Raw genomic sequence first — 72089 nt, forward strand, 5'->3', positions numbered from 1 at the left:
AAGATCTACATTCTATGTGGAAAAGCAGAGAGAAGAGACAGTGACAGTCAGGGTGTGTAGAGAGGCCTCTTTGAAAAAAGGCCTGGGGGGAGACCTGGTATCTGCTGAGAGCATTCCAGGAAGAAGAAACAGGAAGAGCTAAGGCCCTGCGGCTCGGGTGAGGCGGAGCACTGGGTTGCGGAGGGCTTGCTCGAGGGGTGGGGCTGGAGAGGGAGCTGGCGCCACTGGGAATAGTCAAAGGAGGGCCCTGACACTTCTTGGTCCAGAGGTCAGCTCTGTTGAGAGAGGACCCCATGGGGAGCAAGAATGAGGACCCCAGAGGTGGGCACCCATGTGGGTAAGGGAAACCATTTCCGAGATTCCATCTTGAACACAAGGTCACATGGAGACTGTGTCCTTAGCCAGAGAAGGATCCTTTGTGGTAGGCTGGTGAATTTGAAGTTCAGATCGATGAATTTGAAAGGTCTATAAAATATACTTTCAATGAAGAAAGACTCAAAACCTGTTACGTCAAAAGTCACAAATTACTGACATTTATTATTAACAGTGAACGTTAAAAACTCTTGCAGTACTTCCCTGGCAGACCAGGGGTTAAGACTCTGTTCTACTGTTGGGGACATGGGTTCAGTCCTAGTTGGGAGAGTGAGATCCTGCATGCCTTGGGGGTGAAAAAGAAAAAGGAAACAAATTGATTATTTGGTTTAAAAAAACAACAAAGCTCTTGAAAGTCACAAGCATATTGTACCAGCAACCCCCACCTCTGATTCAGCTCCCTGGAATTTGAGTGATCTGCAGGAAGAGGGCAAGGAAAGGTGATTCCAAATGGACAAAAGGGAAAGAATATTTTTAAGAGGCTCAGGCATGGACAGAGGAGCCTGGTGGGCTGCAGTCCATGGGGTTGCTACTAGTCGGACACGACTGAGCGACTTCACTTTCACTTTTCACTTTCACACATTGGAGAAGAAAATGGCAACCCACTCCAGTGTTCTTGCCTGGAGAATCCCAGGGATGGCGGAGCCTAGTCGGCTGCCGTCTGTGGGGTAGCACAGAGTCAGACACGACTGAAGCGACTTAGCATCAGCAGCAGGTTATCAGAGTCCAGGAGATTTTTTCCGCCTATGTTTGGGGCGGGGGTTCCAGGATTTGCTTTATCTAAACCTTGGGCCTTTTCTGGCCAGGTCAGGAATTACTGGCTTTAGGCGTATCAATAACATTTAACTGCCTCCACCCTCTCTATGTGCCAGCTTCTTTCCTAAGCTAAACACACCTAATCTCTTCCTTCTAGGAAGTAAAGGTGGGAGGGGGCCATGGTGCCCAGAAAGAGAACTTGGAACCTGAGAAAGGGTGCTGTCCACATTTCCAAGTGATCTGGACTTGGAATTTAGGTGTGTGGTCCATCCAGCTGGACCTCCTCCTCATTCAAGGTTCATCCCACTTTGGGCATCACTTCCTTCACTCTTGACATTACTTTGCCAACAAAGGTCTGTCTAGTCAAAGTTATAGTTTTTCCAGTAGTCATGTATGTGTGTGAGAGTTGGACCATAAGGAAAGCTTATGGGGCTCCTTAAGGAGCACTGAAGAATTGATACTTTTGAACTGTGGTATTGGAGAAGACTCTTGACAGTCCCTTGGACTGCAAGAAGATCAATTCAAACCAGTCAATCCTAAAGAAAATCAGTCCTGAATACTCATTAGAAGGACTGATGCTGAAGTTCCAATACTCTGGCCATCAGATGCAAAGAACTGACTCATTGGAAAAGACCCTGATGCTGGGAAAGATTGAAGGCAGGTTAAGGGGATGTCAGAGGATGAGATGGTTGAATGGCATCACCAACTCAATGATACGAGTTTGAGCAAGCTCCGGGAGTTGGTGATGGACAGGGTGGTCTGGTACGCTGCGGTTCATGGGGTCACAAAGACTGAGGAGGGTGCTGTCTACATTTCCAAGTGACCTGGATTTGAGCGACTGAACTGAACTCCTTCAAGCTCACCTTTGTGGCTTTGGGAGCCCCGGTGCCTGCCCAAGGCCGCTTGCAGAATTAGGGAGAAGGTGGGGTCTGGAAATCAAGTCTCACCCAGAGTCCAGTCCTCTCGACTGAAAGGAGCAAATCCCTTTTGCAAGAAGTGGCTCTGAGACCCTGACCCAGCAGCTCTGGGCCACAGCCTTCCCAGCCGTTTCACTGGTCAGAGGTGACCAGGCTGCAATCCCTGAGGCCCTGGGCAGTGGTGCCCTAGGGAAGCGATGGCCAAACTGCTCTTCCGCAGGGGGTTGGTGATTGTGATTTTGATTCTTGATGAAAGCCTGATGAATAAAATGATGGAAGGGCTGTGTCCCAGGTGCTGAATAGAGCAGGGAGGGCCCAGGGCTGACTGGATGGCTAACTCTGACTCTTTTCGACCCCATGGAGTATAGCCTACCAGGTTCCTTTGTCCATGGGGTTCTCCAGGCAAGAATACTTGAGTGGGTACCCACTGCCTTCTCCAGGGGATCTTCCTGACCCAGGGGTCTAACCTAGGTCTCCTGCATTGCAGGCAGATTCTTTACCATCTGAGCCATCAGGAAAGCCCTTAACCTTTCACAGTTGATACAAAAGGAATCCTTACATATGTCACTGTCTTGTCTTTTTTTTTTTTTTTACTGATTATCTCTCTTAAAAAAAAAATTATTTATTTGTTTTTGGCTGTGCTGGGTCTTCGTTGCTGCACGAAGGCTTTCTCTAGGTGTAGAGAGTGTGGGCTACTCTTCACTGCTGTGCTTGGTCTTTTCATCTCAGTGGCTTATCCTGTTGCAGAGCACAGGCTCTAGGGTACTCGGCTTCAGTAGTTGCAGCACAGCAGTTGCCTTGTGGCGTGTGAGATCTTCCTGGACCAGAGATCAAACCTATGTCCCCTGCATTGGCAGGCAGATTCTTAACCACTGGACGACCAGGGAAGCCCTCACTGATCACATCTTAGGTAAATTTTCTCTACTGATTTATAGGCTGGCTACTACATTATGCCATCCCTGGTGGCTCAGTGGTAAAGAATCTGCCAGCAATGCAGGAGACACAGGAGACATGGGTTCAGTTCCTGGGTTGGGACAATCCCCTGGAGGAGGAAATAGCAACCCACTCCAGTATTCTTCCTGATAGCTCAGTTGGGGGCTTAGTTGGGGCTTCCCTGATAGCTCAGTTGGTAAAGAATCCACCTGCAATGCAGAAGACCCTGGTTCAATTCCTGGGTTGGGAAGATCTGCTGGAGAAGGAGAAAAGCTACCCACTCCAGTATTCTGGCCTGGAGAACTAAGTCTCCAGGGTTGCAGAGTCAGACAGGACTGAGCAACTTTCACTTTCATTTGGGCTTCTCTTGTGGCTCAACTGGTAAAGAATCCACCTGCAATGCAGGAGACTTGGGTTCTATCCCTCGGTTGGAAAGATCCCCTGGAGAAGGGAAAGGCTACCCACTCCAGTATTCTGGCCTGGAGAATTCAATGGACTATATATAGTCCATGGGGTTGCAAAGAGTCAGACACGACTGAGTGACTTTCACTTTCACTTTTTGAGTGTTCTTGCCTGGAAAATATCACAGATCCAACTGAGTGACCGAGCACATCTCCTTGCCTGTTACTACATCATGCAAATCTGTTCTCCCTACATCCCCGCAAAGTTGTCATCATCCATTGTAAAAAGAAGAGAAGCCGTCTCTTTGTCCTGTGCTATAGGTTGCCCATGGATCAAAGGCGGCCTTAAAGGGGGAAGTACCTTTTTAAAACTGTGAAGCACTAAATGTAAAGTATGATTTTAGCGTGACCAACACTATCATCTTAGAGTCTGGATATGTGTTCTATATTCTCGGATGTTGCTACTCCAAGGAATGAGGAAGGCATTCCATTTTTCTGAGGAATCACTTCATGTTGTTTAGTCGCTAAGTCGAGTCCGACTCTGCAACCTCATGAACTGAAGCACGCCAGCCTTCCCTGTCCTTCACTGTCTCCCAGAGTTTGCTCAAATTCATGTCCATTGAGTTGGTGATGCCATCCAACCATCTCATCCTCTGTCTCCTCCTTCTCCTTTTGCCTTGAGTCTTACCCAGCATCAGGGCCTTTTCAAGTGAGGTAGCCAAAAGTATTGGAGATTCAGCTTCAACATCAGTCCTTCCAAGATATTCAGGGTTGATTTCCTTTAGGATAGTTAGTTATTTTTTTAAAAAAAACCTCCTTGCCTTAGCCCTTGGTCAGGGACCTGGGCACCTATGGAGCTACCTACTACTGCAGCTCAGGGCCACTGCACCTCCACCCACCCCCCAACCCCCCGCCCTAGACACATGTGGGGCAGAATCAGTGAGGTGCACAGGAAGGGGCTGAGGAGTGTCTGGACTGGACACACCCTGCTAGCTTCTCCCTACAAATCCCAGCTCCAGCCTCTAGGTGCCTAGGGCAGGAGGGCCAGGGCTCTCACATGGCCTGCTGCTGAGGTAGGATTCACCATCATCACCGTCATTATCACCATTGCCATCAGCATCGCCATCTGGGCTTCCTGCAGCCCGCAGGGTCTGTTTCAGGTTCCCCGAGTCCTGGGCCAGCTGCAATCCCAGATCAGCTGCAATCTCCCCCCAGGCCTCACAACTCAGCTGCTGTTTTGCTTTTTCAGTTCTACCTGCGAGCACATTCTCAGGTTTTCACTTTAAACATTTTGTTTTGTTTTTTAGTTCAGCCTGCTCTTGGAGATTTTTCCTTGGCTTAAAAATAACATTAGGAAAGTTCATTATCTTAAAAAAGGAAAAGAAAAGTTGTGGGGAACAGAGGAGCCGCGTGCAGACACAGACGTTGGGTTGATGATGATGGGATACCAGGCACTGCCTTGCAGGAGGGCAACCAGAATCCGGCCATGGGGCCTCCGTCGATGTCCCAGCTTTGCTTGAAGGGTTTTCTTCAAAACCAAGCAAAAGTGAGAATGTCACAAAGGCATGTTTGGCTCAGATTTCTTTGTTCAAGTGGAGAATAATATTTCACAGAGTTTACTGAAGAGAGAATTGTGCTTTGTTTTAAAAGACGCATGGAATGTAGCCAGTGTCAGTCCTGAATGCCTGTGTCCTGAGGGCTGGTTCCTCCAACCCTCACTCCGCTCCAGCCTGTAGGGTGGAGGACTTGGGCCCATCTGCCTTGATCCTCAGGTCCCCAATGTCATGTGTGGTCGGTTTCATAAAAGTAACCTTCTCCTTTAGCCTCGCTGAATGACGAGCCCTCGGGGTGTTAGAGGTGGTTACGTGGCTCAGATGGTGAAGAATCTCCCTGCAATGCGAGAGACCTAGGTTCAACCCCTGGGTTGGGAAGATCCCCTGGAGAAGGGAATGGCAATCCACTCCAGTCTTCTTGCCTGGGAAATCCCATGGACAGAGGAGGCTGTGGGCTATAGCCCTTTGGGTCCCAAATAGTCGGACACAACCAAGCGACTAACACCTGCTGGGCGAGAGACAGGTAAAAGATGATTCAGAAGCTGACAGTCATGCCTTAGAGCCTTAGCCCCTCCCCTTGATTTGCCTTAAGCAGCGAATCAAATCAAGAATAATGGACAAGTTGGCAAACAGGAATGAGCTCACCGTCTTAATACTTGGTTATACGTCTTTGAAGGCAAAATGAGAAGGGGGCAGCAGAGGACGAGATGATTGGATAACATCACTAACTCAATGGATGTGAATTTGAGCAAACTCTAGGAGATAGTGGAGGACAGAGGAGCCTGTTGTGCTGGAGTCCATGGGGTCGCAAAGAATGGGGCACAGCTTAGCAACTGAACAACATAAGCTTGTTCAGCTACATATGTTTCTCCATCCCTAATACAAGAATAATCGACACTCATCATACTTACAACAGAGTAAATTACCTCTGGATTGTGGATAATACTATGCTATTAGTCCATGAGGCATCAAGCTCAGTGCCACCTGAGTCTTCAAGTGCTTTAAAAAAAAAATGTAATTATACTACAGGCACGTTCCAGCGTTTATCCATTGTCTTGCCAATGAATATTTAAGCCCTTCCAGGCTCCCAGCGTTTTGCTCACATCTCCTGATACACACGGGCCAGAGTTTCTCCAGTTGTTCTGTCGCCCACTGATGTCCACCTCTGCGACCCCAGGGACTGTGGCACGCCAGTCTTCCCTGTTCTTCACTGTCTCCTGGAGCTTGCTCAAACTCATGTCCGTTGAGTCTGTGACGCCATCCCACCATCTCATCCTCTGTCGTCTCCTTCTCCTTTTGCCTTCAGTCTTTCCCAGCATCAGGAGCCCCTGGTGACTCAGACAGTAAAGAGTCTGCCTGCGGTGTGAGAGACCCAGGTCCAATCCCTGTGTTGGGAAGATCCCCTGGAGAAGGAAATGGCAACCCACTACAGCATTCTTGCCTGGAGAATCTATGGATGGCGTGGCTATCTTGCCATGGATGGAGGAGCCTAGCAGGCTACAGTTCATGGGGTTGCAGAGTCAGACACGACTGAGCAACTTCACTTTCACTTTCCCAGCATCAGGGTCTTTTCCAATGAGCTGACTCTTTGTATCAGGTGGCCAAAGTATTGGAGCTTCAACTTCAGCATCAATCCTTCCAATGAATATTCAGGGTTGATTTCCTTTAGGATTGACTGGTTTGATCTCTTTACAGTGCAAGGGACTCTCAAGAATCTTCTCCAGCACCACAGTTCAAAAGCATCCATTCTTCAGCGTTCAGCCTTCTTTATGGTCCAACTCTCACATCTGTACATGACTACTGGAAAAACCATAGCTTTGACTATATGGACTTTTGTCAGCAAAGTGGTTTTGAGATACCTGCAACAAATTCAATGTGATACACAAAATTTCTTTTGGTTCGTAGAAGTCACAAGTACTAGTGACACAAAGGTTTAGTTGGTAACAGAAGGAAATGGGAAGTTTCAGTTACAGTTAGTGAAAACACAGACATTGTTTTTTTCCCATTCGTGTACATGGACCCCACTGAGTTCTAATTGCATATCTAGGTTAAGAACTCTTGCACTAGGGATTGCTAAACCATTTCCTGAGCAGTTCTGGCAATTTATTGTCGGTGAGCAGTGAGCAAGAATGACTGTTGCTTCATATCATGAGACCTTTAGTTATTATCAAACTCTTAAGTTATTGCCAGTTTGGTACATGTGAAATAGTATCTCCTGGAGGCTTTACTTTGCATTTTCGTGGTTACTCAGGAAACATTTTTCTTGGGGTTTCTTTTGTGTAATGACTCTCTTTTGCTCATTTTCCTATTGAGTTTTTGTCTCTTTATTTGTCTCTTTTTTTATACATTCTGGATATCAATCATTATTATTTACATGAGAAGAAAGGGGGAGAAGTGAGTGAACTGATTTTGATTTTAATTTAAATAAAGAAGAAAAAACAAAAGCAAAAGCCCTGTTAATTTATGTTTTGCAGATACCATTCAGATTGTGGCTTGCCTTTCACACTTCTTAAAAAACAATGATGTATATAGCTGATTTACAATGATCTATTAGTTTCAAGGTACAGCAAAGGGATTCATATACATATATACTAGATTCTTTTCCTATATATCTATATTCAAAATACATATATATGAGATTCTTTTCCATTATCGGTTATTATGAGATATTAAATATAGTTCACAGTAGGTCCTTATTATTTATTTTATATTTGATAGTTTGTATAAGACCATGGAAAAGAAATGCAGAAAAGCAAAATGGCTGTCTGAGAAGGCCTTACAAATAGCTGTGAAAAGAAGAGAAGCGAAAAGCAAAGGAGAAAAGGAAAGATATAAGCATCTGAATGCAGAGTTCCAAAGAATAGCAAGGAGAGATAAGAAAGCCTTCCTCAGTGATCAATGCAAAGAAATAGAGGAAAACAACAGAATAGGAAAAACAAGAGACCTCTTCAAGAAACTTAGAGATTCCAAGGGAACATTTCATGCAAAGATGGGCTCAATAAAGGACAGAAATAGTATGGACCTAACAGAAGCAGAAGATATTAAGAAGAGGTGGCAAGAATACACAGAAGAACTGTACAAAAAAGATCTTCACGACCAAGATAGTCATGATAACGTGATCACTGACCTAGAGCCAGACATCTTGGAATGTGAAGTCAAGTGGGCCTTAGAGAGCATCACTACGAACAAAGCTAGTGGAGGTGATGGAATTCCAGTTGAGCTATTTCAAATCTTGAAAGATGATGCTGTGAAAGAGCTGCACTCAATATGCCAGCAAATTTGGAAAACTCCGCAGTGGCCACAGGACTGGAAAATGTCAGTCTTCATTCCAATCCCAAAGAAAGGCAATGACAAAGAATGCTCAAACTACCACACAATCACACTCATCTCACACGCTAGTAAAGTCATGCTCAAAATTCTCCAAGCCAGACTTCAGCAATATGTGAACCTTGAACTCCCAGATGTTCAAGCAGGTTTTAGAAAAGGCAGAGGCACCAGAGATCAAATTGCCAACATCCACTGGATCATGGAGAAAGCAAGAGAGTTCCAGAAAAATATCTATTTCTGCTTCATTGACTATGCCAAAGCCTTTGACTGTGTGGATCACAATAAACTGTGGAACATTCTGAAAGAGATGGGAATACCAGACCACCTGACCTGCCTCTTAAGAAACCTGTATGCAGGTCAGGAAGCAACAGTCAGAACTGTACATGGAACAACAGACTGGTTCCAAATAGGAAAAGGAGTACGTCAAGGCTGTATATTGTCACCTTGCTTATTTAACTTCTATGCAGAGTACATCATGAGGAACACTGGGCTGGAAGAAGCACAAGCTGGAATCAAGATTGCTGGGAGAGATATCAATAACCTCAGATATGCAGATGACACCACCCTTATCAGAGAAGGCAATGGCAAGCCACTCCAGTACTATTGCCTAGAAAATCCCATGGATGGAGGAGCCTGGTAGACTGCAATCCGTGGGGTTGCTAAGGGTCAGACACGACTGAGCGACTTCACTTTCACTTTCACTTCACCACCCTTATGGCAGAAAGTGAAGAGGAACTCAAAAGCCTCTTGATGAAAGTGAAAGAGGAGAGTGAAAAGGTTGGCTTGAAGCTCAACATTCAGAAAAGTAAGATCATGGCATCTGGTCCCATGACTTCATGGAAATAGATGGAAAAACAGTGGAAACAGTGTCAGACTTTATTTTGGGGGGCTCCACAATTACTGCAGATGCTGATTGCAGCCATGAAATTAAAAGACGCTTACTCTTTGGAAGGAAAGTTATGACCAACCTAGATAGCATATTAAAAAGCAGAGACATTACTTGCCAACCAAGGTCCGTCTAGTCAAGGCTATGGTTTTTCCCGTGGTCATGTATGGATGTGAGAGTTGGACTGTGAAGAAAGCTGATCGCCGAAGAATTGATGCTTTTGAACTGTGGTGCTGGAGAAGACTCTTGAGAGTCCCTTGGACTGCAAGGAGATCCAACCAGTCCATTCTAAAGGAGATCAATCCTGGGTGTTCATTGGAAGGACTGATGCTGAAGCTGAAACTGCAATACTTTGGCCACCTCATGCGACGAGTTGACTCACTGGAAAAGACTCTGATGCTGGGAAAGGTTGGGGGTGGGAGAAGGGGACGACCAAGAATGAGATGGCTGGATGCTTCACCGACTCGATGGACATGAGTTTGAGTGAACTCCGGGAGTTGGTGATGGACAGGGAGGCCTGGGATGCTGTGATTCATGGGGTCGCGGAGAGTCAGACATGATTGAGTGACTGAACTGAACTGAACTGAACTGATCTATTAATCTCAAACCCATAATTTATCTCTCCCCCCAGTTTTCCCCTTTGGTAACCATAAGATTGTTTTCTATATCTGTGAGTCTATTTCTGCTTTGTTAATAAGTACATTTGTATCATTTTTTAAGATTCTATATATAAGTTCAGTTAAGTCACTCATTTGTGTCTGACTCTTTTTGCAGCCCCATGGACTGCAGCATGCCAGGCTTCCCTGTACTTCACACCATCTCCCGGGGTTTGCTCAATCTCATATTCTTTGAATCAGTGATGCTATCTAACCATTTCATCCTCTGTCACCCTCTTCTCCTCCTGCCCTTAGTCTTTTCCAGCATCAGGGTCTTTTCCGATAAGTCAGCTCTTCCCATTAGCTGGCCAAATTATTGGAGCTTCAGCTTCAGCATCAGTCCTTCCAATGAATATTCAGGACTGATTTCCTTTAGGATTGATTGGTTTGTCATATGTTTGTCTTTCTCTGACTTATTTCACTTCGTATGATCATTTCTAGGTCCATCCATGTTGCTGCAAATGGGATTATTTTATTATTTTTTTTATAACTAAGTAGCCTTATCATTCTTTATGGCATCTGTGATAAAACAAAATTTCTTAATTTTAATATTGTAGAATCTCAATATTCATCTTTAGAGTTCATTCTAAATTCTTTCCTATGTCAAGACTGTAATTATGTCCAGTTGTATTGTTCACTAAATTATTTACAGTTTTGCATTCCACTTGTAAGTAAGCCTTTAAGCCATTTGGAAGCAACTTCGTGTATGTGTGAAGTGGGTTTCCCAGGTCACTCTGTGGTAAAGAATCCTCCTGCCAATGCAGGAAACATGGGTTTGATCCCTGTGCTGGGAAGACACCCTAAAGAAGGAATGGCAATCCACTCCAGTATTCTTGCTTGGGAAATCCTGTGGACAGAGGAGCCTGATGGGCTACAGTCCATGGGGTTGCAAAAGAGTCAGACACAATTTAGCGAATAAACAACAATAAAAGTGTGATTTCATTTTTTCCCCCTAAATGGTTATTTAGTTGTCTCAGCACCAAGTGGTGAATGATCTGTCTTCCCTCCACTAATCTGCTGTACTAGTTCTGTCCTAAATCAAGTTTCCACAGTGTTTATCTTAGCTCCTGGGCTCTATTCTGTTTCATCAGTCTATCGGTCTGTGTCTCCATCAGTACCATGCAGGCTAACTTCTTTCCCAACTTCTTCAGAAGTTTCTTGGCTATTTGCAGCCTCGGCTCTTGCAGATAAATGTTAGAATCAGCTTATCAAGTCTCACAAAATATACTGTTGGAATTTTAAAAACTGGGATTGTATTGAATTTGTGGAGCAATTTAGGAAAATTTGACATCTTTCTGATGTTGATCCTTCTTGACCAAGAATACAATATTCTCTCCAACCATTTACATCTTCTTCTTTGTTTATTTGTTTAACTCTTTGGTTGCGCTGTGTCTTCTTTGCTGCGAGCAGGCCTTCTATTTTCTATTGTGGTGCACAGGCTTCTCATTGTGGCTGCTTCTCTTACTGCGGAGCACAGGCTCTAGGTGCGTGGTATTCAGTAGTTGTGGCTCACAGGCTTAGTTGCTCTGTAGCACGTGGAGTCTTCCCAGATTAGGGATCCAACCTGCGTCCACTGCATTGGCAGGCGGATTCTTATCCACTGTACCGCCAGGGAAGTCCCATTTATGTCGTCTTTAATATCTATCTTCCATAATCTTTTCTAATTTCTCTATCAAGAGCTTGTACATCTTTTATTAGATTCATTGTTAATCTAATCTTTCTGCCTTTCCTCCCTCCCCTTCCTCCTCTTCCTTCTTTTCCCTCCTCCTCTCTCTGTCTTTTCTTTCTTTTTCTTTCTTCTGATACTGTAAATACCTTTGAAATATTGTTTTCTGATTTTTGCTGGTATATAGAAATGCAGATACTTTTACACGGAGAAGGCAATGGCAAGCCACTCCAGTACTATTGCCTAGAAAATCCGATGGATGGAGGAGCCTGGTAGGCTGCAGTCCGTGGGGTCGCTAAGGGTTGGACACGACTGAGTGACTTCACTTTCCCTTTTCACTTTCACACATTGGAGAAGGAAATGGCAACCCACTCCAGTGTTCTTGCCTGGAGAATCCCAGGGATGGGGGAGCCTGGTGGGCTTCAATCTATGGGGTCACACAGAGTCGGACACGACTGAAGTGACTTAGCAGCAGCAGCATACTTTTACATATGATAATGTACTCAGACTTTTAAATTCTCTCCTTCTACTATAATTAGCTATAAATTATCCTGGATTTTTTATGTAGACATTCATATCATCAGCAAAGAATGACAATTTAGTTTTCTCTTCCTGATCCTTAGATGTTTTACTTTTCTTGCCATTCTCTACAGGTTAGGATCTGAATTTAGAAAAATTCTAAAATCAGGTGATCACAATAGGTATCTTAGATGGTAAAGGGGATGAAATAAAATTCTAAAATCAGGTGATCACAATAGGTATCTTAGATTTTAAAGGGGATGAAATAGAACTTTTAGAAAAATTCTAAAATCAGGTGATCACAATAGGTATCTTAGATGGTAAAGGGGATGAAATAAAATTCTAAAATCAGGTGATCACAATAGGTATCTTAGATTTTAAAGGGGATGAAATAGAACTTTTTTTTTTGCAGTCAGAACATTTACTGTAGACTTTTTGGTTTTTGTTGCTGTTGCTAGGTTTCTGTTGTTGTAACAAATTATTATAAATTTAGTTTCAGTGCAGTTCAGTTCAGTTCAGTCGCTCAGTCGTGTCCGACTCTCCGCGACCCCATGAATCACAGCACGACAGGCCTCCCTGTCCATCACCAACTCCCAGAGCTCACTCAAACCCATGTCCACAGAGTTGGTGATGCCATCCAGCCATCTCATTCTCGGTCGTCCCTTTCTCCTCCTGCCCCCAACCTTTCCCAGCATCAGAGTCTTTTCCAGTGAGTCAACTCGTCGCATGAGGTGGCCAAAGTATTGCAGTTTCAGCTTCAGCACCAGTCCTTCCAATGAACACCCAGGATTGATCTCCTTTAGAATGGACTGGTTGGATCTCCTTGCAGTCCAAGGGACTCTCAAGAGTCTTCTCCAGCACCACAGTTCAAAAGCATCAATTCTTCGGCGATCAGCTTTCTTCACAGTCCAACTCTCACATCCATACATGACCACGGGAAAAACCATAGCCTTGACTAGACGGACCTTTGTTGGCAAAGTAATGTCTCTGCTTTTTAATATGCTATCTAGGTTGGTCATAACTTTCCTTCCAAGGAGTAAGCGTCTTTTAATTTCATGGCTGCAATCAGCATCTGCCGTGATTTTGGAGCCCAAAAAAATAAAGTCTGACACTGTTTCCACTGTTTTTCCATCTATTTCCCATGAAGTGATCAGTCTTCATTCCAATCCCAAAGAAAGGGAATGCCAAAGAATGCTCAAACTACCGCACAATTGCACTCATCTCACACGCTAGTAAAGTCATGCTCAAAATTCTCCAAGCCAGACTTCAGCAATATGTGAACCGTGAACTCCCAGATGTTAAAGCAGGTTTTAGAAAAGGCAGAGGCACCAGAGATCAAATTGCCAACATCCACTGGATCATGGAGAAAGCAAGAGAGTTCCAGAAAAACATCTATTTCTGCTTCATTGACTATGCCAAAGCCTTTGACTGTGTGGATCATAATAAACTGTGGAAAATTCTGAAAGAGATGGGAATACCAGACCACCTGACCTGCCTCTTGAGAAACCTGTATGCAGGTCAGGAAGCAACAGTCAGAACTGTACATGGAACAACAGACTGGTTCCAAATAGGAAAAGGAGTACGTCAAGGCTGTATATTGTCACCTTGCTTATTTAACTTCTATGCAGATTACATCATGAGGAACGCTGGGCTGGAAGAAGCACAAGCTGGAATCAAGATTGCTGGGAGAAATATCAATAACCTCAGATATGCAGATGACACTACCCTTATGGCAGAAAGTGAAGAGGAACTAAAAAGCCTCTTGATGAAAGTGAAAGAGGAGAGTGAAAAAGTTGGCTTGAAGCTCAACATTCAGAAATTTAGTTTAACAACCTGAATATATTATCTTGAAGTTCTGGATGGTCAGACATCTGACACGGGTCTCACTGAGCTAAAATCAAGGTGTGGGTAGATATGTGTTTCCTTCTGGGAACTCCAAGGCAGAATCCATCCCTGTGCCTTTTCCAGCTTTTGGAGGCCCCCTGCACCCCTTGACCCAGGGTCCCATCCTCCATCTTCAAAGCCAGGAGGACAGCATCTCTCTGACTATTCTATAGTCACATTGTCCTTTCTGACTTACGGCAGCCAGCCAGGAAATTTTCTCCACATCTAAGGATTTATGTGGTTCTTTTGGGGCCACCTTGTTGTTCTGTCACTAAGTTGTATCCCACTCTTTGCAACCCCATGGACTGTAGCACACCAGGCTTCCCTATCCTTCACTTTGCTCAAATTTATGTCCATTGAGTCAGTGATGCCATCTAACCATCTCATCCTCTGCTTCCCTCTTCTCCTCCAGCCCTCAGTCTTACCCAGCATTAGGATATTTTCCAGTGAGTTGGCTCTTCTCATCAGGTGGCCAAAGTATTAGAGCTTCAGCTTCAGCATCAGTCCTTCCAGTGAATATTCAGGGTTGATTTCCTTTAGGATTGACTGGTTTGATCTCCTTGCTGTCCAAGGGACTCTCAAGAGTCTTCTCCAGCACCACAATTCAAAAGTATCCATTCTTAGGCACTCAACCTTCTTTTTGGCCCAACTCTCATATCCATATGTGACTACTGGAAAAACTATAGTTTGACTATATGGACCTTTACCCCAAGTTATCTGCCATTTTAAGGTCCTGAACCTTAATCATATCTTCAAGTCTCTTTTGCCATGAATGATAATCTACAGGTTCTGGAGATCAGAACAGTGACATCTCTGGGGGAGGTGAGGTGGGGGGTGGGAATATTATTCTGCCTGTTGTAATAATATTCTTTATTCAGTTCAGTTCAGTTCAGTCGCTCAGTCATGTCTGACTCTTTGCGACCCCATGAATCACAGCACACCAGGCCTCCCTGTCCATCACCAACTCCCGGAGTTCACTCAAACTCATGTCCATCGAGTCAGTGATGCCATCCAGCCATCTCATTCTCTGTCGTCCCCGTCTCCTCCTACCCCCAATCCCTCCTAGCATCAGACTCTTTTCCAGTGAGTCAACATGTCACATGAGGTGGCCAAAGTATTGAAGTTTCAGCTTTAGCATAAGTCCTTCCAATGAAAACCCAGGACTGATATCCTTTAGAATGGACTGGTTGGATCTCCTTGCAGTCCAAGGGACTCTCCAGAGTCTTCTCCAGCACCACAGTTCAAAAGCATCAATATTCTTTATTAGGTTAAGGAAATATACTTCCATTCTTGGTGTGCTAAATTTTTGTCATGAATGTTTAAATTTATTAAATGTTCTCTCCATATCAACTGAGATCATTAAAGCTTTTTTCCTTTAATCTGTTAATGTTGGGGATTTTATTACTAGATTTTGTAATCTACTAATCTCGTGCATGCCTGAGATAAACCCAACTTGGTCATCACGTTTTATTTTTTTTATATATTACCAGATTCTGCTTGGTAATTTGGGATTTTTTTTTGCATCTCACGTGTAAGGTTGAACTGGAATTTTCCTTTCTTGTAGAATTTTAGTATAAAGATTATGCTAAGGTCATAATTTGAGTTGGGGACTGTCCCTTCTTTTCTTTTCTGCAGAAACATTTGCAAATGATTAAAATCATATATTCTTTGAATGTCTGATGAAATTACCCTCTAAATCAATCTAGATCTGGAGTTTTCTTTGTGGTGAGATTTTTAAGTGAACTGAAATTCACGTAACATAAAATTAACCATTTTTGAGCATGGAATTGCTGGGTGTTCTATGGGTTTGTGATTTCCTGTTTACCTTTCTGAGGAAGCATCATTCAAATTCTTTGCAAGCAATAAGATTATTTAGGCTCTTTTATCTTCCTGAGATGGTTTTGGTAAGTTATATTTTGTCTGGTACTTCATTTACATCATCAAAGTTCTCAAATTTATTGGCATAAACTGGTTTATAATTTCTTAGAATGCTTTTATTCTTGGCAACCATCTGTAATTTTGTCCCCTTTTTCATTCTTATTATTGTTTATTTGTGCTTTTTTCTTTTATTGATATTTTCTTTGATCAATAATCATGCAAGGGATTTGTCTATTTTATTAGTCTTTTCAAAGAATCAGCTTTTGGCTTTGATAATACTTTATGTTTTATATTTTACCTACTTTTGAGAAACTTCTTTCTTTTTCCTTTTTAGACTTTTCAGCCTCTAAAGTGGGATGCTTGGCTCATTAATCTTGAGATTTTTCTTCTTTTCTAATGTAAACACTCAAGGCTCTTCTTTAAATGTACATATATATATATTAATATATATACAGTTCCAAATTGGGAAAGGAGTATGTCAAAGCTGTATAATGTCACTCTGCTTATTTAACTTATATGCAGAGTACATCATGCAAAATGCAGGGCTGGAGAAAGCATAAGCAGGAATAAAGATTGCTGGAAGAAATATCAATAACCTCAGATATGCAGATGACACAACCTTTATGGCAGAAGGCAAAGAGTAACTGAAGAACCTCTTAATGAAAGTGAAAGAGGAGAGTGAAAAAGTTGGCTTAAAACTCAACATTCAAAAAGCGAAGATCATGGTATCTGGTTCCATCACTTCATAGCAAATAGATGGGGAAACAATGGAAACAGTGACAGACTGTATTTTCTTGGGCTCCAAAATCACTGCAGATGGTGACTGCAGCCATGAAATTAAAAGATGCTTGCTCCTTGTAAGAAAAACTATGACCAACCTAGACAGCATATTAAAAAGCAGAGATGACAAAGGTCTGTCTAGTCAAAGCTATGATTTTTCTAGTAGTTGTATATGGATGTGAGAGTTGGATCATAAAGAAAGCTGAGCACCGAAGAACTGATGCTTTTGAACTGTGGTGCTGGAGAAGACTCTTGAGAGTCTCTTGGACAGCTAGGAGATCAAGCCAGTCAATCCTAAAGGAAATCTATACAGTTCATGGAATTCTCCAGGCCGGAATACTGGAGTGGGTAGCCTTTCCCTCCTCCAGGGGATCTTTCCAACACAGAGATTGAACCCACATCTCCCCCATTGCAGGAGAATTCTTTAGCAGCTGAGCCACAAGGAAAGCCAAGAATACTGGAGTGGGTAGCCTATCCCTTCTCCAGTGGATCTTCCCGACCCAGGAATCAAACTGGCGTCTCCTGCATTGCGGGTGGATTCTTTACTAACTGAACTATTAGGGAAGCCCTCTAAAAGGAAATCAGTCCTGAATATTCATTGGAAGGACTGATGCTGAAGCTGTAGTTCCAATACACTGGCCACCTGATGCAAAGAACTGATTCTTTGGAAAAGACCCCGATGCTGGGAAAGATTGAAGACAGGAGGAGAAAGGGATGACAGAGGATGAGATGTTTGGATGGCATTACCGACTCAATGGACATGAGTTTGAGCAAGCTCCAGGAGTTGGTGATCGACAGAGAAGCCTGGCATGCTGCAGTCCATGGGGTCGCAAAAAAGTTGGATACAACTGAGCAACTGAACTGAACTGATATATACAGTACATATATATATATATACATACATATATCTATGTCAATCATGTTAACATTTGATTCTGATTATTTCCAAGTGCATGCATTTTTTTTCAGTTTATTTAGCTGTATTTTTGCTATTGATTTCTCACTTAATTATAAGGTGATCAGAGAACCTGGTTTGCACAGTAACAACCTTCTGTACTTTGTTGAACCTTACCAGTTCATCGGTTTTGTAAATATTTCATATGTAATGGAAAAGAATGTCTTCTCACACCCATCAGAATGCTAAGATGAAGAAAGTAGGATGAGGCTGAGCACTGATGATAGGGGAGCACCTGGAATGCTCCTGGTGGGAACATAAATTGCTACAATCAACTGAGCAAACTCACTTCTGCAAACAATATAGGCTCAACCTACTCCACAAAAATATGTACATGTGATCATCAAAAGACATGTCCAAAAATGTTCACCTCAGCACCATTTGTATTAGCTGTGAGGAGGAAACTAAATGTCCATCATTGAAAGAAGAGAGAGACATCCTGTGGTTTTTTCGTATAATGGAATAAAAATGAAAAAGACATTTCTGTGTGCACAAGTCTCACAAGCATGATATTGAGCAAAAGAGATGCAAAAGAGTTCCACTGTACAATTTCATTTATACAAAGTAAAAAGGGACACAATAAATCTGTAGTGTTAGGATCAGGCTGGTGTTTACCTACAGCATGGATTGTAACTGGAGAGGGGTTGGACAGCAAGAAGGGGGGTACTGCAGTGCCGAGAAGTTGTATTTCCTGTTTTAAAACAAGTCCCGGATCTATAGTGTATTCACTTTGTGAGAAATCATTGATTCAAACATTTTTATCTGTTCCTTTACTTTTGGCTTCGCTGGACGTTCATTGCTGTATGCAGGCTTTCCCTAGTTGTGATGAGCGGGGGCTACTTTACTATTGTGATACACAGGCTTTTCTTTGCAGTGGGTTCTATTATTGTGGAGCATGGGCTCTGGGCTGTGAATGCTTTGTTGCCTCGTGGCACGTGCTATCTTCCCAGACCAAGGATCAAAGCCGTGTCCCCTGCACTGGAAGGCAGATTCTTAATCACTGGATCACTAGGGAAGTCCCAAGTCATAGATATATTTTTTGTTTATTAATTTATTTTTTGGCTGTGCTGGACCTTCATTGCTTTTGTGCAGGCTTTCTCTAGTTGCAAAGAGTGGGGCTACACTTTGATGTGATGCATGGGTTTCTCATTGCACTGGGTTCTCTTGAAGAGCACAGGCTCTGTGGTGCCCAGACTTCAGTAGTTGTGACTGAAGGGCTCTAGAGCACAGGCTCAGCAGTTGTGGCTCACTGGTGTAGTTGCTCAAGGCATGTGGAATCTTCCCGGACACGGGATCGAACCTATAGTCCCCTTTAGTGGCAGGCAGATTCATATCCACTGAGCCACCAGGGAAGTCTTTGAGTCATATATTTTTGATCTGTGTACTTTTCTCTATGTTCTCATTCAGTTAAAAGTTTAGTTTAAAAATGTCTATTCTTGGGAAAGAATCTGAAAAAGAATATATACACACACACACACATATATAGAGAGAGAGAGATAAAAAATTTTGCTGTATAGCTGAAACATTGTAAATCAATTATGCTAAGTGCTATGTTGCTTCAGTTCAGTTCAGTTCAGATGCTCAGTCTTGTCTGACTCTTTTCGACCCCATGGACCACAGCACGCCAGGCCTCCCTGTCCATCATCAACTCCCAGAGTTTACCCAAACTCATGTCCATCAGTTGGTGATACCATCCAACCATCTCATCCTTTGTCATCCCCTTCCCCTCCTGCCTTCAATCTTTCCCAACATCAGAGTCTTTTCCAATGAGTCAACTCTTCGCATGAGGTGGCCAAAGTATTGGAGTTTCAGCTTTAGCATCAGTCCTTCCAATGAACACCCAGGACTGATTTCCTTTAGGATGGACTGGTTGGATCTCCTTGCAGTCCAAGGGACTCTCAAGAGTCTTCTCTAACACCACAGTTCAACAGCATCAATTCTTCGGCGATAGCTTTCTTCACAGTCCAACTCTCACATCCATACATGACCACGGGAAAAACCATAGCCTTGACTAGACAGACCTTTGTTGGCAAAGTAATGTCTCTGCTTTTTAATGTGATGTCTATGTTGGCCATAACTTTCCTTCCAAGGAGCAAGCGTCTTTTAATTTCATGGCTGTAGTCACCATCTGCAGTGATTTTGGAGCCCAGAAAAATCCAGTCAGCTACTGTTTCCACAGTTTCCCCATCTATTTGCCATGAAGTGATTAGACCAGATGCCACGATCTTAGTTTTCTGAATGTTAAGCTTTAAGCCAACTTTTTCACTCTCCTCTTTCACTTTCATCAAGAGGCTCTTGAGTTCTTCTTCACTTTCTGTCATAAGGGTGGTATCATATGCATATCTGAGGTTATTGATATTTCTCCCAGCAATCTTGATTCCAGCTTGTGCTTCATCCAGCCCAGTGTTTCTCATGAGGTACTCTGCATATAAGTTAAATAAGCAGGGTGACAATATACAGCCTTGACGTACTCCTTTCCCTATTTGCAACCAGTCTGTTGTTCCATGTCCAGTTCTAACTGTTGCTTCCTTAACTGCATACAGATTTCTCAAGAGGCAGGTCAGGTGGTCTGGTATTCCCATCTCTTTCAGAATTTTCCACAGTTTATTGTAGTCAAAGGCTTTGGCATAGTCAAGAAAGCAGAAATAGATGTTTTTCTGGAACATTCTTGGTTTTTTGATGCTCCAAAGGATGTTGGCAATTTGATCTCTGGTTCCTCTGCCTTTTCTAAATCCAGCTTGAATATCTGGAAGTTCACGGTTCACATATTCCTGAAGCCTGGCTTGGAGAATTTTAAGTGTTACTTTACAAGCCTGGGTTTATTTCAACAATACTGGCAAATTCTCACCCATCATCTTTTCAAATATTGCTTCTTCCTTATTCCCTTTCCTCTTCTTCCAGATAATATAATTTGCCTCCTTTTATTACAGTATCTTTCATACTTCTCAACCTCTCTTTTCCCAGATTTTTGTATTTTGGTACTGCATTCTTCATAATTTCTTCAGATCCATCATGGAGTTCATTAACTCTTCAGCCATTTCCAACCAGGTGACTGACATGTCTTTTGTATTATTCTTTTTGATCATTACATATTAATTTTATTTTAAAATGTTTTATTCTTTTTAAAATATGTTTGTTTTATTCACGTTTATATATTTAAGTGTACCAAACATACAGGTTTTATGTTCTATGTCTGATAACTCTTTTTAGATTAAATTTCATATTGAAATATAGTTGATTGACAATTTTGTGTTAATTTCAGGTATATAGTAAAGTGATTTACTTGTGTGTGTGTGTATATATATATATACTTTTTCAAATTCTTTTCCCACTTAGATTTTTACAGAGTATTGAGCAAAGTTCCATGTGCTATACAGTGCCATGTGCTATACAGTTCTATGTGCTATACATGTGCTAACCTTGTTGGTTATTTGTTTTAAATATAGCAGTATGTGTCTGATAATTCTAGAATCTAAAGTCTTTGCATTTCTGTCTCTGCTGTCTGTGGTTCCTGCTGTTTTTACTTATGGTGCTTTGTTTCCTTGTGTGTTTTATGGATTTTGCTTCAGAAGTGTTCATTTTCTTTTATTTTTAATCCTGTAGGATTCTTTGAGGTTCAGAATAATTTTGAATTCCTCCCAGAGAGAGTTTACACTTGCTTCGGAAAGTCACCTTAGGGGTCCTATCATTCTAAGACCCGAGTGTGTGTGTGATCAATTTCAGAGCTCAATGTAGGAAACAGAAACTACTCACTGCATTTTAAGACTTTGTTGTTGAGTTGCTAAGTCATGTCCGACTATTTGCGACCCCATGACTGCAGCACGTCAGGCTTCCCTGTCCTTCACTGTCTCCCAGAGTTTGCTCAAACTCACATCCATTGAATCTGTGATGCCATCCGACCATCTCGTTGTCTGTCACGCTTTTTTCGCCTGCCCTCAATCTGTTCCAGCATCTGGGTCTTTTCTAGGAGTCATCTCTTCGTAACAGGTGGCCAAAGTATTGGAGCTTCAGCTTTAGCATCAGTCCTTCCAATGAATATTCAGGGTTGATTTCAAAGGGGTTTAAAACAGGAAATTAGGTGCTTATAAAATCACTGGAAAAACTGGAGTCATGGTAATCAGGAAACCTCCCCCAGAACTATTGAGTTGAAGACCACATCACTGTAGTTTTGATTCAGGCATAAAGAAGCCAGGGTTAGGAGGCTACTGCTACTGCAGCTGTTACCACAACGACCATAATCTACCCACAAAGCTGCTGATAAAACCCTGAAATGCTGTCTGGCCCCCACCAATCTTTCATATTCATCTCCATGACCTTGGTTGTCAGCAGAAGAGTCTCTGCCTCAGTTGCAGCTACCAAACTTCATGCAGGTCCATGCAGTTGGCAGAACCTAAGGTCAGAAAGCAACAGTTAGAACTGGACATGGAACAACAGACTGGTTCCAAATAGGAAAAGGAGTACGTCAAGGCTGTATATTGTCACCCTGCTTATTTAACTTATATGCAGAGTACCTCATGAGGAACACTGGGCTGGAAGAAGCACAAGCTGGAATCAAGATTGCCAGGAGAAATATCAATAACCTCAGATATGCAGATGATACCACCCTTATGGCAGAAAGTGAAGAACTCAAGAGCCTCTTGATGAAAGTGAAAGAGGAGAGTGAAAAGTTTGGCTTGAAGCTCAGCCTTCAGAAAACGAAGATCATGGCATCTGGTCCTATCACTTCATGGGAAATAGATGGGGAAACAGTGGAAACAGTGTCAGACTTTATTTTTGGGGGCTCCAAAATCACTGCAGATGCTGATTGTAGCCAGGAAATTAAAAGACACTTACTCCTTGGAAGGAAAGTTATGACCAACCTAGATAGCATATTAAAAAGCAGAGACATCACTTTGCCAACCAAGGTCCGTCTAGTCAAGGCTATGGTTTTTCCCGTGGTCATGTATGGATGTGAGGGTTGGACTGTGAAGAAAGCTGATCACTGAAGAATTGATGCTTTTGAACTGTGGTGCTGGAGAAGACTCTTGAGAGTCCCTTGGACTGCAAGGAGGTCCAACCAGTCCATTCCAAAGGAGATCGATCCAGGGTGTTCATTGGAAGGACTGATGCTAAAGCAGAAACTCCAATACTTTGGCCACCTCATGAGAAGAGTTGACTCATTGGAAAAGAGTCTGATGCTGGGAGGGATTCGGGGCAGGAGGAGACGGGGACTACAGAGAATGAGATGGCTGGATGGAATCACCGACTCGATGGACATGAGTTTGAGTGAACTCTGGGAGTTGGTGACAGACAGGGAGGCCTGGCATGCTGTGATTCATGAGGTTGCAAAGAGTTGGACACGACTGAGCAACTGAACTGAACTGAACTGAATTCACATCTGGGCTTATCTGCTGGCTCAGTGGTAAAGAATCTACCTGCAGTGTAGGAGACCTGGGTTTGATCCCTGTATCGGGAAGATCCCCTCGAGAAGGGAATGGCAACCCACTCCAGTATTCTTGCCTGGAAAATCCCACAGACAGAGGAGCGTGGTGGGTTACAGTCTATGGGATCACAAAAGAGTCGGACACAACTTAGCGACTAAATAACAAAGACTCACGTCTAGAATCTAGCTGCAAAAGAGCACCAGAAATTAAGCTTTTATGTTCCTGCCTCTACAATTATGGGAGTTGGAATGTGTGCTGAGTCTGTAGATTGTCCTGCTCAGAGCTACCAGATAGCTTCTCACCTCTTTGCAGCCACTCTTTACCCTTTAACCAGCTTTTGCCTAGTGTATCTTTTCCATCCCAATATTTTGAATCCGTGTGAAACAATATTCACTGGCTACAGAACATTCATTTTGAAATCCCCATCTCTTGTCTACCTTCACTAAGTAAGCTGGGGTGACCTCCTCTCTTGCCAGCTAACAACAGTGTTGATTATTGAAACACCCGCAGAAGTCTGTTGAGAGTTCTGGGAAGGTTTTTGCTTTTCCTGAAAGAGGAAGCCACATGACCAGCGTTGCTTTTCTCCGCTTCCTACCTTCAGTGTAGATGCAGTACCTGAACCCTTGGCAACCATTTTGTGACCATGAAGAAAAAGCCAAGAGAATTGCTGAGGTACCACCCTTATACTCATGAACCAACACCAGCAGCCACATACTTCTAGACTTCAACAGGAAAAATAAGCTCTTTTGTTAGCAACTATTAATTGGCATTTCTGTTAGTATTCAAAAGGAGCTCCAACCAATATATAACTTTTTTTTACAAACGTCTTCTGTGAATAATATATCAATTTGGTTGCTATTAACTTAACCTGAAAGTCTTTATTTTAAAATGTTACCCTCGTCTTTGCTTTTAATGTTGTTGTTGTTTTTTATTTTATGTAAGTCTAGTTGATTTATAATATCCTGTTAATTTCAGGTGTATAGTGCAGTGATTCAGTTATATATGTGTGTGTGTGTATGTATATATACATATTCTTTTTTAGATTTTCTCTTATAGAGAATAAATATATTTTGATACTATACTCAAAATATTGAGTATAGTATCCTGTGCTATATATTCATAGTAGGTCCTTGTTGGCTATCTGTTCTATGTTTAGTTGTGTGTATCTGTTAATTCCAACCTCCTAATTTATCTCTCTCCCATTTTCCCCTTTGATAATCATAAGTTTGTTTTCTATGTCTGTGGGTCTATTTCTTTTTTGTATATAAGTTCATTTGTATCTTTTTCTTCTTAAGATTCCACATATAAGCAATATCATATGGTATTTGTCTTTCTGTGTCTGGCTAACTTCACTTATTATGACAATCTCTGGGTCCATCCATGTTGCTGAAAATGGCATTACTTCATTCTTTTTATGACTGAGTAATATTCCATTGTGTATAATTATACCCCATGTTCTTTATTCATTCATCTGTTAATGGATATTTAAGTTGCTTGTAAGTCTTGGCTATTGTAAATAGTGCTGCAGTGAACATTTGGGTGCATGTATGTTTTTGAACTAGAGTTTTCTCCAGATACATGCCCAGGATGGTGTAGCCAGGAAATTAAAAGACGCTTACTCCTTGGAAGGAAAGTTATGACCAACCTAGACAGCACATTAAAAAGCAGAGACATTACTTTGCCAACAAAGGTCTGTCTAGTCAAGGCTATGGTTTTTCCCGTGGTCATGTATGGATGTGAGAGTTGGACTGTGAAGAAAGCTGATCGCCGAAGAATTGATGCTTTTGAACTGTGGTGCTGGAGAAGACTCTTGAGAGTCCCTTGGACTGCAAGGAGATCCAACCAGTCCATTCTAAAGGAGATCAATCCTGGGTTTTCATTGGAAGGACTGATGCTAAAGCTGAAACTCCAATACTTTGGCCACCTCATGTGACGAGTTGACTCACTGGAAAAGACTCTGATGCTGGGAGGTATTGGGGGTGGGAGGAGACGGGGACGACAGAGAATGAGATGGCTGGATGGCATCACTGACTCGATGGACATGAGTTTGAGTGAACTTCGGGAGTTGGTGATGGACAGGGAGGCCTGGCGTGCTGTGATTCATGGGGTTGCAAAGAGTCGGACATGACTGAGCGACTGAACTGAACTGAACTGAAGGTAGTATGATATCTATTTTTAGTTTTTTAGGGAGCCTCCATCCTGTTCTCCATAGTAGCCGTAAATTTATATTCTTACCCACAGTGGAGGAGGGTTCCTTTTTTTCCACACCTTTCCAGCATCTATTATTTATAGACTTTTTGGTGAAGTTCATTCTGACCAGAGTGAGGTGATACCTGATTGTAGTTTTGATTTGCTTTCCTCTAATAATTAGTGAATTTGGCCTGTTGGCCATCTGTATGATTTCTTTGGAGAAGTGTCTATTTAGGTCTTCTGCTTATTTTTGTTGTTGTTGTTTGCTTTTTTTACATATTGAACTGTATTAACTTCCAAAACTGTATTTTGGAAGTTAATTTGGAAATGAATCCTTTGTTGGTTGTGTGGCTTGCAAATATTTTCTCCTGTTCTGTAGGTTTTCTTTTCCTTTGCTGTGCAAAGCCTTTAATTCAGTCCCATTTGTTTATTTTTGTTTTTATATTTTGTTTTTATTCCCATTGTTGCAATTTATGTCAAAGAGGGTTAATGGGGATTTAACTTATTCCCCTTCTGTGATTACTGAAATGTTTTGACTTATGCTCGCTTTTTACCATGATTTTTCACGTTAAATTTCTTCTCTTTCGCCATTTGTTGGATTAATCATTCTCTTAAAGTTTCGTTTTCTTTTTCATCTTCTTCTTTTTTAGGAGCCATACATCCAGTTTCTGCCATCCCTCCTGAGACAGCTTTGTAGTCTCTTCTTTTTGTGCTGTAGTTTGAACACCATCTGTGCGTGCGTGCATGCTTACTCTCTCAGTAGTGTCTGACTCTTTGCAACCCCACAGACTGTAGCCCAGCAGGCTCTTCTGTCCACCGGTTTTCCCAGGCAAGTGTGTTGCCATTTCCTCCTTTAGGGGATCTTCCCGATCAGGGTTTGAAACCAAATCTTCTGTGTCTCCTGCGTTGGCAGGTGGATTCTTTACTACTAAGCCACCTGGGAAGGCCCTTGAATACCTTCCGCTTACCTTAAAGTTTGTTTTCATGTTCACATTAAAAATCCTTTCTTTTGCAGTATCTAATCTGTTGTCAGACTCCTAAAATTATTTTCAGGTATAGCATTTTTCAGGTCTAAGACTTCCATTTGGCTCTCTTTTTATAGTTTCTATATCATTCCTAAAACGTTGTCCCTAGGGACTTCCCTTCTGGTCCAGTGGCTAGGACTCCCACTCCCAGTGCAGGGAACCGCGGTTCAATCTCTGATCAGGGAACTAAATCCCACATGTGGCAAGTTAAGAGTTTGCATGACACAACTAAAGATCCCAAGTGCCTCAGCTAAGAACTGGCCTAGCCAAATAAATAAATGTTAGAAAAAGTCAACCCTAAATCTTCACCCATTATATCCATCTTTTCCTGTCAAATCTTTAACATGTATAATAATTATTTTCACGTCTTCACTAAGTCTGGCGCATGGATTTCTGTGGGCCTTCTTCTACAGACTGCTTTTTTCTCTCGATTATGTGATGCACTCTCCTGCTTCTTTGCAGGTCTCATAAATTCTGATGTACCCTGAACATTACGGGCGATGCACTGTAGTACAGTGGTTTCTGTCATCTTCCTCTGAAAGGTGATGAACTTTGCTCTAGAAAGCAGTTCAATTACTGGCAGATAAGCTTTGATCCATGGCAGCTTAGTTCTCTGCTTTGTTCGGGTAGGTTTACTTCAGTTTTGCCCTCAGTCTGGAATGTGGGCCTCACTTCTAAAACTTCACCCTTCTGGGGTTTTAGTAGAAAGTCCAGGAGGTTTACCAAGCACCTCAAACTTGAGTGCACTTAAACTCCAAACTCTGTGTATGCAGTTGGGCAGCTGCTGAAATCTCAGCTCTATCCTTTGCCTCTCCAGCTGTCACTTTCAGCCAGGCTCCTTGGAGGCATGACCCATACACATACTGTACTGGAGTCAGCCAAGGACTGAAGGGGTGTTTGTACACAGATTTTGAGGCTTCCTCCTTTTGGGATCTGCCCTCCTTCAATTCCCAGCTACTCTGGCAGACCTGAAACCCAACTTCTATCTTTTCAGCCCTGGAAGACGGCCTGCCAAGCAAGAGATGCGGGTTCAATCCCTGAACTGGAAAGATCCCTGGAGAAGGAAATGGCCACCCACTCCAGTATTCTTGCCTGGGAAATTCCATGGACAGAGGAGCTTGGTGGGCTACAGTCCATGGGCTCACAAAAGTGTCAGGTACGACTTAGCAGCTAAACAACAAGACAGCCACTTTCTGTTTGAGTTCTGTTTCTTGTGTGCAGAGAAAATTAAGAACTTTCAGGGGAAAGCTGGTTACTCATGGATTGCCCCTGGGTTCCTTCCTTGTAGGGTACTGGTTGCTTTCCAGCACCTTCACATAGTTGTTTTTTATATTTTTCCTGAGTTTATAATTGACAGAAGTAGGCTGGGTGAATCTGACACAAGCTTCTGTGCTATTATCTGAAGTGAAACTTATCCTGTAGATTTTGAAAAAACATTTGTTTATTTATTTGGCTGCACTGGGTCTACGTTGTGGCATGTGAACTCTTAGTTGTGGTATGTGGGCTGTAGTTCCCTGACCAGGGATTGAACCAGGCCCCCTGCATTAGGAGCACAGAGTCTTGGCCACTGGACCACCAGATTTTTAATATACACTGTGAGTGCTCTGTCGCTCAGTCATGTCTGATTCTTTGTGGCCCCAGGGACTATAGCCCATTGCATGCTCAGTTGCTTCAGTCATGTCCAACTCTGCCACCCGATGAACCATAGCCTGCTAGGCTCCTCTGTCCATGGGATTCTCCAGGCAAGAATATTGGAGTGGGTTGCCATTCCCTCCTCCAGGGGATCTTTCCCCACTAGGTGATCGAAATTCAAGTCTCTTACCTCTCCTGCATTAGTAGACAGGTCCTTTACCACTAGCACAACCTGGGAAACCCATAGCCCATTAGGCTCCTCTATCCATGGAATCCTCCAGGCAATACAGGAGTGGGTTGCCATTTCCTTCTTCAGGGATATTCCTGGTCCAGGGGTCAAACCCATGTCTCCAGGCAGATTCTTTACCACTGAGCCACCAGGGAAGCCCCATGTATACTAACAGTATTCAAAATATCCAGAATTAATCAATTCTATCCTCTTTTCCAAAAAGACAAAAACATGCATTTGATTTTACTTCCCCATCATTCTTCTTTTCCTTGAATTAATCTAGGATCTTAGTTCTCTGTTATTATTAACTTTTTAGCTATACAACGAAATGCATAGAAATTATTTAAATTTCACTGGAAGTTGTAATGGCTGTCTTGTTTGCCTCTGCCCATTGGATAACACAGTTTCTTCCTTCTTGGATTCTTTCTTTCTTGCTTTGTTTCGCCTTGAGGAATTCCTTCAGAGAGCAAATCTGAGAGTTACAGATGTCCTGAGGTTTATATGCCCTAAACACTTCATGTGACCTTTCACCTGAATGCTAATTTGGCTGGGAAAAGGACTCTGGGATCAAAGTCATTTTTTCTTAGATTCTTGATATTGATATTGCTCCATTTTCTTCCAACGTCCTGTGTTGCTGGGGCTCATAGAATTCCTACTTCTTTGTAGATAAGTGTCTCCTTGTTTTCCTTTGGAAAGGATTTCCCCCTCCTTCCTTGGTATTCTGAAGTTTGGGTGTGTCTGGGTGTGTCTTATTTCTAGGTAAGTCATTTGTCACCTGAGGGCCCTTCCCATGTGAAGATCTGTATCTTTTCTTCAGATCTGGGAAATTTTCTTCTACTATGATTTTTTAAATATTTATTTATTTATTTGTCTATCTTAGCTGCAGCACACAGGAACTTCCATTGTGGCATGTGGGCTCAGTACCCCTACACATGTTCAGCCCCTGATGCAAAGATTGGACTCACTGGAAAAGACCCTGATGCTGGGAAAGATTGAAGGCAGGAGGGACGACAGAGGATGAGATGGTTGGATGGCATCATTGACTCAATGGACATGAGTTTGAACAAACTCTGATAGTGAATGACAGGAAAGCCTGGTGTGCTGCAGTCCATGGGGTGGCAAAGAGTTGGACACAACTTAGCAACTGAACAACAAGGCATGGGGGATCTTGTTCCCTGACCAGGGATTGAACACTTGTCCCCTGAATTGCAAGGCAGATTCTTAACCACTGTGCCACTAGAGAAATCCCTGTTACATTTTAATAGTATTTCTTTCATGCCATTCTTCATTCCTGCCTCCTCAGATTCTGTGTCTTTACTTTTCTTCCCCTTTTCTGTTCCTTGGATCTTTTTTCCCATATGTGCTTAGTCGCTCAATCGTGTCCGACTCTTTGCGACCCCAAGGACTGCAGCCCATCAGGCTCCTCTGTCTATGGGGATTCTCCAGGCAAGAATACTGGAGTGGGTTACCATGCCCTCCTCCAGGGGATCTTCCCAACCCGGGGATCAAACCCAGGCCTCCCACATTGCAGGCAGGTTCTTTTACCAACTGAGCCACCACAGAAGCCCAAGAATACTGGAGTGGTTAGCCTATCCCTTCTCCAGAGGATCTTCCTGACCCAGGAATCAAACCAGGGTCTTTTGCACTGCAGGAGGATTCTTTACCAGCTGAGCTACCAGGGAAGCCCTTTTTCTTTTTTTTTTAATGCCTTGTTTTTGTGTCATGTAATACTGTGTCTAATCTCTGAGGATTATTTTCATGTGTTTGCTTTGTGAAATGCTTGCACGGGTGCTGGTCTCTGTTTATAGGGTTTTGTGCTCTTCTTGATATTAATTTTTTCCCAAAGGCTCAATGATTTTTCATTTTATGCTCATGTTTGCGTTTGAAAACTCCCCTTCTTCGTTGGTGGATCCTAGGAAGAGGAAGGGTCCATGCTTCTGGACAGGATGTGCAGTGGGGACGGGTTCTTTTCATCAGGTAGGGCTTTCCATCCCACCTGTAGACTTCCTTGCCACCTGGGGCCTGTCTCTTGGACACCAGCGCTCTAGCCTGGAGGCAGACACTCACTGGCACCGTTTAGCGCAGGGTTGGGGGTGGGAGCGGCTGGCCAGCAGATCCTCTGCAAGTGGTTCCGCAGATAATCACCCTGACGACTGCCCCAGGGCTGCTTCCTGTTCTGTGCCCATAAACACAGAACTTTCGCAGAACTCTTGGAACGGCTTTCACAGAAGTCATTGCCTGCGAATATTTCAGCCTTCCTTTCCCTTTGATCCGATTGCTCCATCAGACCACACCTATCTGCTCTGCGTCTTTCATGAATTCCTGAAACAGTCTGCTCTGCCAAAGAGATGTTTTTGGCTTTTATTCTTCATTTCGGGAGATTTGAGGAGATGTTTAGCAGGGAGGCAGGAGGGCTATACGTGTTAGGCCGTGGACGGACTCCCCACAGCCCTGCCTTGTTACATCCCTGACTGTGAACCTCGAGAGGGGCTCTGACAACTACTGAGACCACGTGCCGCAGTTGCGGAAACCTGTGCACTTAGAGCCCAGGCTCTGCACCAAAAGAAGCCACCTCGACGAGAAGCCTGTGTGCCGCAACTAGAGAGTAGCCCCCGCTCTCCACAATGAGAGAAAGCCCGTGTGAAGCAGTGAAGACCCAGAGCAGCCAGAAATAAACAGAGATAGTTAAAAAAAAAAAAAAAAATAGGGGCTCTGCACCACTCCAATAAGCTCCAACTTTAGGAAAAAGACCTTCCAACGTCAGAATTTGTAACCAGAAAAGGAGGAGTTGAAAGCATAGCCTCAAAATTAGACTACAAAATTTTAGAAGGAAACCTTTTGGTGAAATTCCCACCTAGAATCAGTTATGGGGAAGTGAGGTGATCAATAATTTCAGAAAAGTATAAATGGGCTCTTCTAAGTCAGTCACAACTTGTGTCAGTACACACTGATGCATAAATAATATGGCAAAGTTTTATGTGCAACACAGGGCGTGGCACTTCTGTATGATTCAGAAAGAATAACATGAGTTTGCATAGCTGGAAATGAGCATCGGGTGGGGATTAAGCGAGGGTAGAATTATAATGCACGCTGGGTAGGATGATGCGTGCGCGCCGTCACTCAGTCACGTCCGACTCTCTGCGACCCCGTGGACTGTAACCCTCCAGGCTCCTCTGTCCATGAAATTCTCCAGGCAAGAATACTGGAGTGTGTTGCCATTCCCTCCTCCTGGGGATCTTCCCAACCCAGGGATTGAACCTGGGTCTCTTGCATTGTAGGCAGATTCTTTATCGTCTGAGCCACCAGGGTAGGAAGAGAACACCCCTTTTTGCCTATAAGGCTGTTCAGAGAAAGCTCTATATCCAGAAAACGGTCTTGTTAGGATTACTGAATACATAAAATCATTAAGGATAGGATTTGAGAAAAAAATAGACATAAATAGATGTCTACAGATTGATCAAAACTTCAAATAAGCAGATGATACCTTTCTAATGGCAGAAAGTGAAGAGGAACTAAAGAGCCTCTTGATGAAGGTGAAAGAGGAGATTGAAAAAGCTAAGTTGAAATTCAGCATTCAAAAAACTAAGATATTGGCATCAGGTCCCATCACTTCATGGCAACTAGAAAGGGAAAAAGTGGAAGCAGAGACAGATTTTGTTTTCTTGGGCTCCCAAATCACTGCAGATGGTGATTGCAGCCTTGAAATTAAAAGGTGCTTGCTCCTTGGAAGAAAAGCTATAGCAAACCTAAACAGCATATTAAAGAGCAGAGACATCTCTTTGCTGACAAAGGTCTGTCTAGGCAAAGCTGTGGTTTTTTCCAATAGTCATGTATGGATGTGAGAATTAGACCCTAAAGAAGGCCGAGTGCTGAACTGATGCTTTTGAATTGTGGTGCTGGAGAAGACTCTTGAGAGTCCCTTGGACTGCAAGGAGATCAAACCAGTCAATCCTAAAGGAAATCAACCTTGAATAGTCATTGGAAAGACTGATGCTGAAGCTGAAGCTCTAATACTTTGACCACCTGATGCGAAGAGCCAATTCATTGGAAAAGACCCTGATGCTGGGCAAGAATGAAGGCAAAAGGAGAAGAGGGTGGCAGAGGATGAGATGGTTAGATAGCATCACCGACTCAATGGACATAAATTTGAGCAAACTCCGGGAGATAGTGAGGGATAGGGAAGCCTGGTATGCTGTTGTCCACAGGGTCACAAAGAGTCGGAAACTGAACAACAACAGCCTGATACTCCAAGCTTTAGAGGAGAATATTTAAAATGAGGATTTCATGGACTTTCCTGGTGGTCCAGTGGCTGAAACTCTGTTCTCCCAATGCAGGGGGCCTGGGTTTGATCCCCGATCAACGAACTAGATGCTACAACAAGAGTTCACAGGCTGCAACTGAAGATTGAAGACCCCATGAGTCATGGCTAAGACCAGGTGAAGTCAAATACATGAAACACATATTTTAAAAAAATAATAAAATGAGGATTTCCGTTTGATAAATCAATTTCTTTATAAGATCCTTATCAATGACCAGATAAGTGACTATTTGCTTAATCCCATTAAAGTATGTGGTTTCTTGCAGAAGGAACAATTGAACTGATTCAGCATCCAGTGAGCCTGGAAGAAAAAAAAAAAAAACCTATAGCTTTGAAAACAAAAACAAAAACAGATTTCTGGCTGCTCTCCTCAAAATCCTCCCACACGGCTGACTGACAGGATCAACACCTGTTGTGTTACCCCCTCCCACGGCTCAGCTTTCTTTCCTGAATAAGCTGCTGACCGGCGTGTGCCAGTTGAGATTTTGGTCTCGGTGACAGTGACTTTGTTGCTTGGCTCCGCACAGGTGTCTTTTCTTTTTATATGTTATTTTTTTAAAAAATATGTATTTATGTATTTGGCCATGCCAGGTCTTAGTTGTGGCCTGTGGGATCTAGTTCCCTGACCAAGGATTGAACCCGGGCCCCTGCATTCTGTTCAGTTGCTCAGTCGTGTCCGACTCTTTGTGACCCCGTGGACTGTAGCCTACCAGGCTTCTCCGTCCATGGGATTCTCAAGGCAAGAATACTGGAGTGGGTTACCATTTCCTTCTCCAGGGGATCTTCCTGACCCAGGGATCGAACCCGGGTCTCCCTCATTGGAGGCAGATGCTTTAACCTCTAGGCCCCTGCATTGGGAGCGCTGAATCTTAGACTCTGGACCACCAGGGAAGTTCCCAAGTGTCTTTTCTTTTGAAGAAGATGGCTTGGTTGTAAGGTGGATGCTGATGTCTTCACAGAAGATTTCAGTGTGCCTTGTGAAGACACTGGGAAACAGAAGTTTCTAACTGTTGGCTGTCAATATGGTCAAGGAGCTGCAGGAACAGGGTCCATCAGTCAAAGTGGCTTCCCATGATCCACCTCGTGGGCCACAGCTTCATTGTATGGAGGAAAACCCAGCTGCTTGGGGACCTGATATTGTGTTTTTTGCATTGGTTCTGCTGTGATGCCCAGCAGTTTTCTGCTATGCAAGTTGGCGGTCTGGAGGAGGTGGAAAGTTGAGCTGGAAAGACTGAAAACGTACAGCTTGGTTGGAACCTTGATGGGAGGATACAATGGTGGCAATGCTTGGAGAAGAGCCGCCTGGTTAAATGAACTGTTGTTGTCTTTGGAAGGCGGTTGTTATAATTTATATTGAAATGACGCACGGGGCTCGGAGGAGCCTCGCCCACCCGGCTGCGAGGGCAGTGAGAACTGTTCCCGCAATCTCTTCACAGTTCTGGGATCATGTGAGCCAGGCCACCTGGGCTCCTGCGAGCCCCAGACGTGTAATTAGAGGCTCCTGGGCCGAGACGATGCGTGGACAAGTCTTATCATGCATCTGGGCTGCTGTGGGTGCGCTGAGCTGGGCTCCCAGGCCTCCCTGTGCCTTGGGATCCTGCCTCGGCTTCTGCTTAGCCAGGAACTGTGATTGGTTACTATCAATAGACAGAAAACTGTGTACAGGATACCGGTACCTGCAGGAACCCCAGCATGGCGGGGAAACAGGCAAAATAAGCTTCCTGCACACTAAGCTGGGGGCTGCTCAGGGCTTGGCCAGACAGATGGACTCATCCTGCCTTACACAAGAAGGGAGGGGACAGAAGTCACTCAGTCCCCGGAGGAGGCGCTGGGCTCATCCCTCATGACTGCAATCTTTGAAGAAGCACGCCAGAAGCATGTGATGAAGATATTTATTTGACGTGGATCCAAAGTGATCGCCAAGGAATGAAGCTGCTGCCTTTCTGCATCAGGGCAAAAAGTCAAGATGATGAATGCTCTTACATTCCCAGGGATTGGTCCCTTGATTATAACCAGTTGGTTCCCCCCTTGCTGGCTTCTGCTTTGGTTGGTGGAAGGGGAAGGGCAGGCTTATCTGCCAACAGGGATGCTGTTTTAGAGGACTTGCTACAGCTGGGCTCACTTGGGGTTCCTGGCCGTTTTATGGAATCACGGGGTGAAGGACGACGGCATAGGGGAGGCACGTGTAAGCCTAGTGGCCTGCCAGCAGCTCTTTTTCTAGGCAGGGAAAACCTTCCCAACCAGCCCCACCTGCCAGGTGGCCACGGGCTGAGGAACAAAGGGTTATCAAGGGCTTGTCTGACGTGAAAGCACTTCTGCAAGTGTGGGGAAACATGCACGGTGCACGTAGGTTTGCCACTGAGTTCTGGGCATATCACATGAGAGCCGAGGTGTGCTTGTTTAAACATGCTCTAGTCACAGATTTGGGTGGCTGAGGAAGAAGCACCTTGAAATTTGATACATGCAAGTGAAAAGCAAGCATGAAAATTCACACCCTCAGATTGCATTACACATGCTTGAGATATATTATTTATCTCAGTCTTTTTTTTTTCATTCCCTGAGGTCTTTTTTAAAAAATATCATTTATTTATTTGGGTCTTCGTTGCTGCGCAAGGGCTTTCACTAGTTAAGGTGAGCAGGGGCTACTCTCTAGATGCGGTATGAAGCTTCTCATTGTGGAGCACAGGCCCTAGAGCGTGTGGGCTCAGTAGCTGTGGCGCACAGGCTTAGTTGCCCCGAGGCATGTAGGATCTTTCCAGACCACGGCTCGCACCCGTGTCTCCTGCATTGGCAGGAGGATTCTTAACTACTGGACCATCAGGGAAGCCCCTCACTTAGTCTTGATAAAAGGAGAGGCAGCCAACTTTGAATGGACTTGAATCCTCTATCCTGTTCTCATCTCTCTCTACTTTTTCCAAATAAAACTCCAAAACTTCTCTTAAAAGGTGTAAGGTTTGAATGTGGAGAGAAGGTTCAGAACATTTGTCAAATGGCCTAGTCTGCAAACAAACAAGTCCCTGAGTGTGTTTTCAGTTCAGTTCAGTTCATTTCAGTCGCTCAGTCGTGTCCGACTCTCCACAACCCCATGAATCACAGCACGCCAGGCCTCCCTGTCTGTCACCAACTCCCGGAGTTCACTCAAACTCATGTCCATCGAGTCGGTGATGCCATCCAGCCATCTCATTCTCTGTCATCCCCTTCTCCTCCTGCCCCCAATCCTTGCCAGCATCAGAGTCTTTTCCAGTGAGTCAACTCGTCTCATGAGGTGGCCAAAGTATTGGAGTTTCAGCTTTAGCATCAGTTCTTCCAATGAACACCCAGGATCGATCTCCTTTAGAATGGACTGGTTGGATCTCCTTGCAGTCCAAGGGACTCTCAAGAGTCTTCTCCAGCACCACAGGTCAAAAGCATCAATTCTTCGGCACTCAGCTTTCTTCACAGTCCAACTCTAACATCCATACATGCTGCTGCTGCTGCTAAGTCACTTCAGTCGAGTCCAACTCTGTGTGACCCCATAGACGGAAGCCCACCAGGCTCTCCCTTCCCTTGGATTCTCTAGGCAAGAACACTGGAGTGGGTTGCCATTTCCTTCTCCAATGTATGAAAGTGAAAAGTGAAAGTGAAGTCGCTCAGTCGTGTCCGACCCTCAGCGACCCCACGGACTGCAGCCTACCAGGCTCCTCCATCCATGGGATTTTCTAGGCAAGAGTACTGGAGTGGCTTGCCATTGCCTTCTCCGCATCCATACATGACCACTGGAAAAACCATAGCCTTGACTAGACGGACCTTTGTTGGCAAAGTAATGTCTCTGCTTTTTATTATACTATCTAGGTTGGTCGTAACTTTCCTTCCAAGGAGTAAGCGCCTTTTAATTTCATGGCTGCAATCAGCATCCACAGTGATTTTGGAGCCCCCCAAAATAAAGTCTGACACTGTTTCCACTGTTTTAGGTTGACCCAAACTTACTTTCTTAAGAACAAGAACTCAAACACCGACCCCTCAAGCTTTAGGACTGGTTTAGGAATTCACAGTGTGCCTCCTGGCTTGTCTCAGGTTCAGATTCAAAGATATGGAACATTAATTCTCTATCTGAAGGCCTTTAAAGGAAAAATCATTCATGAATCGTCAAAGTTTGAAGTAATATCTTTACTCGAGTTAATGAAAATTAATCTTGCAGAAAATCTTGGCGGATCAAAATGAACATGAGTCAGTTCTATCTTCTCAACTACCATTACCAAAATGTAGGAATTTTTACAAGGTAACATATTTTTAAAGCTTTATTAGCTTTTCACAAAATGCCTAACAGAATGACGGAACGAATTTCTAAGTTAATTTTTAAAAGTAGGACCCAAGTCTATATTGATGTAACTATTGCTAAATAAAATACTGTATTATGCGTGTTGTGACAATGTAGTCAGCTTCCTGGGGTTATTTTTGGCTGTACCCCAGAACTCCCCGACCAAGAATTGAACCCACACCTCTTGCCGTGGAAGTGTCTTAGCTACTGGACCACCAGAAGTCCTCACTTTCCTGGTTTTGATAATGGACGATGATTATATCTTACTGTTGGGGAATCTGGGTAATGGGTCCAGGGGACCTCTCTGTACTGTTTTTGAAACTTTAGAATCTATAATTAATCTCAAAATGAAAGTTAAAAAAAAGATAAAGCTATATATGAAATAACCAGGAGCTTATTTTTGAGGAAAAAGTACCCTAAAATATGTGATAAAATTAAGAATTAAGAATTACTGGGACTGCCCTGGCAGTCCTGTAGTTAAGATTCCGTACTTCCACTGTAGAGGGCATGGGTTTGATCTCTGGTCTGGAAAATAAGATCTTGTATGCCATGAAGTGCCGCCAAAGAAAGGGAGAACTAAAATAGAGGACAGCATAATAAATATTTTGATTCTTGAACCAGTGGGCGGATGTAGTTCTCTTTTCTATGAATTGCTCTAGAAAAATCTACAACTTTCTTGTTTTGACTCAGGGCCCTAGCATTGAAGAAACATCCTCGTAATCTTTTTATGACATAGTTAAGACAGCCCTTGAGACCCAAGGAGAAATAAGCAGCATATAACCAGGTTAAACTTCATTAGAATGTGGAATTTTGTGAGATTGGCAATGCATATTTGATTGCAGAAGCCTGGAGAGACTTTGAATTTAGTATCATTCAGATTTGGGGTTGACTTACAAAAGAATCCTCTTGAACTTAGCTTCTGTTTTCTACCATGAAACAATCCCTAATAATATATTCCTTCTATTTTTATAGGGCTGGGCCCTGCTCTGCCATGGTCTCCCATGGATGGGGAACAGAGATTGTGGGAGGCTGAGAGGCGCCTGCATTTCCTGACTTAAAGCCAGAGCTTTGTTACTGGGTATGACCTGTTTTTAAGAGAGACCTCAATATTGCATTCAGTGGCTGCTAAGAGTTGCCGTTTCCGTGACACAATGGCCTGATTAACACCAAGAGAGCAGGCCCAGGGCTGTCCTAGGCCAGGGAAACGCTTAGCATTCCCTCTGCTCTGTGTGCTGGCTGAGGACTGAGTTGGCAAATGGATAACATTCTGGTTGCTAGTGGCAATGGCCAAGAAGAAATAGGAAAATATATTTTTGCAGGACTTCCCTGGGAGTCCAGTGGTTACGAATCCGCCTTCTAATGCAGGGACACAGGTTCGATCCCTGGGTGGAGAACTAAGATCCCACATGTCCCAGGGCAACTGAACCTTTGGGCTGTAACTAATGAAGTCTGCACACCACAATGAAGACCCAACGCAGCCTGCCTTCCACCAATTAAAAAAAAAAAAAAAAAAAGATAATACTCTTGCAAAATCAAGGAAAAACTCAAAGGTGAAGAGGGAAGCAAATACACAATGAATTAAAGATTGTCTTGACCACAGCGGACTTCCCAGGTGGCTTAGCATCAAAGAATCTGTCTACCAATGAAGGACACATGCACTCCATCCCTGGGTTGGGAAGATTCCCTGGAGAAAGAAATGGCTAGCCGCTCCAGTATTCTTGCTTGGAGAATCTCATGGACAGAGGAGCCTGGCGGGCTTCAGTCCATGGGATTGTTAAAGAGTCAGACATGATTTGGTGACTAAACAACTTGACCACTGTACAAAGAAAAGGCATGCAGAAAGCTGGGGGATACTTATGGCAGCCCAGGCCACATACCTGGGACTGCCTCCCACCTGAGGTCCCCAGCCTGCTGTTTCTACCTTGAAGTATTATCTTCAAAGCCAATTTTTCTTCTTTCCCACCATCTGATGCTCGGATCTCAGTTCTGACAGCCTCTGTCCTGAAGTCTCCTTGTTTCCAATCTGTTCTCCATACGACTGGCCTTTTGAAAACACATCCCACCCCATCCATCCTCCGCTTTGACCTCTGGGAGGTACCCACCATCCTTTCCCATTGTCCATCTGACTGTGTAACTTCCGGCTTCTGGAAAACATCCAGCTCTCCTCTGGCCTCAGTGTCTCCTTTCCTGTTTCCTCCCTGTTCACGCTGCCTCCTTCAGCTGATTCCACCTCTTCAGACCCTATCACCTTGGGGGATGCAGCGAGGGGATGGGGTGCTTTGTCATCCTGTCACCACCACCGTTCACGCCTTCCTAGGGTTTATCACAAATGTTCATTATGTACTGCTTCAAATTCCTGGGTATGTGTTTCAAGGATGTAGTTACTCAACAAATGTCTGATAAATGAACTCAAGTCCATTTCTTCATCTGTTAAATGCCAGAAATAATGCCCAACTTTTGGGCTTAGGGTGAGCAACAGAGAATCACAAAATCAACTCATGGACCAGGTCCTCACTGTGTGTGTTACTGGTTTACGTGTAATTGTCAAAGGTAATTCCCATAGGTATCACTCCTGCCCCGCTACTAACTTTACCAATGAGAAAACCAAGGTACAGATTTTGAAGATCTGCCCAATGGGTCATTAGAAAGAGCCGGGGCTGGACTTTCAGCCCAGATTGTCTGTGTTTAATCCTCACTCTTGACCCTGGCAGGAACTGAGTACAGGCGAGGATGCAGTCAACATCATGGAAGCTTTGCTGTCATGTGGGAAGCTGGAGGGCAGAGGAAAGCAAAGAAAACTAGGTGAGTGACACTGGACGGGAGGGTGCCCCCCCCCCAACAGCATCCCTGTTTCCTCCTGCTTCCCAAAACTGTGACTCTGAGAGGCCAGGGCAGGCTGTACTTTCTTTGGGGGCCTCAGGTCAAGCAAAAAGCAGGGCCTTCCAAAGGACCTAGGACAATCCAGACCTAGTCCTCAAGCCCACGATGAGACGGCATGTCCTCGTCAGAGCTGGTTCCTTCCTGTTACAGCCCACTTGATGGGGACATCCCTCCCCACATGGAAACTGTTTCCATGGCAACATACCAGCACCAATTCAAAAGGACGCTTTTAATTGTTAAAGGTAAATACAAACAGCTCATTTTTGCTGTTGTCTGTATACTACTTAAACCTAAATTGCTCAAATTATTTGTCATTTTAGGGAATGATAGTAAATTTTAAGTGTACATTAGACTGTAAAACCTCTTCCTTTGTGCTTAAAAATGGTCAAGTTGTCATATTACTCGAGACACAAAACTGTATAACAGTGTAGGCAAGAAACATTATTAACGGTGTCATAAATAAGTATTATAACTTTATTAAAATGAAAAGACAATATTCAAAATAATGCAACAAAAAATGAATAAAATCCTTTGTCCAATACTGTACACATAAATGCAGAAATCAGTGCCTTTTTCTAAAGCATGTTTTAACCTTCATTTAGTTCATACTAAAATATAAGCTTTAAATAGCTCAAACAACATCACTCAGCAGTTTAAACTGTAAACAGCGTGTTTAATGTGGAGAACATTGTAGTAAGGTACTTCTGTTAATGAGCACCATCTCTTCTGTGCTGCACAAGATAAATACAGCGAAGCCCGTGAAAGTGGAACACGAGCTCTGTGTCTCACCAGATCCGAGTGGAGCAACCTGCCGTGAGAATTTCCCAAGCAGATGATGTGACCTCCGGTCTTAAGACATACTGGGCTGTTGGTCAGAAGGGTTTTACTTAGAAAGCAAATAATCCCCAGGAAATACTGAAGAGGAACCAGCAACACAAGGCCAGCTTGTGTTGTATTTGTTTATTCATATGCAACTAAAATGGGGGGGAGGAACCCACAACACACATCTCCACACAGATACTCTCAACCCAACAGCTGACTGTTTCATTGCTTTAACTGACATTCTCAACACTGGCCAAGAGTTTGCTTTTCCCCATGTGTCCTGCGTTTCCTGGGGGTGGAACAGAGAAGGAATGGGAAGGAAAAATGGCTTATTCTGTTACCTTCTCATTTTTCATAGGAGACCCAGACAGGTGAGAATACGGTACCAAAGGTGCTGCCATCCCTCCAGCAAGACCTACAGGATCTAGGTCTCAGGATGAGACGACTTAAACCAGGCAGGTGAAGTCACGGAAAGAACGTACGGCCTGCCCTCCATGGAAAAACTGCTTGTAAAAATACATGAAACGGAACAGGCCTCAGAGCTGGCAATCTTCAACCTTATTATGCAAAATAATAATAATATATATATATAATATTTTATAATTTTGAGCTAAACAATACTGTATTCTCTCCCATTTGCTCAATTTTCAGTCTTTCAGGAGCCATCCTCCAGCTTGAGCTTTTATTGTTCTAAATATATATTACTCTAAGACAGGAACTACTGGGTTAACTTGTAACTAGAATCTATGATTTTACCATAAGTGCAGATGCAGACGTCTAACGCACACACATATGCGTGTCCCGTGTCCTTCCTCCCTGCATCGCATCTTAAAATGACAGGCTTGAGCAGACTTTTCTCTGACGCTCACGCGGTCAGGGATGCTCAGCACCTCAGCACCTCCTGACTCTCTAAGCCTTTCCCGTTCAGACGGAGAGTTCGACTCTCTGATCCTGTGATCTGGACTATTTTCCCGGGGAACCTTGACAGGTCTGGGGAACTGCGAGAGAACCACTCGCTCCCATGGCACCTCTGCTGAGCTGGGACTCCAGGGTCTAAGGAGAAACCACATAGGAGAAATGTTTGCGCTTCACATGGCCTCCCAGGTCCACTCGTGGCTTTAGGTCCAGTTTTTCTGGGGCTGAAGAGATACTGCCATTGGCCAGGAGGGGGTGGACGGGGGTGTTCCCGTGTGTTTCTTCTGCTTCCCTAAAAAATTTTTCGAATCTGTCCAGGTAGGGTGGCCTCTCAGGGAGCAGGTAGTAGTGCGTGGAGCTCACCTTCTTCCCATTTTCAATGATGGGCAGGATGCAGGGTGCCTTGCCGGCAGCCCCCTCGCTGTGCTGTCTCTGCAGGGCTTTGCTGCTCACGTACTTGGGGTCGGGGGCAAAGCTCTGCGTGGGGGGCATGACCCCATTGAGGTAAGATGGGAGGCTTTTGGGGCTTGGGGTGCGGGAGTTACTGCGGGACAAGGGCTCTCTCGGTGGGACTTTGGGGGGCCTGTCCTCATCGCTATAGGTACTGGAGGTGACCTCGGCCGACCACCTTCTGTAGTCTGGCTTGGCCGGCCGAGGAGGGATGGGGACCCGAGGGGGAACTTCGGGCTTGTCATCATCGGAATTGGGAGAAGCCCTGTGCACGGAGCTGGAGATCCTGATGGCCGGCTTGTTGAAGGACCCCGCGGGGCCTGAGTGAGACCTCCTCAGTCTCCGGTGGGCCTGGGGCGGAGGGGGGTTGGCACTCGGCGCCCCGGCTGCCTGGTCGGGCTCCTGGCTGAGATCCACGGCGGAGACGGTTGGGGTGTCAAAATATGCATAGTTGATTTGTCCGCACCCTCGGAAGCTGCGCCTGCCGGGGCCGTCGGCTCTGAAGTCGGAGAGCCCGCAGTCTTCCAGAAGGAAGTCCGTGTCTGAGCTGGTGAGGAACTCGACCTCGCAGTCCGTCTCGTCCAGGGCGAGGTCCTCAGAGATGGGCAGTGGCGGCAGGGGCCGGGAGCCCCGCTCACAGGGTGCTGCGCTGGAGAAGAGGGACAGGGGACTCTTGACGGGGGTTAGCGGGGGCGTGGCGGCACAGACCCCATTCACTGCCAGCTTCTTCAGTCCACACGCCACCCGGTCCTGCTCCTGCTGCCCCCAGCCTTCATTTGGGGGGATGATGAGGGGAGGCAGGCGGGACTTCGGAGGGGGGCCGTGCTCTGCACAGTGGCTGCTGCTCATCGGGGTGGATCTGGAGGTGCGCCCTGGAAGGAAACAAGAGGTTATGGAGAATGGTCTGTGCTCTCCCCGCGGGGGGAACCGGACCACACCCCAGCAGCCTGCATTCCTATCGCCCTCGGCTGGGTCACTCGTGGTGAAACACCAGCCACTGGAACGCTGAGCACACCCAGGCAACTGCCGCAGGTGGAATCAAGGGCCTGGAGGCGGGGAACGCACCTGATCTGGTTCAAAGAACAAATTATCTCTTCCATCGTCTTGACCGTGTGCGAGGCGCACACCCACACACCCCAGACAGGTTCTGTGACGTGTGCGAAGTCCACGGAGGGTGAACAGCATGTAATTTGGGGAGCCAGGCCACACCAACCTGGCCATTTCCGAGACGGGCCACCCAGGACACGCAGGGCAAGCCTGAGATAAGATGAGGCCTTACCCGGCCCATTGCGATACCCAGAGCCGGTGGACTCGCCTGCAATGTGACAAGCAGCCCTTGGCAAAAATTTAGAAGGGCTGATGATACATTTGTCTAAGTTTCTGTCGGTATCTGTACTATTCTGTTACTTTCAAACAGGTGTTCGAAGCTACTAAGGAAGGAGAGAGCTCACATCCGAGGTTCTGGAGAGTTCAGTTTGTCTCCTGGCTGGGGTGGCTTCACACCTCCACACAGAGACCCAGTGACTCCAGCTGAGCCACCGAGAGCCTGACAAGAAAATGCTTACTTCAGGATCTGCTGCCACTAGGGGTCAGATTCCTGTTGGAAATGGCCTTGGTCACTTCCTGATTTAGAAAACAGCACTGGGCTCCCTCGGGGTTGCCAGCCTCCTCTCCCCATGCGGAGGACACCCAGGTTCTGAGGACGCTCTGGATACATACCGATGGAGGTTAGCTGCTCCTGCGCCCGCGAGTTCAGACTGTAGGCCATGGTTATTGGGTCGATGTTTAAAAAGCTGCTGAAAGGGAAGGACGGACATCTGGGTCACAAACAAGAGGCAACCGCGTCCCCTCTCTCGCTCCGACGTCACCCGCTTGGGGACTCTGGCGGCCCCACGTCCTGCACTTACTTCTCAAACTCGCTGCGGCCACCCCAGCAGGCCTTCAGGCTCCCCAAGGCTTGGCCATCATGCAGAAACCCAGTTTTTAACGGGACTCTGATCTCCTGAGCAGCCACTCCTGCCATGGACATTGTGCTTTATTCTGGGATGTCTTCAGACTTGTGATGCCCAGGGATGTGTATGGTCAACCAGTGGCTTTCATTCCCTGGCGGGGGGGGGGGGGGGTTACAAAGGAGGTTAAGAGCAGCGTAAACAATCCCAAAACACGAGGAACTCGAGGGGAGAGAATTTCAGGGCCTGCAGAACAGAAACATCCAGTCACAGACTTCCACCCAGTCATATTTACATTTGCTGTTGCTGCTGTTCAGTTACCAAGTTGTGTCCAACTCTGTGACCCCATGGACCGCAGCATGTCATAACACGACTGAGTTCTTACTTTTCATGAGGTTACTTAAATGCAGACATTAAAAGTCTTTTTTGGGGGGTGGTGCTGGTAAATACAGACTTCCCAGGTGGCACTAGTGGTAAAGAACCTCCTTGCCAACGCAGGACGCATCAAGAGATGTGGATTCGATCCCTGGGTTGGGAAGATTCCCTGGAGGAGGCAATGGCAACCCACTCCAGTATTCTTGCCTTAAGAATCCTAAGGACTGAGGAGCCTGGCAGGCTACAGTCCACAGGGTTGCAGAGTCGGGTATGATTGAAGCAACTTAGCATGCATGCAATAAATACTAAGATTTGAGATGTTTTCAGCCAATGAGAAACAGTCCGTCTTGGGCCAGGGTAGACAAGCGCACACAGAGAGGCCTCACACAGACGTCTCTCCAGCCTCCTAGTAGACCGACCTGCCCGTGTGTGGTTGCTCTGAGCATGGAGCTCATTCCCTACTCCCTGCACCCCACCCTGTCCCAAGCTAAGAAAGTCATTTCAGGAATTAGTGTTCAATATGGCAGCACCACTGTTCACTAAGACCCAACGCTTTGATGAAGCAGAGGGTCTACAGCTGTCATTTGATGACACCACAAGCCCAGCACTTATTTAGATTCTGTATTTCAGGGGTAGGGGGTGGTGGTGGGGATGGGCCCCGGGAAGACAAATTCTGCAGTCACTACTTGTGCAGGAATCGAGAAGTCCTCACACACAGAGGACACTCACTCCCGTTCTCCTGTAAAAAAAATCAAGTTCTGCAGGATGACGGTCTTCGGGCAGAGGCCTGGATAGCATCCTCCTCCCTTTTAAAGGCAAACTGAGGTCTGCATTCTCTGCATTCTCCCCAGTGGAGTGCCTAGTAATTTATATGCTGCCTCGCTGCGAGGCATGGGTGACAGAGGCCAAGTCAGTGCAATTTCTCCTAATGCAGCAGCCCCTCTCTTCTGACACCTCCAACCCGGGTCAGATGCCACGTTTCTGGAGCCCCCCTCTCCTCTCAGTCCCCACTGCCTCTCTTTAGTTTCCTGGATTCGTTGGCAAGGTATACTCATGATTAGCACCCGTCTCTGCCCCCTCTTCAGATACTCACATCTGCTTAGAACAAGTTGAGAACATACCCTGTCGACCCTCTGTCACAATGACCCCTTCTGTGATGTGTACATACACTTCATGATCAGCTCTCATCCTCTTGGCAACTGTGTTTGCACAAACCGAGAGAGCTGGGTGCTGCGCTGAGGACTGTGGGTGACACGAGTATGAGAGAGATGGGTGTGCGGAGCAGAGGGAGGCGGCACACGGGTCAGGGTTCTGTTTTAGGGGCCAATCTGTCACCCCCTACGAGACTGTGAGCTCAGGAAAGAAGCTGTGTCCCAGTCATTAATTATCACCACCTGAACAGGAGCAGGTGCTGGGTAAGTAGACGTTTGTTGAATATATGTTTGTACAACGCCATCGAACTATTAGTATTGTCAATATCAACTGAATGTATACAATATGTAAGGCACAGAGTTGTTTTTAAGGGTCTAAAAAAACACTCTGCAAATATATGTGTATATATATATATATATATATTTTTTTTTTTTTCGAAAAAAGGAATGCAGAGAAGTTACTGTATCAGTGACAAAGGACCAGGGAGCCCAATTACCACTTCTCAGGTTTTTTACTCTCCCAAAGTCAGCTGTCTGCATATACTAGGCAGAGACTTAATAGGTTTAAAATATTATTTCTAATAGTCAAACTTTATCTTTCATCAGTCTCTAAAGATAAGAGTGGGGGAAAACCCATCATTTCAGAAATCTAAGTTATTTAGGGGAGGTCTTTTCTGTTGTTTTTGAGGGTTGGTTTTTAGATTAGGAACAAAGCGAAATGTGTTTTTACTTCCTTTGAATTCAGTTTAAGCTCTAAGAAAAAAATTTTAAAGACAAGCTTTAGAAAAAGATTTGCTAGACACTTCTTCTCTGTCCCTGCTGTGTCCCTCTGTTTAGAGTGCTCTTCCTAAGAGATCTACAAGCGCTGGCAGGACGACAGGGAGCGTATCTGCGGTGATAGAAAAATGAAAGGCCAGAGAGGAAGAAGAATATGGTATTTAAGTGGTTTGAAAGCACACGTTTGAAGATCGCCCATCCAGATTACAGGAAAGTGCTGCGGGGGACTGTGGAGGCCCAGCCCCCACCTGTCTGCAGGCCAACAAGAACTACCAGTAATTACTGTGTGTCAGACTCCTAATGCCATCTAAATCTTCGCTTTCAACAGAGTGATTGTGTAACCATCGCCTCTGCTGAAATGGCCTCGGAATCCTGGCCCTCCATGTCAATGGTCCCTTAACATTCTGTATATGTTCTAGAAAAAGTTATTTTTCGGTCATTGTTTCTATCACCTACTTGTTAGCTTTCTTAAGGGGAAAAAAAATTTTTTTTTTTTTTTTTAGTATAAAAAGAATTGTGTTCACTAAGGCAGCTCGCTTGTGACCACAATAGTGTCTTTGTGCATTCATCGAAGGTGACCTGCCTCTACATTTCAATGGGGAATTGTGAATGGGCTGTGTTATGAAACTGTCCAAACCTCCCACTGGCTCGCACGGGGAGCTCCGCGGCAGTGTCACTGCTCTCTCTCTCTCTCCTTCTGGAGAATAACTCCCCCCACGGTGAACTCCCAGGAGGGCAGCCTGCTCGGGGTCCAGAAGCAAACTTCTACAGGGTGTTCCCCAGGCAATAAACTGTGGATGTGGGACGGAACCACCTGGAATTCTTTTATGCCTCTCAAAAAACTCTAGAAGCATTCAATATATGTACTCCTTGGAGTGGGGGTGGTGGATCCATCCATTGGTCAACCCTGAGTTAAAAGAAATGTGTGCAGAGCTCAAGGAAACTTAAGCTGATGCTGCTGTGTTGTGAATTTTGTCCCCTTGCATGTGTAAAATGAGCTCTGCCGTAAGATTCATTAGGAAAACAACTGCAAAAGATACTCCCCTCCCCCACCCTGGGGAAAACCAGGATCTACAAGTCAAAGATGGCATTGGGTGATGAAATGCAGAAACACGAAACCTGATGGGAATCTGGGCAGCCTAGCACACTGACCAGGGTCTCCATATTCTTGGGTATGGTAGCTCTTCTGAAATACGTGGACTAATCTTTAGCCTTTTAGGGTCGAAAATGCTGTTCAACACCAATGGCAGGTGTGGACTCCTTTTTCCTATTAACATCACTTGATTTTTTTTTTTTTAATTCAAGGAAAAACAAAGGACAACCCTTAAACCATCTGTTTCTTGAGGTTGCCCCTTTGCTTTCTGCCCTAACAACCTGGCCCCGCCTTGCGTTCTGATCCCCATAGAGGGCTTCAATCCCGCACCACAGCTCCTGAATTCCAGGTCCAGCCCTGGCTCAAGCCTCCACTTTGCATGTCCTATTGTCTGGTGATTACCTTTCCACTTGGATGGTCCCCTGGCATCTGGAACTCCACAAACCAAACCCCTCTTGCCACACTCCCTTCCCAAACTAGTTCACGGTCTAAGCTGATCACATGTCTCCCAAAGGCACCATTTTTATCCTGAGCCACAGCAGACGTGCGTTGAATCACCAAGGGCCAGAGCTTATTTCTATGCTGTTTTTCTCAAATCTATCTTCCTTCCATCCGAATCTGCCTCGGCTATGAAGATCCCCAGTCCACCCTACTCGCTGGATCTCTGTCCCTGACCTGACCTAAGCTCAAGCTTAGATCTTCCGCTGCTCAAAGACCTTCAAAGGCTTCTCCATAGATTCTGCTCGGCCTGCCATTGAAGGCCTCCGGACCAAGGCCCCAGTCCACCTTTTTCAAGCTCTTGCTTCTCCTTTCCCAAAATTGCTGTTAGAAATCAATGTATCCTCTAGGGCGGCTTCTCACGCTACCTTCTCCATGAACCTGCTTCCTCTGGAAAAGCCAGAGAAGTGTCTCCAGGGCCTGATTATTCTGTGCTGTGCCCTAGTCCCCTTCTATCATCCTGATTTTCTACAACAGGACTCTCCGCCTCCCCTCCTCCAACAGATCCTGGCCTCATTCATCTCTAACACATGCTTATAAAGTGGACTGTGAGAAAACATTCACCTCATTTTTTTTTTTAAAAAGTAATTACATGAAAAACTCATGTAATTTACAATATAAATCAGTGAAGAAGGGAAAAAGCACAGATTTGTAAGGGATAAACTTAACATTTGGTGACACTACTCAATCATAATACAAGTCTAGAGACATGGAACCGGCAAGGAAAGATCACTAAATTTATTTCCAAAACCTGAAGCGGATGGTTTTGAGACTGGGTAGTAGAAGGCAATGGCAAGCCACTCCAGTACTATTGCCTAGAAAATCCCATGGATGGAGGAGCCTGGTGGGCTGCAGTCCGTGGGGTCGCTAAGGGTTGGACACGACTGAGCGACTTCAGTTTCTCTTTTCACTTTCACACATTGGAGAAGGAAATGGCAACCCACTCCAGTGTTCTTGCCTGGAGAATCCCAGGCACGGGGGAGCCTGGTGGGCTTCCGTCTATGGGGTCACACAGAGTCGGACACGACTGAAGTGACTTAGCAGCAGCAGCAGCAGTAAAAAGATTAGAAGCTTAAATGGTTAACACTGTAACTTTCCAAACTAGCAGCTGTTACTACATGCTTGCTTAAAGCAATCAGGTGGGGGCTTCCTAACAACAGAAACAATGTCACCTTCTCTTCTGGATTATAAGGTACCTACTGTGTTTTTGCTGCTAAATTTAAGTTCATTTTCCTAAAAAAAAAAAAAAAAAAAGGGGGGGGGGTACACCCAAAAGCACATTCCACATTCTTTATTAAATAGGTGAAATCAGATGCGTTTTGTTTGAGGATAACCTCTTTGATACTGTTCTTTAAAAAACCAGTCTACCTTAAGACAATAACCTAGATATGCTTACCTGGCCACAGATCTCATTAATAAATCTCAGAAGCAATCCACGAGAGGGGGAGGGGCACATTTTTGTCACACGACTCATCCAGTTCTGCTCAGTGCTTCCTTATTTAAAAGTGTGATGTAATTTCCTTCTTTCAATCTGGTTTAAGAACCTGATTTCTGTTTATTCAGGGTGATAAATGGTCTCCTCAGCTGCATTTAACAATTACCTCCCTAACAATTTCCATATCCAGGGAGATATCAGGTAACTATATTTAGAGCCAAAATTTGAGAAAAAAGAAACAGACTTTAGACTGTGAAAATACCAGGATTTTAGATCCCCCACCCCAACCAAAGAAACCAACTCATCTTTCATTCTGAAAATGTCTAAAGTAGTCACCTTTGGGAAAGTGAAAAAGGAAAACAAACCAAACCTCACTATTTTTCCTGTGATCAGTGTCTACAGCGCTAATGGCCGAGCAATCTGCACTGAACATTCAGTCTGGCTGTTCTAGAGGATTTTCACTTTTATTAGGAATATGAGAAAACTTACTGATTTGCTCCTCACCTAACACATTCCGTGTTCACAACTGCTATGGTGTTGTGTGGTCTGAGTTGATTCACTGAAAGCAGAAGGCTCTTCAAAAATCACTGGCTTTAATTCAGGGTGTTGCTCGGATTTTAACGGGTGTGATCTGGCAGGGGGCGGTGGGGAGAGGAAGAGAGGGGGCCACAAGGTAGGGACCGCTCTGTGGAAGCATCAACAGCTTCACCCTGAATGCCCAGATGACTTACCCTGAATGCCCTGTTGAACGAAGTTAATAACATGGAATGAAACTCAGTGGTTTCTGTGAAGACATGAGTGGCCCAGTGCAGTGGGAATGAACTTGTTTTGTTCTCCTGCAGCTCCAGGCCTGGTACAATAGCCCATTGGTAGGTGGCAAAAACCAATGTGACCGGGAGAACAGTTCACCTTCACTCTGTCACAGTCAAAGCTGGATGACCTAAGTTCAGGAATAATTCAGAATATTTTCTAGCTAAGTATTTTAAGAAATGGCAAGTCAATGGAAAACCTATTTATTCAACTCCATGGTCAGTGCCAGCCTCTGGACTCTCGCCGTCTCCCACACGGCCCCGGTGACACAGCAGAAACACCCCACGGCAAGAACAGATGCTTTTGTCCTTTGTCCCTTCCCTACAGAGCACCGCTAGCATCAGCAGAACACACTGGAGGGGAAAATATTATTCCTTTCAGACACGTGCATGCTAGGTTTCCAATTGTAGGAGATACAGGATTTCTATTCAAATCTTAATGACGATGAGCACAATATAGTCTAATGATGGGAAGCGCGTCTTTCAAACTTCAAATTTACTTAACGAGCATTTCAGTCACCCAGTGGGTAACCTGGGATTGTTGCAGTGAACAGAAACCCAACAAGTATAATCACCAGTTCCCTGGATGCTTATCTGACGGGCATTGTTCTAAGTGCTTTATGTGTATTACCTAATTTAATCCACAGCCCTGGGAGCTGGGTGCCTGTGATTACCCTCATTTACAGACAAGGAACTGGAGGCACAGAGCTGAAGGACCCAGGCTCCAGGCTTGAGCCAGGTTCTCCCACACACCTCGCCAACAGATGATCTGAGCCACTATGGAGCCCAAGTCTTCAGGGGGGCTCAGACAGACTGTACTGGGGCTCTGTTGACTGGTAACAGTTTTTCTTGGGTCATCTTTAGTGTATCAAAGTTCCTATTTAACCTCCAGTCCCTCAAATCTCCACTAAGTTATTACCTGCCGTTCTGTCCTATCTATCCTCTAAAAGGAGAGGGGGGATTAAGGTACTGATCTATTGTGTGACCACCTCAAACAGTTCTTTGAGACCCTCGACCTTTAGTGACACAGGGACGCTCCATCGTCATATAATGTTTGATAATAACTCATGTCTGTCTTCACCCATAAAAAGGGGTCACAACATATACCCAGAGAGCCTCCTTTGAATATTCTCCCAGCCTGGCTCTCTGTGGGGCATTATTACAATAGAGTCTTATAATCGGGCTCTACTGTAAGATCCAGAATATAATGATAGAATGTCTTGTACTTGGAAAGTGTTCCACAAAAGACAAAACACTTTCTAACATGTCATCCCACTTGATCCCCACAACATCCCTGTAAGAAGAGGCAGGGATCATGATCTCCGCTTTGCAGAGGAGGGAGTGAAGTGACGTGAAGCATCCTCCTATCTGCTAAAGGTCAGCACGGTCCAGCATCTTCCTCGCTACACCTTCCTCACCTCTCCTTTCTCGAGTGCCTGCTTTGAAGGTGACAGCCACGTTTCTCCTCCTCTGGGTTACAGGTGGGGAGACGGATGCACAGAACAGGACCCGAGCGCTGTCCACTGGGCAGAGCAAGACTGAACTCAGCTCCTGTGTTTAGCTCGTGGGTTCTTAAGAGGGCAGCGTTTCACTAATATTTTCACAAATAGCTACCAGATGCTTATTCTGACTAGATACGACGCTCATTGAAAGGGACATGGTGCTGCCTGAGGAAGGCCCAGTATAGCGAGGAGAGAAGTAACGGGCAGGCACGCAGTTTCAGACTGTGGTCACTGCCAAGGGACCAAATGGGGAACAGTAAGAGGATAGGAGGGATGAGGACCTATTCACGCAGGCAGTGAAGGCAGGCTTCTCTTGCGTGATTTTTCAAATGCAAATCTAAAGGATGAAGAAAAGGCTGCCGTGAGAAGACTCGGGAGGAGAGCATTTCATGCAGAGGGGAACAGTATCTTCAAAAGACAACCTGCGACTCGTCGAATTTCATATTCTGGGGGGGGGCCTTTATTTAACAAGAGCTCTTGGACAGTATCTTCTCATCCTTACCTTCCTACTGTGTCCTCTGTTAGGCTGCAATGTTTCGTGGAATCATGGCACTCGAGTTGAAAAGGGCTAACTCATGTACCAGAGCCCCATATTTAAAAAATATATTTGATGGCCTTTTGATAATATTGCCCAATTTGATGGTACAAGGGACTGGATTCAACGATCAGCAGTGACTTCAAATGGCAGAACTTTTGCCCTCTTCTGAAATCTGAATCCCATGCTAACTCTCCCCTACCTTAAAATAATTGCTCTATGAAGCTAGTCACTTAGGTTCAGAACCCTTGAAACTCACCAATTTTATCTGTCTTTAGAAAGCATGTGTTTATGCTGTGCGGATAATGCCAGAATGCCACAACGAGATTTCGTTTCTCTAGTGGATTATCCATCAGCTTTTAAAATGCGTGACCAAACAGCAGCACCAAAGGATGCTCCAGGAATCCTGCTGCTGCTGCACTGATTAAACTGTATTTAGATCAAGAAAAGAGTTGTGCCTCTGCTAGAGGGAGCCTGTGACATTCAAATTCCTGGAATTACCCTTGGCACCACCTTTCCCCTCCTCTGCTCATCTTTCTAAAGAAACCTGATGGTATGCAGACATTCAGGTCAGTTTCCAGCATGTTAGATTGCACCTGTAATTTGGGTGACTTGCTTTTAAAAGCTACCATTACTACCAGCAGAAGGGAAGTACTATCTGGTTCGGCTTCCGAGGAGCGGCAGTTAAGAGCTCTTTCCACACAAAACTCAGGTGTACACTGTAATTAAATCTCACAGAACCGAGCAACTAGTGTCCACTGTGAACTTAAAAGTAGGAAACCCAGTGCATCACAATGCTGGTTCTCCCTACCTGTCAAAAACACGAATAATTCAGACATTTCATAACAGCCATTCGATGAAAGCAGATTTGCTTTCTGAGCTTTATCAGTGACTGGTGCAATTCTGCTGAATTTTAAAATGTAAAACACACTTTCCTGAAATTATTTATCAATCATCAACTGATGTGCAAAGCTGCCTAAGACAGAAACTGTGCAAGGCAGGGTTCCTGCCCTTAAGGAGTTCAATCTAGTATCTGTTGGGTCATATATTGTTAGTCCCAGTGAGTGTCCACAAGAACACACAGCTGAAAAGGAAACCTCTGTGTCTTCAAGTGAAGGCAATGAACTCCATGCTATAACCAATTTGTGGTTCTCTTCAAATTTGCTAATATCTGCAAACGAGCCTGACTGATTGATAACATACTGATAACCAATCACCGTCAGCCTGTTAACAAGGACCTGATTTCTTTCATTTTGGTCTTAACAAAATTTGGTCATTTCCTGAAATGGGTATCAAAATGCCTTTAAGGAAAACTTCACTTACAACTCTATAGTTCCAGTGAGGTTTAAAAAAGAAAAGAAAAAGGAAAAACAAAAAACAGAAATGCATTTTAAAAAAAGAAAGCAAGACAAGGTATGGTGAACTTAATCAGATGCCTCAGTCTTCTTAACAAATGCTTTCTCACTGCATTCTTAACAGATTTATAAAAGCCTGAAATTTTGCAGAACACTTGTTCTCCAGAAGAGAAGGGGGGAAAAAAGCATTTTAAGCTCACCTTTCTTCACCCCTGACAGTTGCCTGGAAACCAGTCTTGCCCTACCTGTGTTGCAGGTGTACCTAAAGTCACCAACACATCTCTTTTAAAGCTACAGTCTCTATTCTGACTGCACTTAAGTTTATGACTAACAATCTATTCATATTTTTTATCAGCTAAGAGACTGGTTTCTTTCAAGCAATGACGAAATCCTAATAAAGACTTTGCAAGTACCAATACAGTACTAATCCTGGTGAAAGAGTCATCTAATTTGTACCAGACTACGATATACATATAAATACACACACGCACAGAGGCGAAATATCTAATAAGCGTTCACGTTTCGAACACAGTTCTGCAGTTCTTGCCCTTTTGAGACAGCATTTAGGACGTTCTAGCAAAGACTCGCTTTCCTGGGAGGAGGAGGAGGAGGGCACCGGGCTGCTCGGATGAATTAAGAACACCGACTGGGGAAGACCGTCGTCGCCGAGACCAAGCAGTGGGACCGCGGGTCAGAACCCGCGCCGATCCCGGCCCCCAGCAGCTCTCCGACCCAGTCTGCGGGCGCGCGGTGTGGACCAGACTCGCGCAGCCCCGGAAAAGAGGAGGAAAGAGCCCGAGGCCGCCGCCAACCCGCGGCCGCAGGACCCCGGCTCGCCGCTCCTGGAGCCGCGCGTCTTCAGCGCGCCGGGCCGGCCCCTCCCTCCGTCCCGGGAGACTCCGCTCTGGGAGACCCTCTTCGTGCCCAGGGACCCGCCCCGAGTCGGGAGCCGCCCGGAGTCCCGAGGGGCGCGGCGCCGCCCTTCCCGCCCCGGGCCCATAGGCCCCTTACCCCAGCAGAGCCGCGGCTGCCCCACGGCGCCCTCCCGCGCATGTCCGTCCCGGCTGTCTGAGCGCCTCGGGCTCAGGGGCCCGACACCGCGCAGGCGCCTCGCCGCACGCCAGCAGCTCCCTCCCGCTCGCACTCCAAGCTCGCACTCGGCCGCCGTCGTCGCTACCGCCGCCGCCTCACTATATAGCAAGGGGGCGGGGCCGTGACGTCGCCTCTCACCGCCCCACCTCCGCCGCGCAGCCAATCCCGGCCTCGAGCCCCTTAAAGGGGCGATGTCGCGGTCAAGGTGCTCGCGTGGGGTCCACTGGCGTCGGGTGGCCCCTAGCCAGGGAAGCAGTCTTTGTCTCCCGAGGGACGTGTTTTTGGCCTGCTGCGGCCCGGGCGTCTCTGCTCTGCCGAATCCGGGAGGCCGCTGCACGCCTCCGGGCACTCCTTCCCCTGAATCTTCCTCTGAGAAGTGCAGGCCGCCCGGCCTCGGCCGCGGTTCCTGCCCGAACCAAAGGCGGCGCCATGCCTCGCACGGGGTTTCCGTCGTTTGCAGCCCCGGAGAGGGTTTTCTCTTCCTCTGTCCGCCGGCCGCGTGGGTGGGCCAAGGGCACCGTGGAGAGGCGAGCGGAGCCTCTGCGGGCCGGCCTGGGGAGGCGGGGGGTGGGGGGCGAGTCTCCCACCTGCAGGACCCGCGCTCACCACGAGGCCCGCGGGCCGAGGTGTGGGAGGGACAGCGCGGGGCATCAAGGGTCTGCGCAAGGCAAGAAAGGGCAGAGCGGGGCATCGGAGGACAGCGTGGGCAGAGTGGCAGAGTGAGACGGCGAGGGTCAGCGAGGCCACATTCGTGAGCGTGCCCGGCCATCTCTCCTCTGACCACACGTCTGCACATGGAGGCCAGGCCCGGTTGGCAGTTGACCCGGATAGGGCCGCCCATGGGCTTCCAGAAGGTGTCCCCCACCCCCAACCCGGTGTCCACTTGAGTTCCAATCTCTTGTTTACTTAATAGACCCACGCAGACCGCAACATCTCTTGGCATCAGGGCAGCCACTGATGGCCAAGGACAAAACACCAGCAAACCGGCGGGAGGAGGTTTCTCAGGGCGCCAGTGATGCAACTTAGGCTTATAGTTTAACCGTAAAATAAATAACACAAATGATAACAAACCAAGAGTAACTAAAGTAAGAAAAAAAGCAAACAGACAGAAACCCTCCAGTTTTAACTAGAACAAATCCCCTGAATGGTACTCTGTTGAGTAGAGGCCAGAGACCTCCTGCTGACCTCTTTGGTCTCTGCAGAGGCCCTTTTTGCATTGCAGCAGTAATGCCGGATAGTTAGACATTTAGCGCTGCCTAATTGGGGTAGTTTAACATATGGAATGGGATTGCGACCTCATTATCAGGTTAACTATTAACTTTACACTGCATGAAATGATTTGCCTTCTCGGCACTGTTATTTACTTACTTTCTTTTAAAATTAATTCAAAGGCCTAATTTTGAATTCAAGGCCTTAAACACCAAAGGGAAAAAAAAAGATAAAACAAGAAAACAAAACTCTTTTTATGTGCAAGATGTTTAGCCAAGAGAACTCAGTACCCCCATTTTGATGGGCTCCTTTGGGTCATTTTCTTGGGTCATTTTCATGGCTAGGCTACTTATCAACAGTTCAGTTGTTCCATCTTTCTGTTAAGTTTTCTTACTGCCATTTGGTATTATTTTAGGAAATGATGGCAATTAGGCATACTAATCGCCAACTTTCTTACCCAGTCAACTAGGTTTTTTGATTCACAGTTACAAAAATCCACTCCCCCCCCTTTTTGGTTTCACTAAAGTTTACAGCTTACCCATACAACTGTTATCAGTGTAAAAAAGGGATCAGCATGAGAACTTGCCAGAGAACATCTTTTCAGACCTCACAGTCCAGCATTTAATGAATGGGGACTTAGCTGAGCTCAAGTTTCACCCAAAAGGAACCCTAGTTGCACTATTTCAAGTCGCCACAATACAGCTGTAATTTGTGCTTTGGCCTTATTGGCGAGCTTTTTACATTCTCCCATTCATTAAACAGTGATAATCACTAGAGCAACCATCAAACACACCCCTTCTTTGGAGAAAGAAGATCAACAGGATACTCACTATAGGGTTGGGAGCAGGGAGCCAAATGAGGGGGCTAATGTTTTGGTAAATTATAAAAAAAAAACAAAACCCACAAAATCACAGGAGTCATTCCTCATGAATCCAGTTTTTTTCTTCTGATCTATTTAAAACTTGCAAAATAAACATCTTAAAATTTTTTCTTTATTGAAATAGAGTCGACTTACAATGTAGTGTTAGTTTCAGAAATACAAGGGAGTGATTCAGTTATCTATATATATGTATAATTTTTTCTTTTAACATTCTCTTCTGTTGTAGGTTATTATAAGATATTGAGTAGTTTCCTGTGCTATACAGCAGGCTCTTGTTGATTATCTATTTTAGATATAATGTGTATATTTTAGTTCCCAACTCCTAATCCATCCCCCTCCCCAAAATAAACATTTTGATTTATTCATTTTGGAGGAAAAACCAGTTATAGCTGATGGCTTACTGAATTTTGCTTATAATGATATTCACATAATACGGCTTTCTCAGCTGTGGATGAATTACATGAGAAGACTTAACCCCACAAATCTTTTATCTAAGACTCTATCTTAGAATATTTGGGGAATATTTGGGGAAGAGTTTAAAAAGAAAGTGCTAAGCAAGTTGAAATGAGCCTTTTGTGTTTATCAAGTGATCATTTGGTGACTTTTCACAGATTAGAACACTAGTCTAGAGGTTTAGGGGGAAAAGTACCTTCTTTGTACTGAATCTAGCATGTTTTAAATTATCTCTAGAAAGGAAGAAATTTAAAGTCAGAATGTTTTTTCACATCTCTCCAAATCCATCTAATTTTGAGGTCACCTCCCAAGGAATTTATATTATCTGATGTTATTTAGTATAAAAGATTCTAAACATAGCATCTAGAACATTAGACTTATATCACATTGACCCAGATTGTCACTTTGCACTTGTGCTTCTTTCAGAGTAAGAAGAGGCTGTCCTTGGAGTAAGAACAGGGGGAGGTTCTAGCTTAGAAATCTTATGATCACAATCTCTGCTTTCCTGAAGACATTGTTCCTGTCTGTCCTCTCCCAGCATCCTTGCAAGTCGTGTGTAAGCTCACATTGTGCCAGAGAGGGACCTTGGAACCCTTCTGAATTTCTCTTTTGATATTACATGAATCCTGTAGAAGAGGATCACAATTTGGCATTTATTCATCTTGATTACAGATGTTTATGTATTTTGACTTGTTTATAGAGACATATTTTAAAGTGAGACACTTTCTGCATACCTGCTTAGTCCTAGAGCCTTTTCTATTCATGATATATGTAGATATGCACTTTCAAAAAATTAATTTATAGATGTGTGCAACTAAAAAATACATGACAATAAAAGAATTTCATTTTGTATAGGTCATTTGTTTAGTTGTCACTTTATGTTTTGGAAACATCTGGGCACATACACACACACACATAGATACATGCACATGTATATGTATTGGAAATATACATGTGTGTATATATATATATTTATACAGTATTTCCAATAAACTTTGTGGATTATTTTAGACATTCACACTGATAAGGGCTGAGATTCACCCATGAGGACTGCCTCATCGAATCAAAGTCTGCATGGAGCCTTCAAATTTAGCAGTCATTTGAAAAGTTTCACAGAAAAAGATTTTCTGCACAACTTCCATTTTCCCCAGGGTTATAAATGAAAGATATTACTTCACCTTCTTAGCTTTCCCCCTAAATATATATATATATATTTATGCAATATATTCAACCTGAGAAAAGACCAAACAAGCTGGTTTCAATTTATCTGTCTACTGGTTTAAGTTTTAGGGCCAGGGCTTATCTGTCTTTGCTTAGTGTGAGTTTTGGAGGGCTGTTTGTATAGTTTTCTTTTAACTGGGCCACTTTTTCGTTTAATACTCCCTTAACAAACATTTGATGTTATGGGCAGTTATTATATTTCTAGTTTTATACCATTTCTAGAACTTGAAACCTTTTTTTATTTTCCTGTAGATACATTAATGTATATATGTTTATAAGACAAGTTTTCTCAAATTTCTTTGAAACACTAATCTAATTTTTATCTTCAAATTTTAACATGACATTTTCTTCCAAGTAAATGCTGTATTTCCCATTAGCTGGCCAGTAGGGTGTGCTCTAGCCCCTTGCCAAATTAATTAATTAATTAAAAATATTAATGTCAGCTCTTCATTAAGAGATTTCAGAAATATATTTCACTCCTTCACTGCCACCAACATAGATGAGGTATGGTTATATAAACACAAGCTAATAGTTCAACACACACAACATATATGGGAAGTTACATCATTATATGAAAGCAAGAAAACTTAGAGCTATTTACTTCTCTGGATTTAGTTCTAAAATAACTTGGTATGGGGACTTCCCTGGAGGTCCAGTGTCTAAGACTCCTTGCTTCCAGTGTAGGAGGCCTGGGTTCAATCCCTGGTTAGGGAACTAAGATCCTACATGCTACAACTAAAGATCCCATGAGCCACAAGGCAGACCCTACAAAGTCAGTATGTAGCCAATGCTTGTATGCGTGCTCCATCATGGCCAATTGTTTTGCAACCCTGTGGACCAGGCTTCCCTGTCCATGGAATTTTCCAAGCAGGTTAGCGGGTTGCCATTTCCTTCTCCAGGGGATATTCCTGACCCAGGGATTAAACCTACGTGTCTTGGGTCTCCTGCATTGGCAGGAGATTCTTTACCACTTTGCCACCTGAGAAGCCCTAAGATCTGAAATAACCAAAGAAATAAAAATAATATTTTTTAAAAGGCCAACGTGGTGTGATTTTACCACATTGGTTCCTTGGTAAGAGATATTTTCTTCAAGATAAAAGAAGAATAAGGAAAATGGTGCAGTGATGAAGGGTCTGTATTTGCAGGGATGAGTTTGAATCCCCACTCTGTCACTAGCTATGAGCTGTGCTAACGGTGCTTCCTACTCCATAGGGTTACTGTTCAGATAAATAAGATTTTACACATAAAAGTATTTGGATCATGGCCTGGTCCCAATCAGGATTCAATATGTGTTGTTATTCAGTCACTAACTCATGTCTGATTCCTTGCAACCCCATGGACTTCAGCCCTTCAGGCTGGCCTGTCCTTCACCATCTTTCGGAATTTGCTCAAACTCATGTCCATTGAGTCGGTGATGCCATCCAACCATCTCATCCTCTTCTCCATTTGCCTTTAATCTTTCCCAGCATCAGGGTCTTTTTCTAATGAGTTAGCTCTTTGCATCAGGTGGCCAAAGTACTGGAGCTTCAGCTTCAGCATCAGTCCTTCCAGTGAATATTCAGGGTTGATTTCCCTTAGGATTGACTGATTTGATCTCCCTGCAGTCCCAGGGATTCTCAAGAGTTATCTCCAACACCACACTTGGAAAGCATCAATTCTTTAGTGTTCAGCCTTCTTTATGGTCCAACTCTCACATCCATACATGACTACTGGAAAAACTATAACTTTGACTATACGGACTTTTTTTGGCAAAGTGATGTCTTTGCTTTTTAAAATGCTGTCAAGGTTTGTCATAGCATTTAATCCAAGAAGCGTCTTTTAATTGTGTGGCTGCAGTCACTGTCTGCAGTGATTTTGGAGCCCAAGAAGATAAAACCTGTCCCTGTTTCCACTATTTCTCCATCTATTTGCTATGAAGTGATGACTGGATACCATGAACTTCGTTTTTTGAATGTTGAGTTTTAAGCTGGCTTATTCACTCTCTTCCTTCACCTTCATCAAGAGACTCTAGTTCCTCTTCGCTTTCTGCCATTAGACGTTCAGTTCAGTTCAGTCACTCAGTCGTGTCTGACTCTTTTCGACCCCATGGACTGCAGCAGGCCAGGCTTCCCTGTCCATCACCAGCTCCCGGAGCTTTCTCAAAACTCATGTCCATCAAGTCAGTGGTGCCATCCAACCATCTCATCCTCTGTCGTCCCCTTCTCCTCCTGCCTTCAATCTTTCCCAGCAGCAGCATCTTTTCCAATGAGTCAGTACATCGCATCAGGTGGTCAAAGTATTGGAGCTTCAGCTTCAGCATCAGTCCTGCCAATGAATATTCAGGACTGATTTCCTTTAGAATTCACTGGTCTGATCTCCTTGCAGTCCAAGGGACTCTCAAGAGTCTTCTCCAATGCCACAGTTCAAATGTATCAGTTCTTTGGTGCTCATCTTTCTTTGTGATCCAACCCTCACATCCCTATATGACTACTGGAAAAATCATAGCTTTGACTAGATGGATCTTTGTAGGCAAAGTAAGGTCTCTGCACTTTAATGTGCTGTCTAGGTTGGTCATAGCTTTTCTTCCAAGGAGCAAGCATCTTTTAATTTCATGGCTGCAGTCACCACCTGCAGTGATTTTAGAGTCCCCCCAAAATAAAGTCTCTCACTATTTCCATTGTTTCCCCATATATTTGCTATTAAGTGATGGGACTGGATGCCATGATCTTCGTTTTTTGAATGTTGAGTTTTAAGCCAACTTTTTCACTCTCCTCTTTCACTTTCATCAAGAGGTTCTTTAGTTCCTCTTCACTTTCTGTCATAAGGATGATAGCATCTGTATATCTGAGGTTATTGATATTTCTCCTATCTATCTAGATTCCAGCTTGTGATTCATCCAGCCTGGCATTTCACATGATGTACTCTGCATATAAGTTAAATAAGCAGGGTGACAATATACAGCCTTGACATACACCTTTCCCAATTTGGAATCAGTCTGCTGTTCCATGTCCAGTTCTAACTATTGCTTCTTGACCTGAATACAGATTTCTCAGGAAGCAGGTCAGGTGGTCTGGTATTCCCATCTCTTGAAGAATTTTCCACAGTTTGATCCACATAGTCAAAAACTTTGGCATGGTCAATGAAGCAGAAGTAGATGTTTTTCTGGAACTCTTTTGCTTTTTCAATGTTCCAACGGATGTTGGCAATTTGGTCTCTGGTTCCCCTGCCTTTTCTAAATCCAGCTTGAATAACTGGAAGTTCTTGGTTCACATCCTGTTGAAGCCTGGCTTGGAGAATTTTGAACATTACTTTGCTAGCGTTGTCAGATGAGTGCAATTGTGAGGTAGTTTGAATGGCAACCCACTCCAGTACTCTTGCCTGGAAAGTCCCTTGGACAGAGAGGCGTGGTAGACTACAGTCCATGGGATCACAAAGAGTCGGACACGACTGAGCGACTTCACTTTCACTTTGAACATTCTTTGGCATTGCCTTTCTTTGGGATTGGAATCAAAACTGACTCTTTCCAGTCCTGTGGCCACTGCTGAGTTTTCCAAATTTGCTGGCATATTGAGTGCAGCACTTTCACAGCATCATCTTTTAGGATTTGAAATAGCTCAACTGGAATTCCGTCACCTCCACTAGCTTTGTTTGTAGTGATGCTTCCTAAGGCCCACTTGACTTCACATTCCAGGATGTCTGGCTTTAGGTGAGTAATCACATCATTGTGGTTATCTGGGTTCATTAAGATCTTTTTTGTACAGTTCTTCTGTGTATTCTTGCCACCTCTCTTAATATCTTCTGCTTCAGTTAGGTCCATACCGCTTCTGTTGTATTGTGCCCGTCTTTGCATGAAATGTTCCCTTGGTATCTCTAATTTTCTTGAAGAGATCTCTAGTCTTTCCCATTCTGTTGTTTCCCTCTATTTCTTTGCACTGGTCATTGAGGAAGGCTTTCTTAACTTGCCTTGCTATTCTTTGGAACTCTGCATTCAGATAGATATATCTTTCCTTTTCTCCTTTGCCTTTCACTTCTCTTCTTTTCTCAGCTATCTGTAAGGCCTCCTCAGACAATCATTTTGTTTTCTTGCAGTTCTTTTTCTTGGTGATGGTCTTGATCCCTGCCTCCTGTACAGTGTCATGAACCTCCATCTATAGTTCTTCAGATACTCTGTTTATCATATTTAATCCCTTTAATCTATTTGTCACTTCTACTGTTCAATCGTAAAGGATTTGATTCAGGTCATACCTGAATGGTCTAGTGGTTTTCCCTACTTTCTTCAATTTCAGTCTGAATTTTGCAATAAGGAGTTCATGATCTGAGCCACAGTCAGCTCCCGGTCTTGTTTTTCTGACTGTATAGAGCTTCTCCATCTTTGACTGCAAAGAATATAATCAATCCAATTTTGGTATTCACCATCTGATGATGTCCATGTGTAGAATCTTCTCTTGTGTTGTTGGAAGAGGGTGTTTGCTATGACCAGTGTGTTCTCTTGGCAGAATTCTGTTAGCCTTTGCCCTGCTTCATTTTGTATTCCAAGGCCAAACTTGCCTGTTACTCCAGGTATCACTTGACTTCCTACTTTTGCATTCCCATCCCCTATGATGAAAAGGGCATCTTTTTTGGGTGTTAGTTCTAGAAGGTATTGTAGGTCATCACAGAACCGAAGTTCAGACTTGGTGTTAAAATAGGGGAAGGTGGGCATTGAAAAGGTTTAAGTTTGCATGTTAGAGATGTCACTCTTATTGCCATGGATATTGTGTGACCAAAAGAGTTTTAGTTTGGGGCTGTGGTGGTGGCTAAATTATCTTCCTAGTTCTGCATTAGCATTTCTTGTTAGGGCATCGGTTCTTCTAATCTGGGATGTGGAGCCCTGCACCAACGCTTGGCAGTGATTATAAAGTGAATGTGAAATAAGAAGAAAAGGGAAAGACAAATGCACAGATCTGGGGTCAGTTCCTTGGTTTTCAGCTTCCCTAGAGGCTCAGACAGTAAAGAATCTGCCTGCAATGCAGGAGATCTGGGTTGGATTCCTGGGTTGGGAAGATCCCCTGGAGAAAGGAAAGGCTTTTTTTGGTACTTATTATGTTTTTCTCATCCCAATTTAGAAGTTTTACTCTCTGTTTTTCTTTTTTAATGTGCTTATATATGTTGTAAAATGCATACTTGACATAGAAAAGTCTAAAACAATTATTTTTATCCTCCTGAAAAATATGATGAATACTTTGGGAATATGTTAACTCAAATTGCTGCCTACCACTTTTCATTGCATTGTCTGTGATTGTATTCCCTTCTCCATCACCACTAATTAGACATTATTATCATTGTTTATACAGTCAATATTTATTTAGATTTAACTTTATATCTTTTTATCCCTCAGATATTATTTTAGGGTTAGTTTTCTATCTCCCTACTATATATGTCTTTTGAAAGTTCCTTTGAAGTTGATATGTTGATTGAAAACTCTATCAGTTTTTGTTTGCTGGTAGATGTCTTTTTTTCATCACCCTCCTTCTCGAGATGATTTCATGTATGTACAACTCTGAGTTGACAATTTTTTCCTCAGAAATTTGAAAGTGTTATTTCACTGTCTTTTAATATTATCATTACTGATGAAAAATTATTTGTTAGTTTGTCTTTTCTTGTAGGTATCATCTTTTCTTTCTTTTTTTTTTATAAAATTTTTATTAGAAAAATGAAATTTACAGTGTGTTTATATCACTCACTGAGTACATGGCATTTAAAGATCATGGCATCTGGTCCCATCACTTCTTGGGAAATAGATGGAGAAACAGTGGAAACAGTGTCAAACTTTATTTTTTTGGGCTCCAAAATCACTGCGGATGTTGATTGCAGCCATGAAATTAAAAGATGCTTACTCCTTGGAAGGAAAGTTATGACCAACCTAGATAGCATATTAAAAAGCAGAGACATCACTTTGCCAACAAAGGTCTGTCTAGTCAAGGCTATGGTTTTTCCAGTGGTCATGTATGGATGTGAGAGTTGGACTGTGAAGAAAGCTGATCACTGAAGAATTGATGCTTTTGAACTGTGGTGCTGGAGAAGACTCTTGAGAGTCCCTTGGACCGCAAGGAGATCCAACCAGTCCATTCTAAAGGAGAACAATCCTGGGTGTTCATTGGAAGGACTGATGCTAAAGCTGAAACTCCAATACTTTGGCCACCTCATGCGACGAGTTGACTCACTGGAAAAGACTCTGATGCTGGGAAGGATTGGGGGCGGGAGGAGAAGGGGACGACAGAGAATGAGATGGCTGGGTGGCATCACTGACTTGATGGACATGAGTTTGAGTGAACTCCGGGAGTTGGTGATGGACAGGGAGGCCTGGCGTGCTGTGATTCATGGGGTCGCAAAGAATCGGACACGACTGAGCGACTGAACTGAACTGAAAAACAACATCATTACAGAAAGATAACAAAAATACAAAGTCTTAAAACCTACGGGATATGGAAAACATTATCCACTGACGCCTTACATGTAGTAGACTTTACATAAAAAGGAAAAGCAATGAGTATACAAGTACACAGCCAGTTTAAGAAGTTAGCAAAATAAACAGAATAATCATAAAGAAAGCAACTAATACATACCAGGTATCAATGCAATAAAAATAAAGATAAAATTGAGAGGCTCAACAGAGTCAAAGCTGCCTTAAAAAGCTTCTCTATAAAGGGAAACATCAGGTAACAATAATCAACAAGAAAAATCTTGTAAATAAGCAATACTCAAAGTGGGAATTACTCATAGAAACATTAAGAATATAAATAATAGAAACAACTTTATGCCTATACATTCGAAGATTAGTTGTCTCTGTACAGGGTTATCATTACCATCTTTCTAAATTCCATATATATGCGTTAGTATACTGTATTGGTGTTTTTATTTCTGGCTTACTTCACTCTGTATAATAGGCTCCAGTTTCATCCACCTCATTAGAACTGATTCAAATGAATTCTTTTTAATTGCTGAGTAATACTCCATTGTGTATATGTACCAAAGCTTTCTTATCCATTCGTCTGCGGATAGACATCTAGGTTGCTTCCATGTCCTGGCTATTATAAACAGTGCTGCGATGAACATTGGGGTACATGTGTCTCTTTCAGTTCTGATCTCCTCGGTGTGTATGCCCAGCAGTAGGATTGCTGGGTCGTATGGCAGTTCTATTTCCAGTTTTTTAAGGAATCTCCACACTGTCTTTCTGTCTTTAAAGACTTTCTTTTTGTTGATCATTGCTGGTTTATGGAAGTTCTTTCATTTATATTTGAGGAATGTTGTATTTCATTTGTTCTGGAAAAATGTTAGGCATTATTTCTTTTGCCTCCTCCCCATTCTTTCCTCTCCTTCTATAAGTTTGATGAGTAATAAACCTTCTTACTCTGTCCTTTGTGTCTCTTATCTCTCTTGTATTTTCTATTTCTGTCTCTCTGTGTTGGATTTTGTGTTTTTTCACATCTATCTTCCAATCTGTTATTATTCTCTTTCACTGTATCTGCTACTTCATACTAATGTACTTTGTAATATCAATGTTATTGCCCTGATGCAACGGACATGAACTTGGGCAAACTGTGGGAGATGGTGAGGAAAAGGGAGTCCTGGTGTGCTGTAGTCCATGGGATTGCAAAGAGTCAGACATGACTGGGTGACTGAACAACAACAATATCAACATCATGTTTGGCATTTTTAGATATTGTATTTGGTTCTGTTTCAAATATGTTTGTTCATTTTTGATAATCTCTTTTTTATTCTCTGATATTTTCTTTTATTTTTAAAATTATAGTAGACATAATGTTTTACACTTGGTATCTAATAGTTCCAATATCAGCAGTCTTTGTGGGTCTACTCTTGACGTTTGTTTTTTCCGCTTAGTTTTACTCTCTCTCTCCAATATATTTCTTTTGAATATCCCTTTGGGGGTGATATGTTAATTGAAAGATCTATCAGTTTTTGTTGGCTTATAGAGGTCCTTTTTTTAACCCTCCTTCCTAAAAGATAGTTTCATGTATATAAAACTCTAAGTTGACAATTTTTTCCCTTGTGTAACTTGTTTCCTCATGCATTTTGTGCTTTTTGATTTGAAGCTTTGATTCTCTGGAACTTTGGCTTCTCTGGGAATTCAAGGATTCCTGTTTGTTTATGCTAGACACCTAGGGGCACTACTGAGACAGGATCACTTGAATAAACCGAAGTTTTGGCTAAGACTTTTTTTGGACCACCTCAGAGATAATGTGGGTTCTGACCTATGTGAGGGTGCTCTTGGGGTAGGAATTTTCAAAGAAAACATTTTCCTTTCTACTGCAGCTAAGATATGAACAAGCAAGTATCCTTTTCATCTCCCTTTTCAGACAAGCATTCTCCTAATTCATCTACAGAAGGTGTCACCTTTTAGGATCCCAATTTTATTCACTCTTTCATGAGGCATCCTACTCTAAGCACATGCCTGGCTTTGTTTCCCCAATCCCATAAACTCAACCCATGAAAACTCAGGACCAAGAGTCAGCAAATTTCTTTTGCAAAGAGTCACAGAGTAAATATATTAGGCTTTGCAGACCACATGGTCTCTGTGGCATCGACTTATCTCTGCTATTTTAGAATGAAAGCAGCCAGGGACAACACATAAATGAATGGATAGGGCTGGGTTCCAATAAAACTTTATTTTTAAAAAGAGGTGATAAACTAGATTAATCCCTGGGCCATAGTTTTCTGACTTCTGGTCTAGGCCATCAGGAAATGGCTGCTGCCCTCAGAGCAAATGCCAACTTCATCATTTTCTTACCTGCTTAAAGACAGGCTTTCTTTTTTTGTCGGGTCTCTGAAGATTTTACTTACTTTTTTGTCAGTTCAACAATGTATTTGTGAGGATGTTTTAGAATATTTTGTTTGCAGTTGCATTGTTCTGCACTGGGAAGGTTTCTCTGGATGGAAGTCAGCAATGGGAGTCAGATTCATCTTCAAAATGAAAGTGAAAAGTCACTAAGTCATGCCCAACTTCTTGCAACCCCATGGACTGCAGCCTGCCAGGCTCCTCTGACTACAGGATTTTCCAGGCAAGGATTCTGGAGTGGGTTGCTGTTTCCTTCTCCAGGGGATCTTTCCGACCCAGGGATTGAACCTGGGTCTCCTGCAATGCAAGCAGATTATTTACAGACTGAGGTAGCAGGTTTTCTCAGACTTTCAAATCACTGGGAGAAACTTTAATAACTACATTTGCTTAACATGGGCTTCCCTGATATCTCAGTTGGTAAAGAATCCACTTGCAATGTAGGAGACCCCAGTTCAATTTCTGGGTCGGGAAGATCCGCTGGAGAAGGGAAAGGCTACCCACTCCGGTATTCGTGGGCTTCCCTTGTGGCTCAGCTGGTAAAGAATCCACCTGCAATGTGGGCCAGCTGGGTTCAATCCCTGGGTTGGGAAGATCACCTGGAGAAGGGAAAGGCTAACCACTCCAGTATTCTGGCCTGGAGAATTTCATAGACTGTATAGTCCATGGGGTCGCAAAGAGTTGGACACGACTGAGAGACTTTCACTTCACTTTCCTTAATATGTTAAGTTCAAACTTCTCAGATGGGTGTTTAAGGCTTTTTAATCTTTGTCTTTAGCGAATCTTTCCAATCCTTAGCTCCCTCCACTCCCTTTCTTTCTTTAAAAACATTATTTATTTGTATTTTTGGTTGCACTGAGTCTTTGTTGCTGCACTACGGCTTTCTCTAGTTGCAGTTTTTGGACTTCTCATTTTGGTGGCTTCTCTTGTGAAGCACGGGCTCTAGAGCACAGGCTTCAGGACTCATGGCACATGGGCTTAGTTGCCTTGCAGCATGTGGAATCTTCCCAGATCAAAGATCGAACCTGTGTCCCCTGCATTGGCAGGCAGATTCTTGACCAGGGATCACCAGGGAAGTCCTCTACTTCCTTTCTTGAATAAGCCTTTCCCATCTCTCCCATTTCACTCTGTTCCCTGTACTATCCTTGCACATTTCATCCCTACTGTTTCCCATGGCAACGGCAGCCAGTTAAAAAATGAGTCTCTTTGCAGATCTCCTCTCAGATACTCTGTCCTTAATTTTCATCTCAATTGGATATACTCTCTCCTCCAGTGTTCTGCCTTGTATTATAGTTATTTGTAAAATTGTTTTGACCACCCCTGCTAAATTGTAAACTCGTTTAGGACAGAGAACATCCCTTATCCAACTTTGTAGATTTCTCCACTTCCCTCACAGAGCCCCTAGCACACGATTTTGACTACAGCAGTTACTTAGATATTTGCAAAATTGATGAATATATAGATTTTTTTCAAATTGGGAAAATTCAGTATTTTATCATTTCTCATCTTCAGCTCTTCCTAAGGCTCATCAGCCTCCATGAGAGCCATTGCATTCCATCAAGAATAGAATCGCAGCTGTGCTTATATCCTACAACCCATGTAGAATCTCTTTTCATGGTATCTGAAAGTTACTGCCCACAAAGTCATGACACCACCCAAAGATAACTGCTGTTGACAGTGCGTGTATTGTTAACAACGATATTATCCCCATTGTCACTAAGCACCCTTTCACAACAGGATTTTTTCATAGCTACTTCGTAATCCATCAGACAGATACAGCACGATTGTATCTGTATGATGACCAACCAGTCCCAAGTATTAGACTCTGAACATAATATTATTATAAGTAATGTTTTTTTCCCCTAAAGATTTTTTGATGTGGACCATTTTCAAAGTCTTTATTGAATTTGTTACACTATACTGCTTCTTTTTATGTTTTGTATTTTTTGTCCAGGAGGCATGTGGGATCCTAGCTCCCTGACCAGGGATTGAACCCACACCCCCTGCATTAGAAGGCTAAGTCTTAACCACTGGACCACCAGGGAAGTCCCCTAAATAATGTTATAATGAACTGTCTTGTATGTAATTTTCCATCTCTCTGCTTCTTTCCTCAGGATAAATTCTACCAAGTAAAGAAAATGTTGAATCAAAGAGATAGATCATCTTTCAAAACTTTTTCAGTTGCTAAATGGCAACCAGATTGTTGGGACACCTAATAGAAGTACAGTATTCAGTTAATGATATGCTCTTCAACTTTGGAGTTTTGGGTTAATTTCAGATTTTTTTTTCTTGTTTCTTTGTTTTTGAGGGTTGCTTTACTAGACAAAATTTTTGCATAGCTCTCAGAAAATGTGCATTTCTCCTGTTGGTACTGAAGTTGAATATATATACATATGTATATATACATATACACTGAATATATGCATATATATGTGTGTGTATCCATATGTATATATGTATATATACGTACACATGCATATGATGGTTAGCCCTTGTATTTCTTTTGTGACTTACTTGCCCACTTCTCTTTTTTATTGTGGCATTTGTTTTTTCTTATGATTTATATATTGATGAATTAGTTCATTGTCTATCGCACATGTTACAAATATATGTATATACATTTTAGTATATATCTCTTTTTGCTTATGACAATTACTTAAAATTTTGACATAATTTCAGACTTGCAGAAAAGTTGCAAGGTTAGTGCAAAGAATTCTCTAGTACCTTCACCCAGAGTCCTCAGATGTTAACATTTTAGTACTTTCATCTTATTCTTTTTCTTTTCGGTTTTCTCTATCTATATAATTTTTACTTGAACCAATAGATATGAAGCTATGGCATATAAAAAATAGCCATACGTGTGTTTAAAATAGACTTTATGGTTCTTAGAATTAAAGAACCAATATTGATAGGTTATCAGCTAAAGTGAATCATTTATTCAGATTTTCTTAGTTTTTACCTATGAACTGAACTGAACTGAACTGAACTTTTTCTGTTCCAGGTGTCCACCTAGGACACTATATGGCCTTGTGTCTTCATGTCCCCCCCGGTTCCTCGCTACTGTGACAGTTTTTAAGATTTTTCTTGTTTTTGATGATCTTTGAGTTTTGAGGAGGACTGGTCAGGATTTTGTTTAATCTCCCTCTAAAAGTGTTTTTCTCGTGATGTTACTGGTTTAGGGGAGGAAGACCATGGAGGGGAAATGATATCTTCATCACTTTTTATTAAGTCTAAATTCATGTCAAAAGGCTATTAACTTCGTTTTTCACTGTTGATGTTGACTTTGATCTCAGGAATCCAGAGCCTTTTAATGTCTATATAAACATCCTCAGTTTCGAATGAACTTATTTACAAAACAGAAAGAGATTCACAGACATAAAAAGCAAACATATGGTTACCAGAGGGGAAAGGTTGGGAGGAGGGATAGATTGGGAGTTTGGGATTAACATATACACACTACTATACATGAAAGTGATGAACAGCAAGGATCTACTGTATAGCACAAGGAACTCTGCTCATTTTGTAATAACCTAAATGAGAAAACAATTTGAAAATGAATAGACATACGTATATGTATGACCAGTTCACTTTTGTGTATGCCTGAAACTAACACAACATTGTGAATCAACTATGCTGCTGCTGCTGCTGCTGCTAAGTCACTTCAGTCGTGTCCGACTCTGTGCGACCCCATAGAGGGCAGCCCACCAGGCTCCCCCATCCCTGGGATTCTCCAGGCAAGAACACTGGAGTGGGCTGCTGTTTCCTTCTCCAATGCATGAAAGTGAAAAGTGAAAGTGAAGTCGCTCAGTTGTGTCTGACTCATAGTGACCCCACGGACTGCAGCCTACCAGGTTCCTCTGTCCATGGGATTTTCCAGGCAAGAGTACTGGAGTGGGGTGCCATTGCCTTCTCCATGAATCAACTATAGTCCAGTATAAAATAAACATCATCAGTGGCGTTTAGGTCAGGTCAGCTATTCTGAGCAAAATTTGGAGGTTCAAGTTGTCTTTTATTTTTATTTTTTAAAAAGTATTTTTCTTTCTCTGGCTGCTTTGGGTCTCAGTTTTGGCGTGCAGGATTTTGGTTGCATCATGTGCAATCTTTATTGCAGCTTGATAACTCAGTAGTTGTGGAACTTGGGCTTAGTTGCTCTGCAACATGTGGGATCTTAGATCCCTAATCAGGGATCAAACCCAAGTCCCCTGTATTGCAAAGTGGACTCTTAACCACTGGACCACCAGGGAAGCTCCTCAAGTTATCCTTTAATCATCATGAAAGCTGTACAATAGCTAGAGAACTATTATATTCATTGCAATTCATGAACTTGAATGATACATTGATGAAAATTCCTTGACTGTAAGATTACTGTTATACAGTGTGTTTTTGGTGATACTACAAATTAGGAATTAATCTTAGAACAGAAAGTCTTAAAATTGGTTCTTCAAAACATTCAGCAAATTATTTGAAGGGCAAAAATACTTGTGCACATCCCTTGTTGTGTGATCTGTACACCTCTGTGTCCCAGATGTAGCCTTTGACTTTCTAGTATTGTTTTGCAGAAGACCACATCTTATCTATTATAAATGATTTAGCTGTCTTGTTTCGACTACTCTTGTTTTCCCATTCACAGAATAAACCTTTTGAATGTTTGAGCAGTTAGATTCCCACACCCTACGTTTGATCATTTCCAGGAACCAATAAGAAAGTTTAGCAAAGTGAATCTGAATGATTTATTTGTGCAGAAAGAATGAATTTCCTCTTAGTCGTACATCCGACACCCACACGATACCTCATCTGTGATGCTGGGAAGGAACATTTTCAGGAGAAATTTGATGCCCAATTAGTGTGTTTTAATTTAGTCAGTGGAATTTCCATCTGGCTACAGCACATATCCTGGAGGGCAGACAAGCGCTGAGTGTAACACTTGATGAGTTTGTGAGATGGGTCTGCAGATACAAAGGACACTTTACCCAAACAGGATTTTAGAGTCTGAGTTTCCCCACCCCCACCTCTATTTGTTAGTTACAGGATGAATGGGGACAGAGATAGCGCGTGCAACTTATTTTGCAAATAAACAACTTAATATATAATTCAGTTTATATATAAATATAAATTAACTGCCACAGGAAAGTCCGAGATTAAACAAGCCTATTATAAAAAGTTAAGTTTTCATGGAGGGTTTTGGTTCTTATTATGTCTAAAAATAGAGGGGATTCCAGAAGTCTATAATCCTTATCCAAAAATTCTGTTTTCCATTTTGTGGAAGATATCTTCTCCGT

The 72089-nt window shown here is 43.6% G+C and overlaps 1 protein-coding gene across 2 annotated transcripts; it reads right to left on the minus strand.

Moving 5' to 3' along the window:
• Positions 1-39918: 39918 nt before the first annotated feature.
• Positions 39919-54294, minus strand: ERRFI1 (ERBB receptor feedback inhibitor 1). Of its 2 annotated transcripts, none has more exons than XM_055419482.2 (4): positions 54155-54294; positions 43572-43767; positions 43384-43457; positions 39919-42536 (listed from the first exon to the last, which is right to left on the minus strand). In XM_055419482.2, exons 2-4 carry the CDS (start codon positions 43691-43693, stop codon positions 41353-41355), a joined length of 1380 nt encoding a protein of 459 aa, XP_055275457.1. In that variant the 5' UTR covers positions 43694-43767; positions 54155-54294; the 3' UTR covers positions 39919-41352. The 2 variants fall into 2 exon arrangements, with proteins under 2 accessions (XP_055275457.1, XP_055275456.1); XM_055419481.2 differs by having other exon boundaries at positions 43384-43460.
• Between the last annotated feature and the right edge of the window lie 17795 nt (positions 54295-72089).

The sequence above is a fragment of the Moschus berezovskii genome, chromosome 17 (assembly GCF_049115385.1).
Source record: "Moschus berezovskii isolate FMDL1 chromosome 17, NW_MosBer_1.0, whole genome shotgun sequence".
NCBI lineage: Eukaryota > Metazoa > Chordata > Mammalia > Artiodactyla > Moschidae > Moschus > Moschus berezovskii.

Bases quoted from the DNA above. Each gene is read 5' to 3' on its own strand.
- ERRFI1 (XM_055419481.2), bottom strand. From the start codon at position 43,693: ATGTCCATGGCAGGAGTGGCTGCTCAGGAGATCAGAGTCCCGTTAAAA. The intron at 43,461-43,571 runs GTAAGTGCAGGA...CTTCCCTTTCAG, and splicing joins GGCCGCAGCGAGTTTGAGAA to CAGCTTTTTAAACATCGACC. The intron at 42,537-43,383 runs GTATGTATCCAG...GTTTCCTTCCAG, and splicing joins GGAGCAGCTAACCTCCATCG to GGCGCACCTCCAGATCCACC.